This window comes from Takifugu flavidus, unplaced genomic scaffold (assembly GCF_003711565.1).
Source record: "Takifugu flavidus isolate HTHZ2018 unplaced genomic scaffold, ASM371156v2 ctg468, whole genome shotgun sequence".
NCBI classification, from domain to species: domain Eukaryota; kingdom Metazoa; phylum Chordata; class Actinopteri; order Tetraodontiformes; family Tetraodontidae; genus Takifugu; species Takifugu flavidus.
In genome coordinates this window covers 1-59,101 of record NW_026622084.1, presented here as the reverse complement: position 1 = coordinate 59,101, position 59,101 = coordinate 1, and the positions used below count along the sequence as shown (strand labels likewise).

The following is a 59,101-nucleotide window of genomic DNA, read 5'->3' as shown; positions in this document are numbered from 1 at the left end:
AGAACTGAAAAAAGCATCTTATTTCACCATTTTTCCAGCAGCATACAACTCCTGATAATGCTTCATATCCCATCAGCATTTCTCTTTCAATGACACTCACAAACCAACACAAACATATACACAGGACCATATTTGTCCTATAAGGAACTTTCTTTTATAGCTATGGATAGAGCCCCATCTTGTGTTTTAAGAAATTCATTTATACTGTAAACAAATTAAAGTGCAGAGATGTGTGCAGCACAAATTTAATTTTGACCAACAGTAACAATTTCTGTTATTTTTCAAACAAATTCTGGTGCTTCAATAAATTTTAATAAAGTTTGCCTATTAAAGCACCAGCGAGAAAGCACCTGCCAGCCTGCGTGCGCCCCCTTGAGGTGAGGCAGAGTACTGTGCTGTGAAATATCGCGAATTGCATTTTATGTTATTGCTATTTTAATAAAAGTAGAGTAGTTTCGTAGGTAATACGAGAAGGATTCAAATGTGGGAAAGTGGATTGTGGGAACGGATCTGTATGTGAGCGTGTTAGTAAGAAGGAGGACCAAACAATAATGTGTGATATCTGCTTAGGTTAGGGTCCTCAGGCCCGTGCACCTGTGCGTAGGCTGAGCACCGCTCCAATATGGTCAAAACATGAGCAATGTGACTCGGCGAGCATGAACGTTCCCCTGCCTGTGTGGGAAATGTAGCTGATGCAGTCTGTGTAACGAAGATACGCCTCCTGCTGTGTAATCATGCCTGTTTTAATAAAAGAGACATCGCTGGGGAGGAGGAGGAGGAGAGTCTCCGGGACGACGCGGCAGAGTTCGTGTCTGATCGGAGCGCCACTCCCCCCTGGCCAGGGGAAAAGTCTTCGAAGTCTGGTCTCAACTTGTGGTGAACTTTGTTCGTGCGCCTGTCTGAGTACACTTCTGAGGATTTCGACGACAACTGCCTGCCTCACCTGCTGACTTTCCTCTGCACTTTATTGGGCGGTCAGCAGGAATAGTTCTCTCACACGTGCATAAAAGACATTACACAGACTGCAGAAAGTCATGGTGTATAACGACCATTTCTGTAAAGTTCATATTAGCAATATGGCACACGTCATGCAACCCAGTTTGTATTGGATCGTGCAGTCAGACGTGAGGCCCAATTCTCCCCTGCCTCACCCGGGGTTTCTGCCCTGGATTTGATCGGGAAAACAATTTTGACTTAATAAAATGGCAGAAATGTGTAGTCAGACTCCAAATGCATTTTTAACACATATCAGTGGAAAATATTAATCTTTATTTTTGTACACTTTCTTTTTTCCTTTTTAGTGCCTCCCCTCCCCACGTCACTGTGTTAATTATGTCCGACCTGGTCAAGAGTGAATTCAGTACCCGACACTCAACAGCTGACTGGACAGTTGTGCCGTCAGTACTAACGGCCCAGTCGGAGCAAAGAACTGGTCTGTGCTGCAATTTTAAGTAAATATTGTCATTTTAAATTTCATAGACTCATGAACGTTCTACTTCGGAGAGAGTTGCTCTAATCAGAATAATTGGGAATTCACGCGATCTGATTGGCTTTTAGCGGAGGTACCGTAATTTCACGACCACATGGCGCACTTAAGTCTTAAATCTTCTCCAACCTGGACGGGGCCCCTGATACTGCGGTGCGCCTTCAGAACTGAAGAAACGTCTTCACAAGAGAATAAAAAACCGTCCAGTTGACACAGAAAACTACCTTGGATAATTATGGCCTGGATGGTTGAGAATCTACACAGACAAAATCTGTAAATGCTTTTCGACTTGCCGGCTTTCGCAAAATTGCTAAATTGCTACATACATTGCTAAATACACGCTAGCATGCATGTTGTAAGCTATCGTACCGGTATGTTTTACCATGCCCGCGCCCTATAATCCGGTGCGCCTGATGTATGTGTTAAATACAGAAATAGCACCTGTAACTGAGGCTGCACCTTTTAATACGGTGCGCCCTTTGGTCGGGAAAATACGGTATATAGACCATAGGGCACGTTTGTGCGTGATATCACTCCGCATCTGCGCAACGACAACAACCTCCTATCTTTAGTATTGCTGCGCCAACTGGTGGTCTTTTGGGTTGAGGATAGCAGTGATCTATATGTAGCTATATGTAGCTATAGCGTCATTGGCCTCCACTCCAGCCACTCCTGGTAGTTCCTCAAAAACACTGAGTTTTTAGTGGATGCACAATCTGTGGAAGCAAACATAGAAATTTCTGAAGAGCCAAAGTTCTTGCAACAAAAATATAGTCCCCAATTAGGTTGTTTTGTTATCACACGACCCCGTCCCCATTATCTTAAGAGAATATAAAAGAATGAGTGGAGACAGAAGAGAGAATGAGACGTTTTTGGCCTGTGTCTCTCTTGATTTTGTGTTTATTTTTGCAGTAAACTTAAAGGAGGCCTTTTCACTTTGTTTGATTCCATTTAAGCTGATATTCCATTCTTGACATCTTAAAATTTACAGGATTCATGGGAGATTTATTTGGTCATTTTGCTTCTTTTTATTTACTAGTTCCCACCTTTATTATTTGTTTTTATTAGATTGCAATAAATCATATAACATTTAACAGATTGACTAAAGTCAAATGACCTGCGGTTCCCACCGATAGCCGTCATTCTGATGGGTTTTTGCTGGTTGCAGCTGAAATATTCCAATGCTCCATGTCACAGAGACAGTAAATACTAAACCCTAAAGATTCTGAAGGCATGATGTAAAATAGTAACGTATAATACAGACATTTGAAGAGACAATTAAGAGAATGTTTCATGCTTATAAGAGTGGTCGAGGAGCCATTTAGAACTTTATAAAGATGCATTGTGTGATACCAGGAACTAATTTAACTTCAAGGCGAAGCTGCTTCTGCTTTGTCGACCATCGACTGATCTCCTGAAAGTCCACCACCGCTTTTTGAAAACTGATTTTTTTCATCTATGGAGGGAGTAGACGGCAGATGTTTCCACAGATGCTCTTCACCAGTGGTCAGTGAGTGATGCAGCAGATGAGCGGGAGTTGACTGGCTTCAACCAGCTACTGTCTCAATGTCTCCAGCCCATAGTGTGGATTCTCTACGAGAGCAGACAGCAGCTTCACTCCTGAATCCTGCAGATTGTTGAAGCTGAGGTCCAGTTCTCTCAGATGGGAGGGATTGGACCTCAGCGCCGAGGCCAGAGAGTCACAGCTGATCTCTGATAAACTGCAGCAAAACAATCTGAAAAATGCAGGATAAGGTTATACGGTGCAGGTCTGCATGTTATCTGCGTCAGTACTAAACCTACGTTAGTTCTTAGTTGGGTCGTACCTGAATTCACGATATTACAAGGAATTTTTTTAATGTTGTGCATCACATCAGTATTGAGAACAGCCTCACTTCACCATCTTAGCAGTTGGTATATAGGTAGAAAAATGAAGACTGACCTGAGCATCTCCAGTTTACAGTTTGGACTCTCCAGTCCAGAACAGAGCCGCTTCTGAATCCTGCAACTTGTTGGCGCTCAGGTCCAGAACCCTCAGATGGGAGAGGTTGGACTTCAGAGCTGAGGCCACAGAATCACAGCTGGTCTCTGATAAACTGCAGCCTCTTAGTCTAAAATAACAATTATTTTGAGAGAAGACAAATAAAAATCAACATGTACCAGAGCAAAACACAGCTTACAAGCAACAAACCTCTGGTCCTGCACTGGCTTATCTGCCGTATGTTCCTATTTTGGGTTCTTTCAGGGCGTTGGACAAGATCTACACCGTATGTAAAGTGTGTGTAGGTCAAAATACCTTCCAAGTTTGTGAGACCACATTTCTCAATAGCACTCAACTCTTGTCAGGAGTTGGGACAAAGCGACCCACTCCTGATAGCTTGTGGGCGATGCTGCAGCAACCCTGCAATCCCTACACTCTCTGGTGAAACCAAATCAAAGGTTTTAGACACTGCTGGATGCTGGAAGGGTGGCTATAGTCTGCGACGCATCGTTCCCCTGACTGCACATTTCTCCAACAATGATTGGCAGCTGGTGTCACTTGTTCTCTAGATGAGAGAAGGAAAGAGAGCCCCCCCACAGTGTGTTTGATTGCCCCACTGCAAGCTCAATGCTGCCAGAAAACATTGCAGGAGCATCAATTCCCCTCAGGGCATCAACAAGGACCTCAGGAAAAGGTGCAGCTGCCACCTACTAGAGACAAGCACACTGAGCTGAGATTCAAAGCCCTCTCCTCCCAAGAGAAGAGCTTGTTTGTTGGAGGCTCTCGGGAGATATACTGGTGCCACAGCTCCAGCTCAGCCCGTCTCTGGAGCTGAGGTGGAGCTTAGCAAGTTTCATGGTTCTCCACCACTTCCTCTCGCTGAGGACCTTCTCAGTGGTGGTTTCTGCTCCACCTTCCAAGTTGAGCAGGTGTACTTCTGATTCCTGCCACCAGTGTCTCTGCAGAAAGAGTCTTCTCTACTGTTTTATATTATATTATAGAAAATTAGGATTTTTGTTTGATCTCTTAGATTTGTTGACTAAGAGCAGCTTTTTCTTTAATAACATAGAAAGATTCGATGAGAAGAGAAAATGTATTATTTTATGAGCTACTTCCACTACTATTATATACACATACTTCCATATTGTCTTAGATTGCAAGCTGCATTTATTGCATCGTTCATAGAAAGTCAGATTTGTGAGGAGAAAAACTCAAATAAGGTCATTTTCTTTAATGATCATTATAAAAGAAGGAGGCGATGAAAAACAAACAGATTTATAAAAAATGTGTGAAAACTTATGCATGGAAACCTTTTTAAAATGGTTGCATTGTGTAGAATCGGTGTAGAATCAACTTGTTGACTTCTGATTTGGACTCCAATCGAAGTGAGGTGCAACAATTGTGGATGCTGAAAGCTTCAGATCTTCATGAAGGTTTCGGTGTTGGACTGACCTGCTGCCCCTTTAAGAGGGAGGCAGGTTTGGGCTTCTGGCTGGTGGAATGAAGCCACCTAAGATGAAAATGATTGCAGGCTTTCGGTACCAAGGTTTAACAGGGTGCTCACTTCACACTTGGGCTTTTCTCTTTTTTGGGATGGGTTTTCTCAGTAGAGAAGGGGCATGGCACACTGCAGCAGCTTTCTTTTGGGGTTTTCTAGTTTTCCTTCTGATCTTTAAAAGACAGGAAGAACCATTTTTGATTGGTCTGAATGTTTGGGCGGTTTTGTGGCCAGCCTAAAATAAAACAAGACAAATCTACAACTGATACTTCCTTTCTAGTCATTGATGACCATCCTCACATGGGACAGATTTCCACACCAATTTAATACTGCAAATCTATCCTGTGTGGTCTTTTTTCCGAGAACTGTAACACTACGTTTATAACAAAGATCAAACATGTAAACATTTATGTCTAACTAATTACACCTGGGAAAGTACTCTGGACCATCTCTCTGACTGACCTGAGCGTCTCCAGCTTACAGAGAGGATCCTGGAGAAAACCACAGAGCTGCAGGAGTGATCCTGAATCCTTCAGCTGGTTCCCACTCAGGTCCAGAACCCTCAGATGGGAGAGGTTGGACCTCAGCGCCGAGCCCAGAGAGTCCACAGCTGATCTCTGATAAACTGCAGTACTTTAATCTGAATGACAGATAAAAGATGCCATTTTACAGCTCTTGCACACACAGTCATCATTTCGTGTTGGTTTAGAAAAGCCGGCAGTTCCTTCTGCCCCATAAACCAGATCAGCTTTCAGTCTTTTTCATTTCAGTATTTAATTTACTGCATACCTGAGAGTCTCCAGCTTAACGACAGGATCCTGAGAGAAAACCACAGAGCTGCTTCACTGCTGGATCCTTCAGCTGGTTCCAACTCAAGCTCCAGAACCCTCAGATGGGAGGGATTGGACCTCAGCGCAGAGGCCAGAGAGTCACAGCTGATCTCTGATAAACTGCAGTCACTCAGTCTGGATAAGGAATCATGGCAAGAAATGATCTCTTATTGGAGGAAAAGTCATATTACACTTGCTCAAAATCATTATTTCATTTTATTTCATTATTTAATCAGGGCCCTTGGAGTCAGGAGAGATCTGGCCCCCCACTGATAAACTGGGATATTACAGCAACAACATAGTTAAAAAGTATCTATAAATTGTCTTTCAATGGCTCATTTAAATTCATACTAAACTTCTCTTCTCCAAAAGTCAATGGAGTTTATCTTGAAGCCTTTTATTGTTTAGTTGTTATGTCGAAGATAAAGAAAGCTGACCTGAGAGTCTCCAGCTTACAGAGAGGATCCTGCAGAAAACCACAGAGCAGCTTCATTGCTGGATCCTTCAGCTGGTTATGACTCAGCTCCAGAACCTCAGATGGGAGGGTTGGACCTCAGCGCCGAGGCCAGAGAGTCACAGCTGATCTCTGATAAACTGCAGCGCCACAGCCTGGAAACCAATAAATGGGGCAAATAAAAAACACATTTCTAAATCTGAAAGTGAAGAGAAAAGCAGAAAATGTAAAGAAATTTAGAAAAGACCAACAGAGGCCTCCTGACCTGAGCGTCTCCAGTCTGCAGTTTGGATGCATCATTGCAGAAGACAGTAACTTTACTCCGGCATCTGTCAGGCTTTTGTTCTTGCTTAAGCTCAGCTCCCGTAGATGAGAAGGGTTTGACGTCATTGCTGAGGCCACAACTTCCCAATGACTCTTTGAAAGAAAACTATCAGACAGTCTGTTGTGTATGAAACAAAAATAGTGAGTCAAACTTTGGGATTTCTAATCAACTTATCTGAGAATCTACCTGAACACAAATGTAGCTCATTTCCTGGAAAAGCTAAATTCAACACCTTAGAGCAACAGTTTGAACGACCATCAGATCTGAAATGCAACTGAATTATTCTTAACATTTGTCCTATTTTAGAACAGCTCATAATTACTCAATATTTAAAATGATTATAGCAAATGGTTTAAAGAAACGTGCATCTTTTTATCTGTCTATCGGCTCTTTGGATATTTGCATTTCATCCAATTTGTACGATCGTGCGTCAAGTCTTAATTCAGCGATCCGATCGATGACATCAGAGTCTCTGGTTGCATCGATTGCCCTCAGCTTCTGTTACATCTGCCTGTTTCCTTCAAATCATTTTCACTGCACCTTTTTGCTAGTGATGAAGTTGCCACCTAACGGGTGTGGAAAGGGTCAAACAATTTGTGGGTCACATAAAGGCTCCAAACGGAACCGCCACAAAGACGTAAAACACCCATTTAAACCAACGAGGCCGGCTGTTTTTACGTTGAACAAATGAAGCAAAATAGTCACGTGTCATTAGTTAAAATGTGTTTTTCTGTCGTTTGAATATGATGTATACAAACAAACAAAAGTTATTTAATTACATTACAGTAATTTCATTATAGTCAGTTAACTTGTGGCTCCTATTATTCCTGCCTTATGTTGGTTTGTCTGGATTGAACTTTGAACTTATATCCAGCCAGTGTTGAACATTTCTGAATGAATTGTTGTTTTTTTTAATTTATGGACGCTGCAATGGAAATAAAGAATTGAAGGAATGACCACTGGAGGGGGTATTGCTACCTGACATGATCAACTGATTGATTTAAACGCCCCAAAAATCTTTACTTACACGGCCTTCCTGCAGTTCCTCACAGCTGGAATCAGGCGACGTCGTCCCTTCTCTGAGGTGTTGTACTGCTGCAGGTTCAGCTCATCCAGAACCTCCTCTGACATCTGCAGCAGGTAGGCCAGAGCTGAACAGTGGATCTCTGACAGTCTCCTCTCTGATTTCTTCTCTGACTTCAGGAACTCTTGGATCTTCTGATGCACTGACTGGTCCTTCATCTCCATCAGACAGTGGAAGATGTTGATGCTTCTGTCTGGGGAGATTTCATCACTGTTCACCTTCTTCAGGTTGTTGAGGACCTTCTGGATGGTTTCTGGGTGGTTCTCCATCTGATCCAACAGTCCACCCAAGATCCTCTGATTGGACTCCAGAGAGAGACCATGAAGGAAGCGAACAAACAAGTCTAGGTGGCCATTTTTACTTTTGAGAGATTTCATTAGTGCTCTCATGAGGAAGTCATCAAGAGATGTGACTGGATCATTATTTAACAACCCAGCAAACCTGGAAAAACGGTTTGGTTTCGAATATTTTAGGAACTGATTTATAACCGCTGTGTCTTTCCTGGTGTAACGGTGGAACATGTAGACGGCAGCCAGAAACTCCTGAATGCTCAGATGAACAAAGCAGTAGACTGATTTCTGGAAGATCACACTCTCTCTATTGAAGATCTCTGTACAAACTCCTGAGTACACCGACACCTCGGAGACGTCCAGTCCACATCGCTCCAGGTCTTCTGAGTAGAACATGATGTTTTCTTTCTCCAGATGTTCAAACGCCAGCCGACCCAACTTCCGAAGGAGTTTTTTATCAGCCTTAGTCAGTTCCTCTGGTCTCTGCTTTCCTCCATACTTCTGCTTCTTCCTCTTTATCTGAACCCTCAGGAAGTGTGAGTAGAGGTCAGTCAGGGTTTTGGGCAGCTCTCCTCTCTGGTCTCTGGTCATCATGTCCTCCAGAACTATAGCAGTGATCCAGCAGAAAACTGGGATCAGACACATGATGTGGAGGCTCCTGGAGGCCTTGATGTGTGAGATGATTCTCTTGGACAGATCTTCATCACTGAACCTCCTCCTGAAGTACTCCTCCTTCTGGGAGTCAGTGAAGCCTCGTACTTCTGTGATCCTGTCAACACACGAGGGAGGAATCTGATAGGCTGCTGCAGGTCTGGAGGTGATCCAGATGAGAGCTGAGGGAAGCAGGTTCCCCTGGATGAGGTTCACCAGGAGCACCTCAACGGACGATACTTGTGTGACATCAGAGATGACCTGATGCTTGTTGAAATCCAGTGAAAACCTGCTTTCATCCAGGCCATCAAAGATGAACAGAAGTTTCCAGACAGTCAGATCTTCTGCTCTGATCTTCTGTAATGTGGATGGAAACATGGCAGACATGAAGCAGTGAGAGAAGACTGTGCTGCTCATCTCTGATCAAGTTCAGCTCCCTGCATGAGAGCGGAAGCACCAGACTGATGTCTTGGTTCTCCAAACCTTCTGCCCAGTCCAGACTGAACTTCTGCACCGAGAAGGTTTTTCCAACGCCGGCGACACCGTTGGTCAGAACCACTCTGATGTGTCTCTGTTGCTCAGATAAGACTTTGAAGATGTCCTGGCACTTGATTGGGGTGTCCTGGATGTTCTTCTTGGAGGTTCTCTCAAGCTGTCTCACCTCATGTTGTGTGTCCACCTCCTCACTTTGTCCCTCAGTGATGTAGAGCTCAGTGTAGATCTTGTTCAGCAGGGTTCCACTTCCTGCTTCATTAGTTCCTTCAGTCACATGTTCACATCTTCTCTTCAGACTCATCTTATGACCTTCTATCACCTCCTGCAGATCACCTCCTGAAAATAAGTAAACCAATGATTTCCATCTCTCATAAATCATCAACACAACTACAAATTCATGACATCACAATTTCAATTTTATATTGAACAATTTTACTTTGTTTGGGCTTCATTTCAGCATCTCCAGATCTGCTTCCAGATTGTGAACAAGAGGACTCTCCTGGTGGAGCTGACTGGTCCCAGTTTGATAGGATGTGCTCCCCCTCTCACTATGAAACACATCTCTATTAGTCCTTTGATTTATAGGATGAAAGAACCTGATCAAGACTCAATATTGTTCCAGCATTTATGTCTGAATTCATCTTTCAGTTTTAAACATGATTCTTGTTTCTAATCAACAATATTCACATTAAGTATGTAACTATATGACTGTCTGAGGTTTAAGTGTTAAACATCTCCAATAATAAACTCACAACTGCTGCTGTTAATGTGACTAACAGCTGGTACACAAACACATCATCACACTTTAGTTTTCTTACATTTTGTCTGAACTTCTGAAGTTTATCACTCTATCTATGGACCGGTCACTGTTCAGGGACACACAGCTGGGCACTGTGGACTCTGCTCTGTCCTCGTCCATCCTGAGGAAACATCAGAAATAGTGATGAGACTGTGATGAAGGTAAATAATCTGTAGAGGTTGTAGTTAAATAATCCCAATTCACTGCATTTTTATCAAACAGGAACATTTCTAATACATTCTGGCTAAACACTGAATCAATAAATCAATGATGTATCTGTATAATTTCCATGTTTTCAGAGTTTAAGCTGCTTTTTTTAACTGTTCCCTGCAGTGAGAAAAGAACTGGCACCTTTTCCAGCCCCTCATCCTGCAGCACTGAATGTGCTCTAAAGTTCTTTCCAGAGCAAACGTCTCTGCACTTGCAGCAACATGTTGTAGTCATGGATCCGTGAGGAGAACCGGATACAGGAAACGCCCCCACTTTGAGCCCAAACCCAACTGGTGGCCAACGGTGGTCCGGCAACGACGGGGACGCTGGTCCATCGGGCCGACAACACTGGTTTTCCACAGGCCAACATGGTGAAAGGACTGTGCACCGTTTCATTTTAAAGAGCTGATGAATTTCATTTTTCACGATAGTAGAGGCTAATACCTACAAAATGATGTTTTGTATGGTTGTGAAATGTTCTAAGGCAGAGTTATGTGGTTCAGAAAACCTTACTTTAAAGGTGAGCCTTGAGGTCCAATACTGAAGTTTTCAGGGTGGTCTTTGGACCTGTCGCTCTTCATGGACACACAGCTGGACACTACGGACTTTGCTCTCTCTTCCTCTTCCATCACACATTCGCTCATTTTAAATGTGAGTCTAAACGGTTAAGCAGGAACAGTCTGCTGACACAGAAAATAAGATTAAAGAACATGATTCTCAGTATGAAGACAAGCAGAGGTCTGTCCAATGACGTATTGTCGGCTCATTCACATCAAAATCTATTATATGATGTAACCCTGTACATCATACAGGCCACATATATATTGGAAAAAAGTTTTGGGACATTTTAAAAGTTTACACCATGTTAAATTTAAAATAGTTGTGGAAAAAATGTTTTCTCCTGGGTGTTTCAGAAGGTGCGGTGGCATTAGACGGACGCACACAAATACAAATTAAAGAATTTTTATCTGGTTATGGTTTACAAAAAAACCTAAATTCTTTCAAGATGTCAGTTCTCAACATTAAATTCAACAAATAAGATGAGAATGCATTCAAAACTAAACAGAAATAAGTCATCACATCATCAAAGTGGGTCAAATGCAGCACCATCTTCTGTCATCTCAGACAGGATTCCAAGAAGAGGATCTTCATTTTCAACAACACACCTTGACATCTCATCATGGCTTGTCTGTCAGATTACAAGCAGCTTTTTTGATCAGGCGCATCATGTTTCTCACCAACACATGATGGTGCTGGAAAAACAATTTGTAGCCTGACCTAGAGGTCAAAATCTGCATGGCGTGCACAGCTACTAGTTGCAGCTGGTGGTTGTGGCGGAGGAGATACCAAACATATCTAGCAAGCTTGTTTTGGAGCAGAGCTTGTCCACCACCTCTGACCCCACTCATCACAGAAGTCCCACCATATCCATGGCCAGGGTGTGTGGCAGCATTGGAGCCTGCCTCAGGAAAAAGGTGTACAAAAGTTGATCATCCGTCACAACATTCCCGTCGACCAGCCGCAATGTGCGTCCGAAACACGCGCACGCTCATCGCGAACACGCAGGTTATTAAAGCCGCATCTCGCAGCGGAACATTGATTCGAGACGACAGCAGTGAAAAGAAAACCAAATGCTCCCTGAATATTAGAGGTTTTCCCAGGGGCTCGGTCAGTCAAGCTGGAGCCCCGAAGTTGAGAACTTTCACTTTCGCTTTTCTTCCTCTAAACGTCACGTGTTGTGGTTTGATCCGTTCATATCCGGCACAAGCGCCTTCAGAACAATTTGGTCCACGTTTTAACTGAAATACTGGGAAACAACTGGAGTTCGTCTGACAGATGTTCGTTTTTGGCTGCGGAATCAAACTGTGTCAACTTTTTGATCTACAGGATCCCCTCTGGTTCAAAGTGTCCCCTATAGGATATTGACAGTACTGACCTTTGGGGGCTGCACACACCTCTTATTGTTAATGCACCAACGGAGCTGATCCAGTTGTCATCAGCTGGCCAGTCTGACTACAGCTCATTCGGGGAAATTTGCTTCTCTGGAGGAGAAGCTTTCAAAACTTGACGGGCTGGCGAAAAAATGACTGTAATTTTGGAATCAGCGTGCCAATTTTATTTTTAATCAGAAGAATTTAAAATAAAAAAAACCCTCAACAGGATATTTTCAAATTGTTCCCCAGTGTAACTTCACCTGAAATTGTGGACTCCAGAATATCACCATTAAATCCATTTAATCACTTAATAGCTGTGGAATTTGAGCCATGAGAAAAATATCTCTCCATCATGATTTCCAGAATTTTTCATCAATATCTGAGATTCTTCGAAAGCTTCGCTGGTGTTGGGTTTTTATTGCTTCTACTTCATTTTCAGGCACAGTTCTTTTATTTCAGATCAAATCAAATCATCTTTATTTGTAATGTCTGTTTAGTCAAACTTGGTGCTATGCAGAATCCCAGGGCCTGATCCCTAACAATCAACAGGAAAATCTCCCTTTAACAGGAAGAAACCTTGAGCAGGACCAGGCTCATATGGGGGGGACCCTCCTACTGATGGGGGGCTGGGTAGGGAGAGAGGAGGAGAAGGGGGAGGACAGGTAGAGGAGAGACAAGGCAGACATCATTTAAATCGTGTTAATTATAATAAGCTATCAATATAAGAGAGGAGAGCGTCAGTGGGGTCAGAGGTCAGTGTGCAGCCATGAGGTTGATTGGTTCAAGTCGATCATGAGAAACCTGAATTGTGTCAGAGGGCCACACCAACAACATCCAAAACTTAATTCTTCTCAGCTTTTTTACATTTTAAAACGCACTACATTATATAGTTTGAATAGCTGGTGCTGGTAATCGGAAGGATAAAACTATTCTGTAAAAATGTATGTTTAGCTTTGTGAAATTGTGTTGTATAGGTCAAATAAGAAAATAAAATCAATTGAACCAGTGCATGCAATTATTTTTAACGTGTTAATCTCCACAAAGAAAGAAAACAACAAACAAACAAGTTTATAGTGGTCCAGTAATGCGCTATAGTCACACACCAGTACAATTAACAATAACTCATGTTTTCCACCTGCTTTTCCATCTTCAGTGGGAATAATCCAGTGCGTTCTGGGCTTGAACAAAGGTATTAAAAGCTGGAACTGAATCTGAGGTGACTGAAGGACAGCTGAGAGGTGGTCATCAGTGATGGATCACCTGTGTTTGGATCTGTTGGACTTCATCACTGAGAATGTCCATTCACATACATACGTAGTTAGACCCAAAGAGGACGAGAATCTTCTGAGCAGGTGTGGAAAGTTCTCCTCTTTGAGGGAGGAGTAAAAGTCCAGCATTCATTATATACATCATTATCGTTTTAAATATTTTTCGATTATCTAAGGTATTTTTCTCCTTTTTTTATGATTATTTTGATATTTAGACGCATCCTCATTGTCTGTATTTTCTACATATTAAATATTTTCATTGAGAAAAAAATAATGACTTCAGCACCAGCGTTCACAGAACGTAACTGAACATTTGTAAAATATGACACCAAATACACAAACAATATTGGTCATTGAAACACATCAAAAGGATCCTTTTCCCACAAACTCCTCAAGAGTCAGATTTACGATTTAAAGAACTGAAAAAAAGCATCTTATTTCACCATTTTTCCAACAGCATACAACTCTGATAATGCTTCATATCCCATCAGCATTCATCTTTCAATTACACTCACAAACCAACACAAACATATACACAGGACCATATTTGTCCTATAAGGAACTTTCTTTTATAGCTATGGATAGAGCCCCATCTTGTGTTTTTAAGAAATTCATTTATACTGTAAACAAATTAAAGTGCAGAGATGTGTGCAGCACAAATTTAATTTTGACCAACAGTAACAATTTCTGTTATTTTTCAAAAAATTCTGGTGCTTCAATAAATTTTAATAAAGTTTGCCTATTAAAGCACCAGCGAGAAAGCACCTGCCAGCCTGCGTGCGCCCCCTTGAGGTGAGGCAGAGTACTGTGTGTGAAATATCGCGAATTGCATTTTATGTTATTGCTATTTTAATAAAAGTAGAGTAGTTCGTAGGTAGGTAATACGAGAAGGATTAAAATGTGGGAAAGTGGATTGTGGGAACGGATCTGTATGTGAGCGTGTTAGTAAGAAGGAGGACCAAACAATAATGTGTGATATCTGCTTAGGTTAGGGTCCTCAGGCCCGTGCACCTGTGCGTAGGCTGAGAACCGCTCCAATATGGTCAAAACATGAGCAATGTGACTCGGCGAGCATGAACGTTCCCCTGCCTGTGTGTGAGAAATGTAGCTGATGCCGTCTGTGTAACGAAGATACGCCTCCTGCTGTGTAATCATGCCTGTTTTAATAAAAGAGACAACGCTGGGGAGGAGGAGGAGAGTCTCCGGGACGACGCGGCAGAGTTCGTGTCTGATCGGAGCGCCACTCCCCCCTGGCCAGGTGAAAAGTCTTCGAAGTCTGGTCTCAACTTGTGGTGAACTTTGTTCGTGCGCCTGTCTGAGTACACTTCTGAGGATTTCGACGACAACTGCCTGCCTCACCTGCTGACTTTCCTCTGCACTTTATTGGCGGTCAGCAGGAATAGTTCTCTCACACGTGCATAAAAGACATTACACAGACTGCAGAAAGTCATGGTGTATAACCACCATTTCTGTAAAGTTCATATTAGCAATATGGCACACGTCATGCAACCCAGTTTGTATTGGATCGTGCAGTCAGACGTGAGGCCCATTCTCCCCTGCCTCACCCGGGTTTCTGCCCCGGATTTGATCGGAAAAACAATTTTACTTATAAAAATGGCAGAAATGTGTAGTCAGACTCCAAATGCATTTTTAACACATATCAGTGGAAAATATTAATCTTTATTTTTGTACACTTTCTTTTTCCTTTTTAGTGCCTCCCCTCCCCACGTCACTGTGTTAATTATGTCCTACCTGGTCAAGAGTGAATTCAGTACCCGACACTCAACAGCTGACTGGACAGTTGTGCCGTCAGTAACGGCCCAGTCGGAGCAAAGAACTGGTCTGTGCTGCAATTTTAAGTAAATATTGTCATTTGAATTTCATAGACTCATGAACGTTCTACTTTGGAGAGAGTTGCTCTAATCAGAATAATTGGGAATTCACGCGATCTGATTTGCTTTTACCGGATGTACCGTAATTTCACGACCACATGGCGCACTTAAGTCTTAAATCTTCTCCAACCTGGACGGGCCCCTGATACTGCGGTGCGCCTTCAGAACTGAAGAAACCTTCTGGATAGAAGGCGAAACATCTTCAAAAGAGAATTAAAAAGCGTCCAGTTGACACAGAAAACTACCTTGGATAATTATGGCCTGGATGATTGAGAATCTACACAGACAAAATCTGTAAATGCTTTTCGACTTGCCGGCTTTCGCAAAATTGCTACATACATTGCTAAATACACGCTAGCATGCATGTTTAAGCTATCGTACCGGTATGTTTTACCATGCCCGCGCCCTATAATCCGGTGCGCCTGATGTATGTGTTAAATACAGAAATAGCACCCGTAACTGAGGCTGCACCTTTTAATACGGTGCGCCCTATGGTCGCGAAAATACGGTATATAGAACATAGGGCACGTTTGTGCGTGATATCACTCCGCGTCTGCGCAACGACAACAACCTCCTATCTTTAGTATTGCTGCGCCAACTGGTGGTCTTTTGGGTTGAGGATAGCAGTGATCTATATGTACCTATATGTAGCTATAGCGTCATTGGCCTCCACTCCAACCACTCCTGGTAGTTCCTCAAAAACACTGAGTTTTAGTGGATGCACAATCTGTGGAAGCCAACATAGAAATTTCTGAAGAGCCAAAGTTCTTGCAACAAAAATATAGTCCCCAATTAGGTTGTTTTGTTATCACACGACCCCATCCCCATTATCTTAACAGAATATAAAAGAATGAGTGGAGACAGAAGAGAGAATGAGACGTTTTTGGCGAGTGTCGCTCTTGATTTTGTGTTTATTTTTGCAGTAAACTTAAAGGAGGCCTTTCACTTTGATTCAATTTAAGCTGATATTCCATTCTTGACATCTTAAAATTTACAGGATTCATGGGAGATTTATTTGGTCATTTTGCTTCTTTTTATTTACTAGTTCCCACAATTATTATTTGTTTTTATTAGATTGCAATAAATCATATAACATTTAACAGATTGACTAAAGTCAAATGACCTGCGGTTCCCACCGATAGCCGTCATTCTGATGGGTTTTGCTGGTTGCAGCTGAAATATTCCAATGCTCCATGTCACAGAGACAGTAAATACTAAACCCTAAAGATTCTGAAGGCATGATGTAAAATAGTAACGTATAATACAGACGTTTGAAGAGACAATTAAGAGAATGTTTTCATGCTTTAAAGAACTTTAGAACTTTATAAAGATGCATTGTGTGATACCAGGAACTAATTTAACTTCAAGGCGAAGCTGCTTCTGCTTGTCGACCATCAACTGATCTCCTGAAAGTCCACCCCGCTTTTTGAAAACTGATTTTTTTCATCTATGGACGGAGTAGTGAGCAGTGCAGCAGATGTTTCCACAGATGCTCTTCACCAGTGGTCAGTGAGTGATGCAGCAGATGAGCGGGAGTTGACTGGCTTCAACCAGCTACTGTCTCAATGTCTCCAGCCCATAGTGTGGATTCTCTACGAGATCAGACAGCAGCTTCACCCTGAATCCTGCAGCTGGTTCTGTCTCAGGTCCAGTTCTCTGAGATGGGAGGGATTGGACCTCAGCGCCGAGGCCAGAGAGTCACAGCTGATCTTTGATAAGCTGCAGTCTCCTTAATCTAAATACAGAAGGGAAACTTTTATAAGGTTATAAGTGAAACCAGTATTAATCTGAAAGGTTAATCAAAGGCATGATGTGTAAATTTTATTTAGTTACAGGTTAAAAAATGATAGTAATATGTAATTACCACAATTCCAACCTCTCAGGTTTGCACTGTTCCAAAGGAGAATATATTGTTCTGGCCCTCACTCTTCCCAGGTTTCTCCCACCTCTTTCCCTCCCATCTCATCATGGAGATCCATCTCACCTGTGGCTCATCTTTAAAGGCACAACGGCTGTTTCCGACTCCACACCCTCGTTCCCTGTTCACTACTCACTACATGGGGGACATGGATTGAGTGAACTACGTAGTGCACTCAATTTAAAGTTAGTATTCGGACAATGGCGTCATTTACGGTACACATAAAGTGACGTCATGGTGTCGCATAATAATTACGAACCGGTCGCCGGGGAAAGTGGCGGGTCCATTTAATATTTTAACCATCAGAAATACATTCAGCGGTCATTTTATGAAAATGCAATATTTTACTTATAATTAACTTTATATAATAAAATGAAATATTAATGTCAATAATAATACAATAATAATTACTTATTACCTAAAATAACTCGTGTCCCTTGACATTTTCAAGCCAAGATGTGATGGAACATTCTCAAGTCATATTCTGCTGTAGTGAAAACATTTAATAAAGCAATTTTTCATCAAAAAATGGATCAAAGCTACTTTTCATCTTTGTAAATATCTTTTACTGAGATTCTGTCGCCTGGTGAGGAACAGACGATTCTGAAGAACAATTTTAAGTGAGGGGGGGGATCAGTGAAGATGGATTGATATTTTTTTTTACACATTTATGTTTTAATATTTAAGATGATCATATTGGACCCCTACTGACTGAAAAAAAATTTCTTATTTCCAAAATTTCATATATCAAACGCACAGTAGAAATTAGGTTAAAAATGTATCCCATCAGCCTTTACGGCTGGGGGCTAGGGTGGATACATTTTCCAAGTTAGGGTGCTCACTTGTACTTTTCGCAGTGCATTGTGGGATACATTGAGTGCACTACATAGGGTACAGCGATGCTCACTAACAATTCGGACACTATTGCAAAATGGCGTCCACACTATTGAGTGCACTGTGTAGGGTACAGGGGGTGGTTTCAGAAACAGCCAACCTGTCTTAGATGACTTCCTGTCTCCCTCACCATCTCTCCCTCGCGTTGGCTGGTGTCTACCAGGCACCCTCACATAGTTTTGTCTAATTTTGGTTACCATCTGTCGGCTTTTTCATTGTCCTTAAATCAATTTATCATGAATAAGTGGTCCCCGTGTGGCCCCCCTGAAGGAACTGGGCACAACACACACACTCAGAAAGTGTGAGGACCCTCGGATGGAATAATGGACATTTTTGAGAATGGTGTTACCTCAGAGTTTCCAGTCGGCAGTTTGGAAAGTGGAGAAAACCACAGAGCAGCTTCCCCTGAATCCTCTAGAAAGTTGGAGTTCAGCTCCAGAACCCTCAGATGGGAGGGATTGGACCTCAGCGCCGAGGCCAGAGAGTCACAGCTGATCTCTGATAAACTGCAGTCAATCAAACTAAAAAATGCAGGATAAGGTTATACGGTGCAGGTCTGCATGTTATCTGCGTCAGTACTAAACCTACGTTAGTTCTTAGTTGGGTCAGACCTGAATTCACGATATTGCTAGAAAGTTTTTTAATAAATAAATAAAATTTGGTGCATCACAGCAGTATTGATAACAGCCTCACTTCACCATCTTAGCAGCTGGTATATAGGTAGAAAAAGGAAGACTGACCTGAGCGTCTCCAGTTTACAGTTTGGACTCTCCAGTCCAGAACAGAGCCGCTTCACTCCTGGATCCTTCAGCTGGTTCTCACTCAGCTCCAGAACCCTCAGATGGAGAGGTTGGACCTCAGCGCCGAGGCCAGAGAGTCACAGCTGGTCTCTGATAACCTGCAGTCCTTTAATCTGAATGACAGATAAAAGATGCCATTTTACAGTTCTTGCACACACAGTCATCATTTAGTGTTGGTTCATAAAAGCTGGCAGTTTCTTCTGCCACCATAAACCAGATCAGCTTTAAGTCTTTTTCATTTCAGTATTTAATTCACTGCATACCTGAGAGTCTCCAGCTTACAGAGAGGATCCTGGAGAAAACCACAGAGCAGCTTCACTCCTGGATCCTTCAGCTGGTTCTCACTCAGCTCCAGAACCTCAGATGGGAGGGATTGGACCTCAGCGCCGAGGCCAGAGAGTCACAGCTGATCTCTGATAAACTGCAGTCCTTTAATCTAAAAACCACAATAAATCCCATTTGTTTCAGTCAGACGTGTTCAGATTTTGCTTTGCTTAGTTTCAAATAAATCTGCTTGGAATCTTTGTAGATGAATGAAATACGGACTTTAGACACAGCTGAACTGACCTGAGAGTCTCCAGCTTACAGTTTAGACTCTCCAGTCCAGAACAGAGCAGCTTCACCCCTGAATCCTCTAGACTGTTGGAGTTCAGGTCCAGAACCCTCAGATGGGAGGGATTGGACCTCAGCGCCGAGGCCAGAGAGTCACAGCTGATCTCTGACAAACTGCAGTCAATCAAACTAAAAAAAGAAAAGAGATTAGAAGATCACAACACATAAACACAACAGGTTCTCCGTTCCATCCCGGGGGCCTGTCTATGTGTCATGGCTGGCGGCATCCTGGAGTCAGGAGTGGGAGTTATCGGGGCCATCACACGTCCAGGTCACTACATCCAGGAAAGGCATGAAAGGAGGAGATCTCCCACGTCGGCAATGGATCCTCCTCAACCAGGTTGGCGGCCCTGGTTGAGTCCCCAGCTGATTGCAGGGCCCTAAGTCAGCATTTAGGGGTTCGGTACCTTGCTCAAGGGTACATTGGCAGTGCTCTGGAGGTGTTCAGGGGCCTGCTCCACTACCAGAACACCATGTTTTGTCCACACCAGGGTTTGACCTGAGAACCCTCTCATCCCAGTCCACAACAGACTATATCAGCTTTGTGTTGATGCAGAACGGGTCCCTGGCTTTGATCTTAAAGCTGCCGACTATGTTATCTAACCTTGTTAGTTAGTCAGCAAATATACGATACTGTGGGTGGATGTCACAGTATGTGCTCTCCGAGTGCTTTTTTACCTACTTCACAATGGGTTTTTCATCCTCATATCTGCTCCCCCCTCACCTGTGATGTTCCTCACCATTTCACCTTGAGTGCTGCTTTCAGAACCTCTGACTGTCCTTTTATTTTCAGTGGACCTTTAGTAATAATCTTTATAAGGAAGTAAATCGTACTGTTGAACAGTAAAATACATGAACTCACCTGAGAGTCTCCAGCTTACAGAGAGGATCCTGCAGAAAACCACAGAGCAGCTTCACTGCTGGATCCTTCAGCTGGTTCTCACTCAGGTCCAGAACCCTCAGATGGGAGGGATTGGACCTCAGCGCCGAGGCCAGAGAGTTACAGCTGATCTCTGATAAACTGCAGTCCTTTAATCTAAAAACCACAATAAATCCCATTTGTTTCAGTCAGACGTGTTCAGATTTTGCTTTGCTTAGTTACAAATAAATCTGCTTGGAATCTTTGTAGATGAGTGAAATACGGACTTTAGACACAGCTGAACTGACCTGAGAGTCTCCAGTTTACAGTTTGGACTCTCCAGTCCAGAACAGAGCAGCTTCACCCCTGAATCCTCCAGACTGTTGTAGGTCAGGTCCAGAACCCTCAGATGGAGGGATTGGACCTCAGCGCCGAGGCCAGAGAGTCACAGCTGATCTCTGATAACCTGCAGTGCCTTAAACTGAATAAAGACAAAATACAACCTGTCAGATATGAGCAGATATGTTGAGTCCACACTTTTTCTGAAAACCTGAACAGGAAAACAGTCGACAGAACATCTGGTGTTTCAGATAGTCACCCAAAAATAATCGGTCAGAAATGGAGATGTTCTTTAGGAGGTATAAAACAGAACAGAGATGGCTTTTAAGTTAAATTCCCAGCTGTCGCTGTGAACAAGATGACCTTTAACCTTCAGACATGGAATTTAAAAGCTTCTAACACTGGACAACACGAGAAGAACAAAGTGTCTGGTGAGATCACTCAATGGAGCCTTTTCCACTCATGTCTGCTGTAACAGCCTGTGTTCTTAATCACATCTGGACTTACACGACCTTCCTGCAGTTCCTCACAGCTGGAATCAGGCGACGTCGTCCCTCCACTGAGGCGTAGTACTGCTGCAGGTTCAGCTCATCCAGAACCTCCTCTGACATCTGCAGCAGGTAGGCCAGAGCTGAACAGTGGATCTCTGACAGTCTCCTCTCTGATTTCTTCTCTGACTTCAGGAACTCTTGGATCTCCTGATGGACTGACTGATCCTTCATCTCCATCAGACAGTGGAAGATGTTGATGCTTCTGTCTGGGGAGATTTGATCACTGTTCACCTCCTTCAGGTTTTTGAGGACCTTCTGGATGGTTTCTGGGTGGTTCTCCATCTGATCCAACAGTCCACCCAAGATCCTCTGATTGGACTCCAGAGAGAGACCATGAAGGAAGCGAACAAACAAGTCCAGGTGGCCATTTTTACTTTTGAGAGATTCCTTAGTGTTCTCCTGAGGAAGTCATCAAGAGATGTGACTGGATCGTTATTTAACAACCCAGCAACAAACGGAAAAAGGGGTTTGATTTTGAATATTTGGGAAAGACTCCGTATCCTTTATATGGTTGTGTTCATGTGGTTGTAACAGTGGAACATGTAGACGGCAGCCAGAAACTCCTGAATGCTCAGATGAACAAAGCAGTAGACTGATTTCTGGAAGATCACACTCTCTCTATTGAAGATCTCTGTACAAACTCCTGAGTACACCGACACCTCGGAGACGTCCAGTCCACATCGCTCCAGGTCTTCAGAGTAGAACATGATGTTTCCTTTCTCCAGATGTTCAAACGCCAGCCGACCCAACTTCAGAAGGAGTTCTTTGTCAGCCTCAGTCAGTTCCTCTGGTCTCTGCTTTCCTCCATACTTCTGCTTCTTCCTCTTTATCTGAACCATCAGGAAGTGTGAGTAGAGGTCAGTCAGGGTTTGGGGCAGCTCCCTCTCTGGTCTCTGGTCATCATGTCCTCCAGAACTATAGCAGTGATCCAGCAGAAAACTGGGATCTGACACATGATGTGGAGGCTCCTGGAGGCCTTGATGTGTGAGATGATTCTCTTGGACAGATCTTCATCACTGAACCTCCTCCTGAAGTACTCCTCCTTCTGGGAGTCAGTGAAGCCTCGTACTTCTGTGATCCTGTCAACACACGAGGGAGGAATCTGATAGGCTGCTGCAGGTCTGGAGGTGATCCAGATGAGAGCTAAGGGAAGCAGGTCCCCTGGATGAGGTTCACCAGGAGCACCTCAACTGACGATACTTGTGTGACATCAGAGATGACCTGATGCTTGTTGAAATCCAGTGAAAATCTGCTTTCATCCAGGCCATCAAAGATGAACAGAAGTTTCCAGACAGTCAGATCTTCTGCTCTGATCTTCTGTAATGTTGGATGGAAAACATGAAGCAGTGAGAGAAGACTGTGCTGCTCATCTCTGATCAAGTTCAGCTCCCTGCATGAGAGCGGAAGCACCAGACTGATGTCTTGGTTCTCCAACCTTCTGCCCAGTCCAGACTGAACTTCTGCACTGAGAAGGTTTTTCCAACGCCGGCGACACCGTTGGTCAGAACCACTCTGATGGTCTCTGTTGCTCAGATAAGACTTCGAAGATGTCCTGGCACTTGATTGGAGTGTCCTGGATGTTCTTCTTGGAGGTTCTCTCAAGCTGTCTCACCTCATGTTGTGTGTCCACCTCCTCACTTTGTCCCTCAGTGATGTAGAGCTCAGTGTAGATCTTGTTCAGCAGGGTTCCACTTCCTGCTTCATTAGTTCCTTCAGTCACATGTTCACATCTTCTCTTCAGACTGATCTTATGACCTTCTATCACCTCCTGCAGATCACCTCCTGAAAATAAGTAAACCAATGATTTCCATCTATCATAAATCATCAACACAACTACAAATTCATGACATCACAAGTTCAATTTTATTGAACATTTTACTTTGTTTGGGCTTCATTTCAGCATCTCCAGATCTGCTTCCAGATTGTGAACAAGAGGACTCTCCTGGTGGAGCTGACTGGTCCCAGTTTGATAGGATGTGCTCCCCCCTCTCACTATGAAACACATCTCTATTAGTCCTTTGATTTATAGGATGAAAGAACCTGATCAAGACTCAATATTGTTCCAGCATTTATGTCTGAATTCATCGATCCTTGTTTCTAATCAACAATATTCACATTAAGTATGTAACTATATGACTGTCTGAGGTTTAAGTGTTAAACATCTCCAATAATAAACTCACAACCTGCTGCTGTTAATGTGACTAACAGCTGGCACACAAACACATCATCACGCTTTAGTTTTCTTACATTTTGTCTGAACTTCTGAAGTTTATTCCTCTATCTTTGGACCGGTCACTCTTCAGGGACACACAGCTGGGCACTGTGGACTCTGCTCTGTCCTCGTCCATCCTGAGGAAACATCAGAAATAGTGATGAGACTGTGATGAAGGTAAATAATCTGTAGAGGTTGTAGTTAAATAATCCCAATTCACTGCATTTTTATCAAACAGGAACATTTCTAATACATTCTGGCTAATAACTGAATCAATAAATCAATGATGTATCTGTATAATTTTCATGTTTTCAGAGTTTAAGCTGCTTTTTTTAACTGTTCCCTGCAGTGAGAAAAGAACTGGCACCTTTTCCAGCCCCTCATCCTGCAGCACTGAATGTGCTCTAAAGTTCTTTCCAGAGCAAACGTCTCTGCACTTGCAGCAACATGTTGTAGTCATGGATCCGTGAGGAGAACCGGATACAGGAAACGCCCCGACTTTGATCCCAAAAAACCAACGGTGGTCCGGCAACGACGGGGACGCTGGTTGTTGGCACACCCATCATAAAGAGCTGGATAACCGGGTACACATAGTAAGACACGACACAATTTTTTTGACTGGGGAGAAACTGGCACAAAGGAAAGCCACCAGTCATTTTTATGATTTGTTTGCTTCACCTGGTGCACTGGTGTCAGCATGAGGGCACATTCAAGAACAGTAGCAGACATTCTGCAACAGTTTAACACCCCCACTTGATCTGATACTGACAGCAAGATCTACAGTGACATGACATACATTTCACTTCCTCCCAAACATAAAAAACACAAACTTATCCTTCCTGACTCTTGTTACAGGTTTAGTTAATACATTTGCCACCATGTCAACAGTTGGGCAATATTCAATGCAGATTTTCCCATCACTGAGAGCAGACCGAACAAAATGATATTTGATGTCCACATGTTTACATCTCTGACACAATACCGGATTTTTCGACAAAGCAATAGCACCCTGATTGTCCTCAAAAACTGTCACTGGTGCATATTCACTGTCACAGTCCATTCCATTTAACAGCTGTACGAGATACATGCTTTCCTGAGTTGTTGCTGCCAGGGCCATGTGCTCTGCCTCACATGTGGATAAAGCAACTGGGGCTGTTTCCTTGACTTCCAGGAAATAACAGGCCCGGTCTCAGACAAACTAAAACAGTACCCAGTTGTACTTTTCCTGTCATTCTGGTCTTCTGCCCAATCTGCATCACTATATGCCACAAGTTTAAGATTTACATCACTTCTTTTGAAACACAATTCCTGATTTACAGTTCCCTTCAAATATCTCAACACATGTTTTGCTGTTACCCAATGTGGTTCTTTTGGTTCAGACAGGTATTGTGACAGTTTGCTTACAATCCAACTTAGATCTGGTCTTGTACATATCATGACAAAGCAAACTGCCAACAACCTCACGATATTTCTTTTGATCAACAGATTGACCCTCGTTGTCAAATTTCAGTTTGTTTTCACATGGAGTAAATCTAGGTTTACAGTTGATCATTTCAAACCTCTCCAAAATCTTTGTAATGTACCTTTTTTGACTCATCTTTATTTCACCTCCTCTTTGCACAAAATCAATACCCAAGAAATGTTTGAGTTCACCAAGATCTTTCATTCTAAATTTTGCTCCCAACATTTCTTTTACATTTTTCACAGTTTGATTGTCATTAGCAGCAATGATAAGGTCATCAACCCAGATTAACAATATAACCCTCTCATTTGCAGTCTGTCTACTATAAACACAATGGTCAGCCGGGTTTTGACTGTAACCATTTTCACATAGAAAATCATGAAGCATTTTGTTCCAATTTCGTCCCGACTGCTTCAGACCATACAATGATCTACTAAGTTTACAGACTAGTTTCTCATCCATCTCTGACGTAACTTCAAACCCATCAGGCTGCTCCATGTACACTTCCCAATCAATAGGAGCATGCAGGTATGCAGTTTTAACATCCATCTGGTGCAATTCTAAGCCATGCTGCACTGCGAGCTGCATCAGACTGCGCACAGATGTCATACTAGCAGTTGGAGAAAAGCTTTCATTATAATCAATCCCTGCAACTTGACTATAACCCTTTGCTACATACCTGGCTTTGTATGTTTTTGTCTCATCCGGATTTTCTTTTACAGTGTAAACCCATCTTCCCCCCCACTGCATGTTTACCTTCTGGCAAAGTGGTTAGGGTAAATGTCTCATTTTCTTTCAGAGAGTCCATTTCATCTTTCATAGCTTTAACCCACAAATTTGATTTCGGTGAGCTCATGGCTTCCTGCAAAGTTCGAGGTGCATCTGACATAACCTGGTAACAATAGTCAACAGTTAAGCCTTGACCATCATCATCAACACATTTTATCTTGCATTCATAATCATTATAGCACTTAGGTGGTCTCCTCTCCCTCTTTGGATATCGGGCATTTTCAACACTCTCACCCTCACCTGTAGTGGTGTCTGTGTCTCAAATCTCAGCTTTAATTTCCTGTGTGATTGGTGTCACTACATCATTTTTTGGAAAAGTGGTTTCACCCCTCGCGCTATGCAGGATGTATTCAGTCTCGTGGTCTGTCTGAGTCCGACACTCATTCACACATTTGCTGATAAACTTTACCAACCTGTTTTTGAGTACTCTCCCTTTTTCAGGGTAGAAGATTAGATATGCCGGACTATTCTTGTCGTAACCAACAAAAATCCCCCTTTCAGATTGTGAGTCAAGCTTCCTTTTGTTATATTTGTATGCATAACATACTGACCCAAAACATTTCATTCTTGACAGATCAGGCACTTTCCCAGTCAGCATGTAGTATGGAGTCTGTCCTGTCCGCTTGTTGTAACATCTATTGCGGACAGCTGCAGCAGTCTGAACTGCATATGTCCAGAGTTTTGGCAGGTTACTCTCAATCAACATACATCTTGCCATTTCAGTGTTCTCCAGTTTCTCTCAGCTGTCCCATTTTGATGGGGGGAATAAGGGGCTGAGTTTTCATGTCTAATGGCATTTTTACTTATTAGTGACTGAAACTCTTTTGATGTAAACTCAGTGCCATTATCAGATCTAATACACTTGATTTTCCCATAAGGTGCAACATCAGCAATAAACTTTTCCGTAGCTCTGACTGTGTCACTCTTGGCTTTCAAAAAATATACAAAAATTGCACCTGAATAATCATCAGTGAATGCCAAAGAGTACCTGAACCCATCTTTTGCTGCTGGTTCTATAGGGCCAGCCGAATCTATATGTACAAGTGCAAGTGGTGTGGTTGCTCTCTCATCTGGTTCTCTGTTCCTGCTCTGAGCATATTTCCCTTGCATACAGACCTCACATTTCAGGTTCAACTTATCAGATTTACCTTTAATTTTCATCCCTTCTGTGACACTTTCCAACTTCAACACATCATCATAATTACAGTGGCCCCCGTGTCGACCATAAGCCCTCTCTTCTGTGGTCTGCTGACAGGATCTCCATCCACCTGGCCCACCTTGAATGCAAACGTGTGGTCGTCCTCATCCACCGCCTGCTTGACCTTGTCTCTCCTCCTCCGCCTGCAGTTCACCTCTTTGTGCGTGGAGCTCTTACAAAAACTGCACCATTGTCTCTGTACTCTGCGCTGGCCCGCAGCAGGACACTCTATTGCTTTATGGCCCTCTGGCCACAGCTGTAGCAGGTCAGTCTCACGTCCCCGCCAGATCTTCCCCTCACTCTCATGACGCTGTCCTCATCTGTGGATGCAGTCCTGAACTTTTCGGTGCTCTCATAGCTCTGCAACTTTGTCTTGAACTCAGCGAAGGTCAATTTCTCATCACTCTGGGCCACATGAATGGTAAATGGCTTAAAAACATCTGGCAAGCCCTTTAATATCATTGCGATCAGCAAATCATCACTTAAAGTCTCTCCCGCATTCCTCAGTGCGGTAATTGCAGTCTCTGCCCGTATGATATAATCTGTAACGCTCTCATTGACAGCCTTTTGGAGGGATGTAAGTTCAGCATACAGATTAATCACACGGGGCTTCCCCTTGCCAGCGTAGTGGTCCCTCAGTATCTGGAGCGCTCTCCTACCATCATCAGCCGCATCCCTCATCACAAGAGACAAACTCTTGTCGTCCAACAGCTGGATTAACTCAGCATACGCTTCTTCGTTTTTCTCGGCATCTTCTTCTGCACCATCCTCACCCTCATCTGGCTCATGGAGGATGGTTTTCTTGAGCCCGAGCAAACGTAGCTGGCCAAGGAACTTAGTTTCCCATAACTCATAATTTTTCTCGTCTCCATTAAAACATAAACGATTCCATCGGCTTCCAATCTCTTTCCTGGGCCCATAACCTGTTGGCGCACCCATCATAAAGAGCTGGATAACCGGGTACACATAGTAAGAGACGACACAATTGTGGTCTTTTTTTGACTGGGGAGAAACTGGCACAAAGGAAAGCCATCAGTCATTTATTATGATTTGCTTCACCTGGTGCACTGGTGTCAGCATGAGGACACGTTCAAGAACAGTAGCAGACATTCTGCAACAGTTTAACACTGGTACATTGGCCCGACAACACTGGTTTTCCACAGGCCAACATGGTGAAAGGACTGTCTTCAGCTCAGCCAATAAATTATTTGGTGCTACATAAACATACTAGTCAGGACTTTTTAACTTCCCTCATTTGTTCCCCTCTTCAATTATTTCTAGAATCCAAGTTCTCCAAGATCACTGCTCTATTTAAAATAGATGAAAGAAATGACACCCACTCCTGCATTTCTTTCACAGTGGTTCCAGAACATAGAACAATAAACCACTGGGAGAAAACCTGCAACATTAACCAAACATCCTGTTGGCACACAGGATCACACATCCTGGCACACATCCTGTGTGATCCTGTGTGGATTTATTTATTTAGTTATTTTGAAAGTTTATTGTCTTAAATTGGTCCAGCTGAGAGATGTTAATTTGCACACGATTAGATGTTGTTTGACAGGTAATAACAAAATATCCAGCTGTAACCTGGACTGTTGAACAACTCTAATAACTCTCAGAGCTTTTCACCTGTCTGAAGAGAATACTTTCACTTTCACTTTTAAAACCTAATCAACAGCTTTATGTCGTATATATTACTACCATTAAAGCATTCTGGGAGGGTTTAAAGTTCTTTTAGGATCAGTAGCAAAGAGCAGAAACATAAACTAAACTTCACTTAGAAAGACTATTCAACTATAACTAAAGCCAGACTATAAGAAAGTTAAATAAGACCGATTCATTTATAATGTATAATGATGTTTTGTGCTAAAAAAATATAACGTCTAGTTGATTCAAATCTTGATTTTATCTCCAAACACAAATGTCAATTATTTTCAATAATGCTCTTCGTTTACTCACCTTGTCGGTCTTCTGTCTCCCTGCTTAGTCTGAAAGGAATACTGTACTTGTCAACTCGTTTGTTGGGTTCCCAGTAAGGATGGGCGGATCGATCCCGTGGTATCGATATATCGATACTCACAAGCTACTCATTTGGTATCGATTTTCTTTTATAAATATTGATACTAACTAAAAAAATTGGGGGTGTATGCATCACTTTCCGCCGTTTTAGATTAATTACTTAAATTAATATGTGCCGGGACACACCTATACCTGGCGGCGTATGGAGCTGGCCCATGTCACGTGACAGGAGATAGCGAATGAGCATCAACGTGCAACATCGCCAACGTCAGCATAAGGCAGAGCCGGAGGAAATAATCACCCAGAGACGCAATCGTCTTAAAGCAGAAAATGTGAATATGATACTTTTTCTGAACAGCAATCTGAGACTTCAGTAAAGTGTGATGACATACCTCAAGTGCACTAAAGGTGTGATGGTGTCAGACATTGTTCTAATTAATTTTCTCATGGAACAACTGTCTTATGCAGGTTTAAAGGATAAGGAAATCCTAGTAATCAATTGACCATAATAGCTGGGGAGAGGGAAGTCTGGGCTTCTCTCCTTTGGCTGCTGCCCCCGCGACCCGATCCCGGATAAGCGGTAGAGAATGGATGGATGGATGGAAATAAATGGTCTGTATTTGTCATGTGATTTGTCTTTAATGTAATAATATTTTGACTGACAAAAATTGCCAGTAAGAAATGAACGGTATCGGTATCGATATCGATGAAAATACAAGAAAAGGTATCGGTATCGTATCGAATCCCAAAAGTGTGGTATCGCACATCCTCAGTTCCCAGTTTCTGGGAACGTTGTTGCTGGTATCTACCTGCAGGGGGCGTGGAGGAGCCGCTCATCAGCCGCAGCTGGCCCCGCAGACACACGCACCTGCGGTCTCTCTTCAATCTCCCGTTAGATTTAAGGACAGAACTCCCGTCTGCCAGCGGCGGAGTGTTTTCGGCCTCATCGCCAAACCCTGACTTCTGTGGCTTGACTATTAGTTTTCCTTGCGGACTTGTTTTAGACTCTCTCGAGGTCTCTCCGCCTCTCTGTGAACGCGGACCGAACTGTTCTTGTTCACTTTAAAATAAAGACGCTTTTCGGACACCATTCTCCACCGTTATTCAACCAAGCTAAATAAATAAGATTTATGATGCCTCACAGATTTTGAAAGCTTGTAAAAGCAACATATTTCGGCAGCCCTGGAGTCCAGGAGGAGCAGCAGAGGTCAGAATGTCTCGGAGCGCGTTTAAACATTGTCTGCAGTTCCACGTGTGTCCACCGGGTGGCGGTAAAGCACCACATGATATTTCTCCTTTTTGGAACTTCTTCAGCTGCGTTGAGCTTTAAATCTTCACCTGTCGCTCCCTTTAAGCTCTAAACTTTGCGGTTCTGTGTTGTAGTTTGTTGGGTTAAATATTTTTGATGCATTCTGATGACGATGAGTGAAACTGTCAATGACCAATAGAAAGTTCGTCCATTTTTCTACTGTGTCACACATTTTCATTATTTATTGTCAGTTTTGGGTCTAAACTGGGCCAGTTCTGTGAGCTGTTTTGCTTTTTCTGTGGACCAGATGTTCCAGGCAGGTTCCATCATGGGACACAGACGGATACAGGTCACGTGACAACAGTCAGCCTTTAGTTCTTTATTACAGGAGGATCTGGTTTATATACAGACACGTATCTGCAAAATACTAAAAAGTATATGAACCCAAAGTACTAAAAAGTCTACATACACGCACACGCGTGTATTAAGTGTTTATACACACGTTTGCGCGTATGTGCACACTGTATATTCATCTAATAACTGTTAGTTTCTAAAACACCAAAGTAGAGTCACTGAGGCACGGCTTCACCTCCTTTAGACCGAGGTTTCACTGAGCAGGTGTGATGAACTGTTGCAGAAGGAAAAGCATGGAACATGTTAATAATCGGACACAAAAACACTCAGGTTTATTGTCTGGACCTCGCCATCCCTTTGGGGAGGATCATCTCATTCTTCAGCTTTGAACTGTCAGGTTAAAAGGTTTCATCCTTCCACAAGACAAGAAAACTTCCACCCAACCTTCTGACCTCTAGTGTCGTATTTTCATCTCTTCAAAAATTATCATGTTGAACATTTTGTCTTCCAAATGAAAAAGAAATTCACTGCAGACTTTTAAAGCAGCGAGAGGAAAACCAGCAGGATCACTAGGAAGAGAGACGGAACCAGGCGCCTGGAGATGAGCTCATCTGAACATCTACCCTTTAACAGCCATCGCTAGTAAATGGTCCTTCAGCCTCATCACTTCAAGGGTGGAAACGTGTTTAGGCCGTCAATAACAGCTTTGTGAAACTATCTGTAGCTGAGGAGGCCTCATCCCAAAGCAGCAGGTCCAGATGGAGTTTCGCTCGACTCCTGAGAGTCGGTGCAATGGGCTTCTGCAGCACATCATGCTGAATCAGAGGGTCTGTGGAAACCATCTTATAGTCTCCCAGTCTGCTAAATGCCACATGTGATGAAGACCATGGAGGGGCTGCTGCTGAACACCGGAGACCACAGATTTAGAGTCCATTCCAAGAAAGGAAGAAGGTGGCAGACTCTTATGAGCTGGTGATAAACAGGGTGGAAACTGCAGAAATCCTCTGAGGATATGAGATATGCTGCACTGCCAACACGGAGGCTCCGTGGAAGAAGAAAATGGTCACTTAAGTCAACGACCTGGCAGGTGGCAAAACCAGCAAAGGTGCAAGTGGCAGATCTTGAGGAAGCTACTCATCACCTGAGGACTTGCATCTAAAGACTACTTTTTCCTCACCATCTGAGGCACAGATAAATACACAATGAATTAATTATTTACTTCTTGATAAAGATTTTTTTTAAAAAGTGTGCATAGCTCGGGAAAGGGATGTAAAGTCCAAACCGCAGGGCTGCAGCTAAATAGAGGGAAAGTCCGCCCACTAGTGGTGACAAAGGTCACTGCACCCTTAAATACTAACGATACTAATGCAAACCGGTCAAATAAAAAACAACCACATGTCTATGTACAAGCTCATTGGGCCTCCGCAATAACTGCCGTACTGACCTACGGGTCAGAAGGCTCCGCGGGCAGGTCAGGGTGTAAGTTAAACGCAACCGAACCGCTGTTTACGAAATGTCTGAGAAACGCAGAATAAAAACACACCAGCAGAAAAGAAAACAACGAAACCAAGAGGCACGACAGGGCCAAACAGCGGCCTATGAGAAGCCTTAAAAGAAACGAAGCCAACATGAGCAGTAACAGGCAAACGGCACTAAAACCGCAGCAGTTTACCTGGTTAATTGGCTGCAGCCCGCACGCCTCAACTCCCTCCCCCGATAGCAGTTGCGGGAGCCAACCGGCTGGGGGGCGCAGCGACACACCGCCGTAATCCAGCAGGCCAACCTGGGACACCAGGGCTGTGTGTGTGTGTGTGTGTGTGTGTGTGTAATAGTTTTATTTCTGTTCCTGGTTGGTAGGGATAACTGCAGTAGCGGTTCCTGCTTTGGGTTTTCCACGCTCCGTTGCCATAGTTACGGGTAAACGGACGCTGAGCGCGGCGCTCTGACGCGAGTCGCGTTCGATTTCTGGGGCGTTTTGAACGAAACTGAGTTACCGAATCATCTTCATCCAGGTATGAAGTGATAAAGCTCCAACTCAGCGCTGCCCTGTTCAAAATGAGGCCGTAATCTGCGCGTCTCGGGCTTCATAGACCTCAAAGAGGGACGTAAATATGTAACATTTCTACAATTTTGTGGCCAAAATGAGTTTGCATTGACTTGATTGTGCTTTTATCAGGTGGTTTAACATGGAGCCCTCCTGTAGCTCCTCTTCAGTACTGGACAGCGGTGGGCTGGAGGTTCTTGGTTCTACCAAACAATCCAGGTGAGGTTTTTCAGGGATGAAAGATCAAAGAAGCTTTGATGGAAAGCAACAGACATTACAAGCGCGTTAGATTCTATTACAACTGATGTTGCTGGTACGCATTGCCTTCAGCCGCAGCAGCAACTATAGAACTAGAACCCACTGAACTCTTCTCATTGATGTGTCCTGACCGACACCCCATCCAGAACCCGGCTAATCTAAAGAATCAGCACCTTCTGCTCCCTCCTCAAACACAATGAAACACAATCAGTGAGGGCAAAACTAGAAACTTCCCATGCAACAATTCCTCAAAAGTACAGACGTCAGCACCGGTTCCTTTGACTTCCACAGGGATCCACCAGCGCAGTGTCATGGTGCTCAGACCAGCCCTCCAGTTCCAGCCCTGAGGTTCTGCGGTCAACTGGCTCAATGGACAGGAAACTCAACCAACTACCAGGTCCGGGCCGTGCACGCCACCCTTGTCGTGAGCTTTAGACCGTCTCTTTAAACTAGTTCCACCTCGATGAATGTCCGCTGTGCAAAGTTGGTACGTTCCAAATGGACTCAAACCCATCAGGACTAAGAAACGTCCAAAGTTTAGCAACAGCACTGAAGCGTGCGGCAGGTTGTAATATAGTCCGGTTCTGTCTGTTAAATGTTAAATACATCTTATTGCTAAACAGGAGCGATCCACATAATAAGTTAAATATAATCGAAGGGCTTTTGTCTGTGTGGAAGGGGGACGTGGGGATCAACTCCACCATCTTCTTTGAAGCCTCGCCGGGAGAAGTGGCCTCATCCTGCCTGGAGCTGCGCAACGAGGGCAACACGTCCATCTTCTACAGCTGGCAGCAGCTGGACGTCTCCTCCAGCCTGTCGCACCTGCTCTCACACAGAAGGCGCAGCTGCTTCTACTTCAACCAGTCCTCAGGTACGTGCGGCCCCCGACCAGGCGTCCTGAGTCCCCCCGTCCCCCCGTCATGCCGTTCCTCCCGTCACAGGTGTGATCCTTCCGGGCGTCACCCAACAAATAGACCTGATGTTTAAATCCGGGGTGCCGGGCCTCCACACGGAGTCGTGGCAGCTCCAAACAACCCGGTGCTGTTGGCAGGGGGCCTCGGTGCAGGTGACGCTCATGGCTTCGCTGTGTCCGAGGACAGGACGGCAGAGCTCCGGCGCCACCTGGAGGTGTCGTATGATCAAAGCCTTTGAGCCTTTCAGGGTTTTTCCCATCCCGCCGGTCCATTTTCACCCACCCCGTTCTTGTCGCACAAACAGACAAGGCTGGAAAAGACAGTGACGGAAAAGTTCTGCCGGTCGATGGTGTATAAGATCCTGGAGGGGGTCCAGACCCGAGAGAGATCCAGCTCCCTCGTAGAGTTTTTAATGGGAAGCCCCGAGGTGAGGTGGTCAACAAGTTCTCTTGGCTCAGCAGAATTTCTTCTATTCCCACTCTTCACCTTCATCCCTCACAGGAGGAGCGAGAAAGACAAGAAAGTGGGGAAATGACCCGGCCGACCAAAGCCTGGGCCGCGACTTCGCCGATGACCAGACATTTATGGATTTCACCCCATTTGAGGAGGAAGCCTATTCCGCAGCGTTTGGATCCTTCTCTGGTTCCACATCTCCAAAGTGAAATGTATTTTTTCCTGTTGCGAAGGAAACAAAGAGCAACACTTGATTAGATCAATAAATGATTCAATGTCACTCATTCAACCGATAAAGCAGAACCGTGTCAAATTCATTGTGCACCGACTGATATATTTACTGTATTTTTAATTTATTTTGAACATTGTCAGACCAGTAAGGTCCAGATGTGCACCAGCATTAGCTTCGTCCTAAGCTCCCGGTCGGACTGAGGCCTAATGGACTGGATCTACCGTATTGGACCGTCTTATATTCGGGCCAATACGGTATTAATAATGACATTTAGTTAAAGGTAAATTGAGCAAATTGGCTATTTCAGAAGTGTGTATCAAACTGGTCGCCCTTCACATTATTCAGTACCCAGGAAGTAGCTCTCGGTTTCAAAAAGGTTGGTGACCCCTGCACTAGACTATATTGGGACTAGACTAAAATGACCACATATAGTATATGTGGTCATTTTAAAAATTTTCATTTTAAACATTCGATCAGTCTGGCCCTCGGCTTGGAGCTACATTTTTTATTTGGCCCTCCGTCCATTTGACTTTGACACCCCTGATTTAAATGAATCAATATGTTTCCATCAGTGGTTAAAAATCCAATTAATGTGATCATCGAAATGCACAAATTCTGTCTTAAATCAGTATCAGCTGTCTTTGTTCATTTAAATATATCGAGCAGTGATCCAGGATTAAACGTTGCTGTTGTCCAAGATTACTGACTGATCCATGATGTGTAACAGATTCTATTATATCGATTAATGTGAATGTTTGCATTGAAATTTGACAGAAATCTGCAGAATGTAGTTCCCGTTTCTGTCATCCTCGCAAAAAACGGACGAAAAGGACGCTTCTCCGGGTCATCCAGCTCACCTTGTCCAGGCAGCCGCGTCCGGGCTGGAGACTCGCTGATGCTGCGCTGACAACCACCGTCAGTGACAAACTAGCGAGAGTGAGCTCCCGAGACCGAAACTAGAGACAGTAACCGGAAGTAAACAAAGGAGCCGACAACTGCGTTCAAGTTTCATTCAAATATGCAAATAAAGAGTAAAATAAAATATACATTTAAACTTAACAGAAAATATAAGGACTCATCAACTTATTTCTACCCAAAATGTAGTTTCTGTCATTACATAAACTTCCTCATGCAAATATTTCGACAGTATGATATTAAACTATTAGCATTACACAAATGTATTTTTAACTTTTGCCAAAATGTACATGTAAAAATGTTTTGATCCTCAGCCACATAACACAAAGCAGATAAACACATAAGCAAACACAGTAAAGTTTCAAATTAAGAAAATATCAAATCTAAGATCACAAAAATGAATGCCGTTCCTGCAGGTAGGGGGGGAGGTGAGAAGTCCGAGTGCCGACCAGAAACCGAACCACAACAAATAACATTTGAAAGAGGATATATGAACATGTGACTTAATAACATATGAAAGAGAATATATGAACATGTGACTTAATAACATATGAAAGAGGATATATGAACATGTGACTTAATAACATATGAAAGAGGATATATGAACATGTGATTTTTCCACTATAACACACAGACATACACACATCAGTATCAGTACCTATGGTTGCGAAAATACGGTATATACAACATTGTGCATGATTCACTCACACACACACGCGTCTGTGCAACGACCACAACCTCCTATCTTTAGTATTGCTGCGCCAACTGGTGGTCTTTTGGGTTGAGGATAGCAGTGATCTATATGTACCTATATGTAGCTATAGCGTCATTGGCCTCCACTCCAGCCACTCCTGGTAGTTCCTCAAAAACACAGAGTTTTTAGTGGATGCGCAATCTGTGGAAGCCAACATAGAAATTTCTGAAGAGCAAAGTTCTTGCAACAAAAATTAGTTTAGTCCCCATTAGTTTGGTTTGTTATCAGGTGACCTCACGGTGTTCTTTTATTTAAAATAAACAACGTGAGATTGTGTTATTAAATATACACACAACCCCGATGATACCAGGAACTATTTTAACTTCAAGGCGAAGCTGCTTCTGCTTTGTCGACCATCGACTGATCTCCTGAAAGTCCATCACCGCTTTTTAAAAACTGAATTTTTCATCTCTGTGGACGGAGTAGATGGCAGATGTTTCCACAGATGCTCTTCACCAGTGGTCAGTGAGTGATGCAGCAGATGAGCGGGAGGTGACTGGCTTCAACCAGCCATGACTCAATGTCTCCAGCCCATAGTGTGGATTCTCTACGAGATCAGACAGCAGCTTCACTCCTGAATCCTGCAGATTGTTGAAGCTGAGGTCCAGTTCTCTGAGATGGGAGGGATTGGACCTCAGCGCCGAGGCCAGAAAGTCACAGCTGATCTTGATAAACTGCAGCGCTCTAATCTAAATAAAGAAGGGAAACTTTTATAAGGTTAAAAGTGAAACCAGTATTAATCTGAAAGGTTAATCAAAGGCATGATCTGTAAATATATAAATATATATATATATTAATTTAGTTACAGGTTAAAAAATGATAGTAATATGTAATTACCACAATTCCAACCTCTCAGGTTTGCACTGTTCCAAAGGAGAATATACATTGTTATGGCCCTCACTCTTCCCGGTTCTCCCCACCTCTTTCCCTCCCATCTCATCATGGAGATCCATCTCACCTGTGGCTCATCTTTAAAGGCACAACCTGTCTTAGATGACTTCCTGTCTCCCTCACCATCTCCCTCCTCGTTGGCTGGTGTCTACCAGGCACCCTCACGTAGTTTTGTCTAATTTTGGTGACCATCTGTGGGCTTTTTCATTGTCCTTAAATCAATTTATCATGAATAAGTGGTCACCATGTGGCCCTCCCTCCTGAAGGAACTGGGCACAACACACACACTCAGAAAGTGTGAGGACCCTCGGATGGAATAATGGACATTTTTGAGAATGGTGTTTACCTCAGAGTTTCCAGTCGGCAGTTTGGAAAGTGGAGAAAACCACAGAGCAGCTTCACTCCTGAATCCTGCAGCTGGTTCCAACTCAGGTCAAGTTCTCTGAGATGGGAGGGATTGGACCTCAGCGCCGAGGCCAGAGAGCCACAGCTGATCTCTGATAACCTGCAGTAGTCTAATCTGAAAAATGCAGGATAAGGTGTACGGTGCAGGTCTGCATGTTATCTGCGTCAGTACTAAACCTACGTTAGTTCTTAGTTGGGTCGTACCTGAATTCACGATATTACAAGGAATTTTTTTAATGTCGTGCATCACACAGTGTTGAGAACAGCCTCACTGCACCATCTTAGCAGCTGGTATATAGGTAGAAAAATGAAGACTGACCTGAGCCTCTCCAGTTTACAGTTTGGACTCTCCAGTCCAGAACAGAGCCGCTTCACTCCTGAATCCTGCAACGTGTTGAAGCTCAGGTCCAGAACCCTCAGATGGGAGAGGTTGGACTTCAGAGCTGAGGCCACAGAATCACAGCTGGTCTCTGATAAACTGCAGCCACTTAGTCTAAAATAACAATTATTTTGAGAGAAGACAAATAAAAATCAACATGTACCAGAGCAAAACACAGCTTACAAGCAACAAACCTCTCGTCCTGCACCATCTTATCTGCCGTATGTTCGTATTTTGGGTTCTTTCAGGGCGGTTGGACAAGATCTACACCGTATGTAAAGTGTGTGTAGGTCAAAATACCTTCCAAGTTTTGAGACCACATTTCTCAATAGCACTCAACTCTTGTCAGGAGTTGGGACAAAGCGACCCACTCCTGACAGCTTGTGGGCGATGCTGCAGCGACCCTGCAATCCCTACACTCTCTGGTGAAACCAAATCAAAGGTTTTAGACACTGCTGGATGCTGGAAGGGTGGCTATAGTCTGGACGCATAGTTCCCCTGACTGCACATTTCTCCAACAATAATTGGCAGCTGGTGTCACTTGTTCTCCAGGTGAGAGAAGGAAAGAGAGCCACCCCACAGTGTGTTTGATTGCCCCACTGCAAGCTCAATGCTGCCAGAAAACATTGGTTTCTGTGGTTGGACTGACCTGCTGCCCCTTTAAGAGGGAGGCAGGTTTGGGCTTCTGGCTGTAATGAAGCCACCTAAGATGAGAATGACTGCAGGCTTTCGGTACCAAGGTTTAACAGGGTGGTCACTTCACACTTGGGCTTTTTTCTTTTTGGGATGGCTTTTCTCAGTAGAGAAGGGGCATGGCACACTGCAGCAGCTTTCTTTTGGGGTTTTCTAGTTTTCCTTCTGATCTTTAAAAGACAGGAAGAACCATTTTTGATAGGTCTGAATTTTGGGCGTTTTGTGGCCAGCCTAAAATAAACAAGACAAATCTACAACTGATACTTCCTTTCTAGTCATTGATGACCATCCTCACATGGACAGATTTCCACAACCAATTTAATACTGCAAATCTATCCTGTGTGTCTTTTTTTCCGAGAACTGTAACACTACGTTTCTAACAAAGATCAAACATGTAAACATTATTGTCTAACTAGTTACACCTGGGAAAGTACTGGATCATCTCTGACTGACCTGAGAGTCTCCAGCTTACAGAGAGGATCCTGCAGAAAAACCACAGAGCAGCAGGAGTGATCCTGAATCCTTCAGCTGGTTCGGACTCAGCTCCAGAACCCTCAGATGGGAGGGATTGGACCTCAGCGCCGAGCCCAGAGAGTCACAGCTGATCTCTGATAAACTGCAGTACTTTAATCTGAATGACAGATAAAAGATGCCATTTTACAGTTCTTGCACACACAGTCATCATTAGTGTTGGTTTAGAAAAGCCGGCAGTTCCTTCTGCCACCATAAACCAGATCAGCTTTCAGTCTTTTTCATTTCAGTATTTAATTTACTGCATACCTGAGAGTCTCCAGCGTACAGAGAGGATCCTGGAGAAAACCACAGAGCAGCTTCACTGCTGGATCCTTCAGCTGGTTCCCACTCAGCTCCAGAACCCTCAGATGGGAGGATTGGACCTCAGCGCCGAGGCCAGAGAGACACAGCTGATCTCTGATAAACTGCAGTCACTCAGTCTGGATAAGGAATCATGGCAAGAAATGATCTCTTATTGGAGGAAAAGTCATATTACACTTGCTCAAAATCATTATTTCATTTTATTTCATTATTTAATCAGGGCCCTTGGAGTCAGGAGAGCTCTGGCCCCCCACTGATAAACTGGGATTTTACAGCAACAACATAGTTAAAAGTATCTATAAATTGTCTTTCAATGGCTCATTTAAATTCATACTACACTTCTCTTCTCCAAAAGTCAATGGAGTTTATCTTGAAGCCTTTCATTGTTTAGTTGTTATGTCGAAGATAAAAGAAAGCTGACCTGAGTGTCTCCAGCTTACAGAGAGGATCCTGGAGAAAACCACAGAGCAGCTTCACTCCTGGATCCTTCAGCTGGTTCTGACTCAGGTCCAGAACCCTCAGATGGGAGGGATTGGACCTCAGCGCCGAGGCCAGAGAGTCACAGCTGATCTCTGATAACCTGCAGCACCACAGCCTGGAAAACCAATAAATGGGGCAAATAAAAACACATTTCTAAATCTGAAAGTGAAGAGAAAGCAGAAAATGTAAAGAAATTTAGAAAAGACCAACAGAGGCCTCCTGACCTGAGCGTCTCCAGTCTGCAGTTTGGATGCATCATTGCAGAAGACAGTAACTTTAATCCAGCATCTGTCAGGCTTTTGTTGTTGCTTAAGCTCAGCTCCCGTAGATGAGAAGGGTTTGACGTCATTGCTGAGGCCACAACTTCCCAATGACTCTTTGAAAGAAAACTACCAGACAGTCTGTTGTGTATGAAACAAAAATAGTGAGTCAAACTTTGGGATTTCTAATCACTTATCTGAGAATCTACCTCAACACAAATGTAGCTCATTTCCTGGAAAAGCTAAATTCAACACCGTAGAGCAACAGTTTGAACGACCATCAGATCTGAAATGCAACTGAATTATTCTTAACATTTGTCTTATTTTAGAACAGCTCATAATTACTCAATATTTAAAATGATTGTAGCAAATGGTTTAAAGAAACGTGCATCTTTTTATCTATCTATCGGCTCTTTGGATATTTTGCATTTCATCCAATTTGTACGATCGTGCGTCAAGTCTTAATTCAGCGATCCGATCGATGACATCAGAGTCTCTGGTTGCATCGATTGCCCTCAGCTTCTGTTACATCTGCCTGTTTTCCTTCAAATCATTTTCACTGCACCTTTTGTTGCTAGTGATGAAGTTGCCACCTAACGGGTGGAAAGGGTCAAACAACTTTGTGGGTCACATAAAGGCTCCAAACGGAACCGCCACAAAGACCTAAAACACCCATTTAAACCAACGAGGCCGGCTGTTTTTACGTTGAACAAATGAAGCAAAATAGTCACGTGTCATTAGTTAAAATGTGTTTTTCTGTCGTTTGAATACGATGTATACAAACAAACAAAAGTTATTTAATGACATGACAGTAATTTCATGATAGTAAGTTAACTTGTGGCTCCTATTATTCCTGCCTTATGTTGGTTTGTCTGGATTGAACTTTGAACTTATATCCAGCCAGTGTTGAACATTTCTGAATGAATTGTTTTTCTTTTTTAATTTATGGACGCTGCAATGGAGATAAAGAATTGAAGGAATGACCACTGGAGGGGGTATTGCTACCTGACATGATCGACTCGCTTGATTTAAACGCCGATGTCCGGCCCCAAAAATCTTTACTTACACACCTTCCTGCAGTTCCTCACAGCTGGAATCAGGCGACGTCGTTCCCTCACTGAGGTGTTGTACTGCTGCAGGTCCAGCTCATCCAGAACCTCCTCTGACATCTGCAGCAGGTAGGCCAGAGCTGAACAGTGGAGCACTGACAGTTCCCTCTCTGATTTCTTCTCTGACTTCAGGAACTCTTGGATCTCCTGATGGACTGACTGATCCTTCATCTCCATCAGACAGTGGAAGATGTTGATGCTTCTGTCTGGGGAGATTTTATCACTGTTCACCTCCTTCAGGTTGTTGAGGACCTTCTGGATGGTTTCTGGATGGTTCTCCGTCTGATCCAACAGTCCACCCAAGATCCTCTGATTGGACTCCAGAGAGAGACCATGAAGGAAGCGAACAAACAAGTCCAGGTGGCCATTTTTACTTTCAAGAGATTTCATTAGTGCTCTCCTGAGGAAGTCATCAAGAGATGTGACTGGATCGTATTTAACAACCCAACAAACCAGGAAAGGGTTTGGTTTAGAATATTTTAGGAACTGATTTATAACCACTGTGTCTTTCCTGGTGTAACAGTGGAACATGTAGACGGCAGCCAGAAACTCCTGAATGCTCAGATGAACAAAGCAGTAGACTGATTTCTGGAAGATCACACTCTCTCTTTTGAAGATCTCTGTACAAACTCCTGAGTACACCGACACCTCGGAGACGTCCAGTCCACATTGCTTCAGGTCTTTTGAGTAGAACATGATGTTTCCTTTCTCCAGATGTTCAAACGCCAGCCGACCCAACTTCAGAAGGAGTTCTTATCAGCCTCAGTCAGTTCCTCTGGTCTCTGCTTTCCTCCATACTTCTGCTTCTTCCTCTTTATCTGAACCCTCAGGAAGTGTGAGTAGAGGTCAGTCAGGGTTTTGGGCAGCTCTCCTCTCTGGTCTCTGGTCATCATGTCCTCCAGAACTATAGCAGTGATCCAGCAGAAAACTGGGATCAGACACATGATGTGGAGGCTTCTGGAGGCCTTGATGTGTGAGATGATTCTCTTGGACAGATCTTCATCACTGAACCTCCTCCTGAAGTACTCCTCCTTCTGGGAGTCAGTGAAGCCTCGTACTTCTGTGATCCTGTCAACAACGAGGGAGGAATCTGATAGGCTGCTGCAGGTCTGGAGGTGATCCAGATGAGAGCTGAGGGAAGCAGGTTCCCCTGGATGAGGTTCACCAGGAGCACCTCAACTGACGATACTTGTGTGACATCAGAGATGACCTGATGCTTGTTGAAACCCAGTGAAAATCTGCTTTCATCCAGGCCATCAAAGATGAACAGAAGTTTCCAGACAGTCAGATCTTCTGCTCTGATCTTCTGTAATGTTGGATGGAAAAATGAAGCAGTGAGAGAAGACTGTGCTGCTCATCTCTGATCAAGTTCAGCTCCCTCCATGAGAGCGGAAGCACCAGACTGATGTCTTGGTTCTCCAAACCTTCTGCCCAGTCCAGACTGAACTTCTGCACTGAGAAGGTTTTTCCAACGCCGGCGACACCGTTGGTCAGAACCACTCTGATGTGTCTCTGTTGCTCAGATAAGACTTTGAAGATGTCCTGGCACTTGATTGGAGTGTCCTGGATGTTCTTCTTGGAGGTTCTCTCAAGCTGTCTCACCTCATGTTGTGTGTCCACCTCCTCACTTTGTCCCTCAGTGATGTAGAGCTCAGTGTAGATCTTGTTCAGCAGGGTTCCACTTCCTGCTTCATTAGTTCCTTCAGTCACATGTTCACATCTTCTCTTCAGACTGATCTTATGACCTTCTATCACCTCCTGCAGATCACCTCCTGAACATAAGTAAACCAATGATTTCCATCTCTCATAAATCATCAACACAACTACAAATTCATGACATCACAAGTTCAATTTATATTGAACAGTTTTACTTTGTTTGGGCTTCATTTCAGCATCTCCAGATCTGCTTCCAGATTGTGAACAAGAGGACTCTCCTGGTGGAGCTGACTGGTCCCAGTTTGATAGGATGTGCTCCCCCCTCTCACTATGAAACACATCTCTATTAGTCCTTTGATTTATAGGATGAAAGAACCTGATCAAGACTCAATATTGTTCCAGCATTTATGTCTGAATTCATATTTCAGTTTAAACATGATTCTTGTTTCTAATCAACAATATTCACATTAAGTATGTAACTATATGACTGTCTGAGGTTTAAGTGTTAAACATCTCCAATAATAAACTCACAACCTGCTGCTGTTAATGTGACTAACAGCTGGCACACAAACACATCATCACACTTTAGTTTTCTTACATTTTGTCTGAACTTCTGAAGTCTATTAGTCTACCTATGGACCAGTCACTCTTCAGGGACACACAGCTGGGCACTGTGGACTCTGCTCTGTCCTCGTCCATCCTGAGGAAACATCAGAAATATCATGAGACTGTGATGAAGGTAAATAATCTGTAGAGGTTGTAGTTAAATAATCCCAATTCACTGCATTTTTATCAAACAGGAACATTTCTAATACATTCTGGCTAACAACTGAATCAATAAATCAATGATGTATATGTATAATTTTCATGTTTTCAGAGTTTAAGCTGCTTTTTTTAACTGTTCCCTGCAGTGAGAAAAGAACTGGCACCTTTTCCAGCCCCTCATCCTGCAGCACTGAATGTGCTCTAAAGTTCTTTCCAGAGCAAACGTCTCTGCACTTGCAGCAACATGTTGTAGTCATGGATCCGTGAGGAGAACCGGATACAGGAAACGCCCCCACTTTGATCCCAAAAAACCAACGGTGGTCCGGCAACGACGGGGACGCTGGTCCATCGGCCCGACAACACTGGTTTTCCACAGGCCAACATGGTGAAAGGACTGTCTTCAGCTCAGCCAATAAATTATTTGGTGCTACATAAACATACTAGTCAGGACTTTTTAACTCCCTCATTTGTTCCCCTCTTCAATTATTCTATAATCCAAGTTCTCCAAGATCACTGCTCTATTTAAAATAGATGAAAGAAATGACACCCACTCCTGCATTTCTTTCACAGTGGTTCCACAACATAGAACAATAAACCACTGTGAGAAAACCTGCAACATTAACCAAAAATCCTGTTGGTGTCCTGTGATCCTCTGTTGATTTATTTATTTAGTTATTTTGAAAGTTTATTGTCTTAAATTGGTCCGGCTGAGAGATGTTAATTTGCACACGATTAGATTTTGTTTGACAGGTAATAACAAAATATCCAGCTGTAACCTGGACTGTTGAACAACTCTAATAACTCTCAGAGCTTTTCACCTGTCACAAAAATGTCGCTCTTCCAGCTTCGTCTGAAGAGAATAGTTTCACTTTAAAACCCAATCAACAGCTTTATGGCGTATATATTACTACCATTAAAGCATTCTGGGAGGGTTTAAAGTTCTTTTAGGATCAGTAGCAAAGAGCAGAAACATAAACTAAACTTCACTTAGAAAGACTATTCAACTATAACTAAAGCCAGACTATAAGAAAGTTAAATAAGACCGATTCATTTATAATGTATAATGATGTTTGTGCTAAAACTAAATATAACGTCTAGTTGATTCAAATCTTGATTTTATCTCCAAACACAAATGTCAATTCTTTTCAATAATGCTCTTCGTTTACTCACCTTGTCGGTCTTCAGTCTTCCTGCTTAGTCTGAAAGGAATACTTTGAAAAACTCGTTTGTTGGGTTCCCAGTTTCTGGGACCGTTGTTGCGGGTGTCTACCTGCAGGGGGCGTGGAGGAGCCGCTCATCAGCCGCAGCTGGCCCCGCAGACACACGCACCTGCGGTCTCTCTTCAATCTCCCGTTAGATTTAAGGACAGAACTCCCGTCTGCCAGCGGCGGAGTGTTTTCGGCCTCATCGCCAAACCCTGACTTCTGTGGCTTGACTATTAGTTTTCCTTGCGGACTTGTTTTGGACTCTCTCGAGGTCTCTCCGCCTCTCTGTGAACGCGGACCGAACTGTTCTTGTTCACTTTAAAATAAAGACGCTTTTCGGACACCATTCTCCACCATTATTCAACCAAGCTAAATAAATAGGATTTATGATGCCTCACAGATTTTGAAAGACTTGTAAAAGCAGCATATTTCTGCAGCCCTGGAGTCCAGGAGGAGCAGCAGAGGTCAGAATGTGTCGGAGCGCGTTTAAACATTGTCTGCAGTTCCACGCGTGTCCACCGGGTGGCGGTAAAGCACCACATGATATTTCTCCTTTTTGGAACTTCTTCAGCTGCGTTGAGCTTTAAATCTTCACCTGTCGCTCCCTTTAAGCTCTAAACTTTGCGGTTCTGTGTGTAGTTTGTTGGTTTAAATATTTTTGATGCATTCTGATGACGATGAGTGAAACTGTCAATGACCAATAGAAAGTTCGTCCATTTTTCTACTGTGTCACACATTTTCATTATTTATTGTCATTTTTGGGTCTAAACTGGGCCAGTTCTGTGAGCTGTTTTGCTTTTTCTGTGGACCAGATGTTCCAGGCAGGTTCCATCATGGGACAGACGGATACAGGTCACGTGACAACAGTCAGCCTTTAGTTCTTTATTACAGGAGGATCTGGTTTATATACAGACACGAATCTGCAAAATACTAAAAAGTATATGAACCCAAAGTACTAAAAAGTCTAGATACACGCACACACGTGTATTAAAGTGTTTATACACACGTTTGCGCGTACGTGCACACTGTATATTCATCTAATAACTGTTAGTTTCTAAAACACCAAAGTAGAGTCACTGAGGCACGGCTTCACCTCCTTTACGCCGAGGTTTCATTGAGCAGGTGTGATGAACTGTTGCAGAAGGAAAAGCATGGAACATGTTAATAATCGGACACAAAAACACTCAGGTTTATTGTCTGGACCGCCATCCCTTTGGGGAGGATCATCTCATTCTTCAGCTTTGAACTGTCAGAGTTAAAAGGTTTCATCCTTCCACAAGACAAGAAAACTTCCGCCCAACCTTCTGACCTCTAGTGTTGTATTTTCATCTCTTCAAAAATTATCATGTTGAACATTTTGTCTTCCAAATGAAAAAGAAAAAAATTTCACTGCAGACTTTTAAAGCAGCGACAGGAAAACCAGCAGGATCACTAGGAAGAGAGACGGAACCAGGCGCCTGGAGATGAGCTCATCTGAACATCTACCCTTTAACAGCCATCGCTAGTAAATGGTCCTTCAGCCTCATCGCTTCGAGGGTGGAAACGTGTTTAGGCCGTCAATAACAGCTTTGTGAAACTACCTGTAGCTGAGGAGGCCTCATCCCAAAGCAGCAGGTCCAGATGGAGTTTCGCTCGACTCCTGAGAGTCGGTGCAATGGGCTTCTGCAGCACATCATGCTGAATCAGAGGGTCTGTGGAAACCATCTTATCGTCTCCCAGTCTGCTAAATGCCACATGTGATGAAGACCATGGAGGGGCTGCTGCTGAACCACCGGAGACCACAGATTTAGAGTCCATTCCAAGAAAGGAAGAAGGTGGCAGACTCTTACGAGCTGGTGATAAACAGGGTGGAAACTGCAGAAATCCTCTGAGGATATGAGATATGCTGCACTGCCAACACGGAGGCTCCGTGGAAGAAAATGGTCACTTAAGTCAACGACCTGGCAGGTGGCAAAACCAGCAAAGGTGCAAGTGGCAGATCTTGAGGAAGCTACTCATCACCTGAGGACTTGCATCTAAAGACTACTTTTTCCTCACCATCTGAGGCACAGATAAATACACAATGAATTAATTATTTACTTCTTGATAAAGATTTTTTTTTTAAGTGTGCATAGCTCGGGAAAGGGATGTAAAGTCCAAACCGCAGGGCTGCAGCTAAATAGAGGGAAAGTCCGCCCACTAGTGGTGACAAAGGTCACTGCACCCTTAAATACTAACGATACTAATGCAAACCGGTCAAATAAAAAACAACCACATGTCTATGTTCAAGCTCATTGGGCCTCCGCAATAACTGCCGTACTAACCTACGGGTCAGAAGGCTCCGCGGGCAGGTCAGGGTGTAAGTTAAACGCAACCGAACCACCGAAATGTCTGAGAAACGCAGAATTAAAAACACACCAGCAGAAAAGAAAACCAACGAAACCAAGAGGCACGACAGGGCAAACAGCGGCCTATGAGAAGCCTTAAAAGAAACGAAGCCAACATGAGCAGTAACAGGAAAACGGCACTAAAACCGCAGCAGTTTACCTGGTTAATTGGCTGCAGCCCGCACGCCTCAACTCCCTCCCCCGATAGCAGTTGCGGGAGCCAACCGGCAGGGGGCGCACCGACACACCGCCGTAATCCAGCAGGCCAACCTGGGACACCAGGGTGTGTGTGTGTGTGTGTGTGTAATAGTTTTTATTTCTGTTCCTGGTTGGTAGGGATAAACTGCAGTAGCGGTTCCTGCTTTGGGTTTTCCACGCTCCGTTGCCATAGTTACGGGTAAACGGCGCTCTGACGCGAGTCGCGTTCGATTTCTGGGGCGTTTTGAACGAACTGAGTTACCGAATCATCTTCATCCAGGTATGAAGTGATAAAGCTCCAACTCAGCGCTGCCCTATTCAAAATGAGGCTGTAATCTGCGCGTCTCGGGCTTCATAGACCTCAAAGAGGGACGTAAATATGTAACATTTATACAATTTTGTGGCCAAAATGAGTTTGCATTGACTTGATTGTGCTTTTATCAGGTTGTTTAGGACCGAACATGGAGCCCTCCTGTAGCTCCTCTTCAGTACTGGACAGCGGTGGGCTGGAGGTTCTTGGTTCTACCAAACAATCCAGGTGAGGTTATTCAGGGATGAAAGATCAAAGAAGCTTTGATGGAAAGCAACAGACATTACAAGCGCGTTAGATTCTATGACAACTGATGTTGCTGGTACGCATTGCCTTCAGCCGCAGCAGCAACTATAGAACTAGAACCCACTGAACTCTTCTCATTGATGTGTCCTGACCGACACCCCATCCAGAACCCGGCTAATCTAAAGAATCAGCACCTTCTGCTCCCTCCTCAAACACAATGAAACACAATCAGTGAGGGCAAAACTAGAAAATTCCCATGCAACAACTCCTCAAAAGTACAGACGTCAGCACCGGTTCCTTTGACTTCCACAGGGATCCACCAGCGCAGTGTCATGGTGCTCAGACCGACCCTCCAGTTCCAGCCCTGAGGTTCTGCGGTCAACTGGCTCAATGGACAGGAAACTCAACCAACTACCAGGTCCGGGCCGCGCACGCCACCCTTGTCGTGAGCTTTAGACCGTCTCTTTAAACTAGTTCCACCTCGATGAATGTCCGCTGTGCAAAGTTGGTCCGTTCCAAATGGACTCAAACCCATCAGGACTAAGAAACGTCCAAAGTTTAGCAACAGCACTGAAGCGTGAGGCAGGTTGTAAATATAGTCCGGTTCTGTCTGTTAATGTTAAATACATCTTATTGCTAAACAGGAGCGATCCACATAATAAGTTAAATATGAAGGGCTTTTGTCTGTGTGGAAGGGGGACGTGGGGATCAACTCCACCATCTTCTTTGAAGCCTCGCCGGGAGAAGTGGCCTCATCCCGCCTGGAGCTGCGCAACGAGGGCAACACGTCCATCTTCTACAGCTGGCAGCAGCTGGACGTCTCCTCCAGCCTGTCGCACCTGCTCTCACACAGAAGGCGCAGCTGCTTCTACTTCAACCAGTCCTCAGGTACGTGCGGCCCCCGACCAGGCGTCCTGAGTCCCCCCGTCCCCCGTCATGCCGTGTCCTCCCGTCACAGGTGTGATCCTTCCGCGCGTCACCCAACAAATAGACCTGATGTTTAAATCCGGGGTGCCGGGCCTCCACACGGAGTCGTGGCAGCTCCAAACCAACCCGGTGCTGTTGCAGGGGGCCTCGGTGCAGGTGACGCTCATGGGGTTCGCTGTGTCCGAGGACAGGACGGCAGAGCTCCGGCGCCACCTGGAGGTGTCGTATGATCAAAGCCTTTGAGCCTTTCAGGGTTTTTCCCATCCCGCCGGTCCATTTTCACCCCGTTCTTGTCGCACAAACAGACAAGGCTGGAAAAGACAGTGACGGAAAAGTTCTGCCGGTCGATGGTGTATAAGATCCTGGAGGGGGTCCAGACCCGAGAGAGATCCAGCTCCCTCGTAGAGTTTTTAATGGGAAGCCCCGAGGTGAGGTGGTCAACAAGTTCTCTTGGCTCAGCAGAATTTCTTCTATTCTCACTCTTCACCTTCGTCCCTCACAGGAGGAGCGAGAAAGACAAGACAGTGGGGAAATGGACCCGGCCGACCAAAGCCTGGGCCGCGACTTCGCCCATGACCAGACATTTACGGATTTCACCCCATTTGAGGAGGAAGGCTATTCCGCAGCGTTTGGATCCTTCTCTGGTTCCACATCTCCAATGTGAATTGTATTTTTTCCTGTTGCGAAGGTGCTGGAAACAAAGAGTAACACTTGATTAGATCAATAAATTATTCAATGTCACTCATTCAACCGATAAAGCAGAACCGTGTCAAATTCATTGTGCACCGACTGATATATTTAATGTATTTTAATTTATTTTGAACATTGTCAGACCAGTAAGGTCCAGTTGTGCACCAGCATTAGCTTCGTCCTGAGCTCCCGGTCGGACTGAGGCCCTAATGGACTGGATCTACCGTATTGGACCGTCTTATATTCAGGCCAATACGGTATTAATAATGACATTAGTTAAAGGTAAATTGAGCAAATTGGCTATTTCAGAAGTGTGTATCAAACTGGTAGCCCTTCACATTATTCAGTACCCAGGAAGTAGCTCTCGGTTTCAAAAAGGTTGGTGACCCCTGCACTAGACTATATGCGGTCATTTTAAAATTTTTCAATGAACATTCGATCAGTCTGGCCCTCGGCTTGGAGCCACATTTTTATTTGGCCCTCCGTCCATTTGACTTTGACACCCCTGATTTAAATGAATCAATATGTTTCCATCAGTGGTTAAAAATCCAATGAATGTGATCATCAAATGCACAAATTCTGTCTTAAATCAGTATCAGCTGTCTTTGTTCATTTAAATATATCGAGCAGTGATCCAGGATTAAACGTTGCTGTTGTCCAAGATTACTGACTGATCCATGATGTGTAACAGATTTCTATTATATCGATTACCTGAATGTTTGCATTGAAATTTGACAGAAATCTGCAGAATGTAAACTGTATAAAAGTTCACTTTCACAGAAACAGTTGCAGTCTCATTATGGGCTGTAACTGTAGGAGCTCCAGCTTATGTCATTAGAATCTACATGATTCAGTTTATTCATGCTTTTAGTGCTCTTTTGACTGAATTTTACCAGATAAAAATGTACCTTTTCTGCCCCCAATACAAGAGTTCCTCTGTGTTCTAAGAGTTTAAAGAAATGCATTTAAAAAACTTAAAACGAGGCCAGATTTCCTGCAAAAGCCTGGTTTGACCAGCAAGTCTGGCTCATTTACAGTTATTGATGAGCTCTTTTCTGTGATATCTGTCATTTAAGTCCTAAAAAGCTATTTAAGGGTCGTTTTCCTTCCACTTCTCAATCACCGACGTGTCCAACTTCACAGGACCTGCCCAAAGGTTCCCGTTTCTGTCATCCTCGCAAAAACGGACTAAAAGGACGCTTCTCCGGTCATCCAGCTCACCTTGTCCAGGCAGCCGCGTCCGGGCTGGAGACTCGCTGATGCTGCGCTGACAACCACCGTCAGTGACAAGCTAGCGAGAGTTAGCTCACGGGACCGGAAACTAGCGACAGTAACCGGAAGTAAACAAAGGAGCAGACAACTGCGTTCAAGTTTCATTCAAATACGCAAATAAAGAGTAAAAAAAAACAAAACATTTAAACTTAACTAAAATATAAGGACTCATCAACTTTATTTCTACCCAAAATGTAGTCATTACATAAACTTCCTCATGCAAATATTTCGACAGTATGATATTAAACTATTAGCATTACACAAATGTTTTTTAACTTTTGCCAAAATGTACATGTAAAAATGTTTTGATCCTCAGCCACATAACACAAAGCAGATAAACACATAAGCAAACACAGTAAAGTTTCAAATTAAGAAAATATCAAATCTAAGATCACAAAAAAGCGCATAAAAATTAAATTGAGAATCTGTGACTGTGTACTGCGCAATCCCTTGCTTATTCTTTTTATTTTAATTATTTCGTTTGCTGTTAACTATTGTCTTCCTGATTTAGGCGTAACGAGCTGCAGGTGCGCTGGAGGGTCAGCGCTCTTCGGAGATCGGCCCGCCTGAATGCCGTTCCTGCAGGTAGGGGGGAGGTGCCGACCAGAAACCGAACCACAACAAATAACATTTGAAAGAGGATATATGAACATGTGACTTAATAACATATGAAAGAGGATATATTAACATGTGACTTAATAACATATGAAAGAGGATATATGAACATGTGACTTAATAACATATGGAAGAGGTATATGAACATGTGACTTAATAACATATGAAAGAGGATATATGAACATGTGATTTAATAACATATGAAAGAGGATATATGAACATGTGACTTAATAAGATATGAAAGAGGATATGAACATGTGACTTAATAACATATGAAAGAGGATATATGAACATGTGACTTAATAACATATGAAAGAGGATATATGAACATGTGACTTAATAACATATGAAAGAGGATATATGAACATGTGACTTAATAACATATGAAAGAGGATATATGAACATGTGACTTAATAACATATGAAAGAGGATATATGAACATGTGACTTAATAACATATGAAAGAGGATATATGAACATGTGACTAATAACATATGAAAAGGAGGATATATGGACCTGTGACTAATAACATATGAAAGAGGATATATGAACATGTGATTTTTCCACTATCACACACAGACATACACACATCAGTATCAGTACCTATGGTCGTGAAAATACGGTATATAGAACATAGGGCACGTTTGTGCGTGATATCACTCCGTGTCTGCGCAACGACCACAACCTCCTATCTTTAGTATTGCTGCTCCAACTGGTGGTCTTTTGGGGTTGAGGATAGCAGTGATCTATATGTACCTATATGTAACTATAGCGTCATTGGCCTCCACTCCAGCCACTCATGGTAGTTCCTCAAAAACACTGAGTTTTTAGTGATGCACAATCTGTGGAAGCCAACATAGAAATTTCTGAAGAGCCAAAGTTCTTGCAACAAAAATTAGTTTAGTCCCCAATTAGTTTGGTTTGTTATCAGGTGACCTCACGGTGTTCTTTTATTTAAAATAAACAACTTGAGATTGTGTTATTAAATATACACACAACACCGATGATACCAGGAACTATTTTAACTTCAAGGTGAAACTGCTTCTGCTTTGTCGACCATCGACTGATCTCCTGAAAGTCCAACACCGCTTTTTAAAAACTGATTTTTCATCTATGGACGGAGTAGACGGCAGATGTTTCCACAGATGCTCTTCACCAGTGGTCAGTGAGTGATGCAGCAGATGAGCGGGAGTTGACTGGCTTCAACCAGCTACTGTCTCAATGTCTCCAGCCCATAGTGTGGATTCTCTACAAGATCATACAGCAGCTTCACTCCTGAATACTTCAGCTGGTTCTGACTCAGGTCCAGTTCTCTGAGATGGGAGGGATTGGACCTCAGCGCCGAGGCCAGAGAGTCACAGCTGATCTTTGATAAGCTGCAGTATGTTAATCTAAATAAAGAAGGGAAACTTTTATAAGGTTATAAGCGAAACCAGTATTAATCTGAAAGGTTAATCAAAGGCATGATCTGTAAATATTTAATTTAGTTACAGGTTAAAAAATGATAGTAATATGTAATTACCACAATTCCAACCTGTCAGGTTTGCACTGTTCCAGAGGAGAATATATATTGTTATGGCCCTCACTCTTCCCAGGTTCTCCCCACCTCTTTCCCTCTCATCTCATCGTGGAGATCCATCTCACCTGTGGCTCATCTTTAAAGGCACAACCTGTCTTAGATGACTTCCTGTCTCCCTCACCATCTCCCTCCTCGTTGGCTGGTGTCTACCAGGCACCCTCACGTAGTTTTGTCTAATTTTGGTTACCATCTGTTGGCTTTTTCATTGTCCTTAAATCAATTTATCATGAATAAGTGGTCACCGTGTGGCCCTCCCTCCTGAAGGAACTGGGCACAACACACACACTCAGAAAGTGTGAGGACCCTCGGATGGAATAATGGACATTTTTGAGAATGGTGTTTACCTCAGAGTTTCCAGTCGGCAGTTTGGAAAGTGGAGAAAACCACAGAGCAGCTTCACTCCTGAATCCTGCAGCTGGTTCCCACTCAGGTCCAGTTCTCTGAGATGGGAGGGATTGGACCTCAGCGCCGAGGCCAGAGAGTCACAGCTGATCTCTGATAACCTGCAGTATTCTAATCTGAAAAATGCAGGATAAGGTCATACGGTGCAGGTCTGCATGTTATCTGCGTCAGTACTAAACCTACGTTAGTTCTTAGTTGGGTCAGACCTGAATTCACGATATTACAAGGAATTTTTTTAATGTCGTGCATCACAGCAGGATTGAGAACAGCCTCACTTCACCATCTTAGCAGCTGGTATATAGGTAGAAAAATGAAGACTGACCTGAGCCTCTCCAGTTTACAGTTTGGACTCTCCAGTCCAGAACAGAGCCGCTTCACTCCTGAATCCTGCAACGTGTTGAAGCTCAGGTCCAGAACCCTCAGATGGGAGAGGTTGGACTTCAGAGCTGAGGCCACAGAATCACAGCTGATCTTGGATAAACTGCAGCCTCTTAGTCTAAAATAACAATTATTTTGAGAGAAGACAAATAAAAATCAACATGTACCAGAGCAAAACACAGCTTACAAGCAACAAACCTCTCGTCCTGCACCGGCTTATCCGCCGTATGTTCGTATTTTGGGTTCTTTCAGGGCGGGTGGACAAGATCTACACCGTATGTAAAGTGTGTGTAGGTCAAAATACCTTTCAAGTTTGTGAGACCACATTTCTCAATAGCACTCAACTCTTGTCAGGAGTTGGGACAAAGCGACCCACTCCTGATAGCTTGTGGGTGATGCTGCACCGACCCTGCAATCCCTACACTCTCTGGTGAAACCAAATCAAAGGTTTTAGACACTGCTGGATGCTGGAAGGGTGGCTATAGTCTGGACGCATAGTTCCCCTAACTGCACAGTTCTCCGACAATAATTGGCAGCTGGTGTCACTTGTTCTCCAGATGAGAGAAGGAAAGAGAGCCACCCCACAGTGGGTTTGATTGCCCCACTGCAAGCTCAATGCTGCCAGAAAACATTGGTTTCTGTGGTTGGACTGACCTGCTGCCCCTTTAAGAGGGAGGCAGGTTTGGGCTTCTGGCTGGAATGAAGCCACCTAAGATGAGAACGATTGCAGGCTTTCGGTACCAAGGTTTAACAGGGTGCTCACTTCACACTTGGGCTTTTCTCTTTTTTGGGATGGGTTTTCTCAGTAGAGAAGGGGCATGGCACACTGCAGCAGCTTTCTTTTTGGGGTTTCTAGTTTTCCTTCTGATCTTTAAAAGACAGGAAGAACCATTTTTGATTGGTCTGAATGTTTGGGCGGTTTTGTGGCCAGCCTAAAATAAAACAAGACAAATCTACAACTGATACTTCCTTTCTAGTCATTGATGACCATCCTCACATGGGGCAGATTTTCACAACCAATTTAATACTGCAAATCTATCCCGTGTGGTCTTTTTTCCAAGAACTGTAACACTACGTTTATAACAAAGATCACATGTGTAAACATTTATTGTCTAACTAGTTACACCTGGGAAAGTACTGGATCATCTCTGACTGACCTGAGAGTCTCCAGCTTACAGAGAGGATCCTGGAGAAAACCACAGAGCTGCTTCACTGCTGGATCCTTCAGCTGGTTCTCACTCAGGTCCAGTTCTCTGAGATGGGAGGGATTGGACCTCAGCGCCGAGGCCAGAGAGTCACAGCTGATCTCTGATAAACTGTATCGTAACAACCTAGAAAACCAATAAATGGGGCAAATAAAAACACATTTCTAAATCTGAAAGTGAAGAGAAAAGCAGAAAATGTAAAGAAACTTAGAAAAGACCAACAGAGGCCTCCTGACCTGAGCGTCTCCAGCTTACAGAGAGGATCCTGGAGAAAACCACAGAGCTGCTTCACTCCTGGATCCTGCAGCTTGGTCTCACTGAGCTCCAGAACCCTCAGATGGGAGGGACTGGACCTCAGCGCCGAGGCCAGAGAGTCATAGCTGATCTCTGATAAACTGCATCGTGACAACCTAGAAAACCAATAAATGGGGCAAATAAAAACACATTTCTAAATCTTAAAGTGAAGAGAAAAGCAGAAAATGTAAAGAAACTTAGAAAAGACCAACAGAGGCCTCCTGACCTGAGCGTCTCCAGTCTGCAGTTTGGATGCATCATTGCAGAACACAGTAACTTTACTCTGGCATCTGTCAGGCTTTTGTTCCTGCTTAAGCTCAGCTCCCGTAGATGAGAAGGGTTTGACGTCATTGCTGAGGCCACAACTTCCCAATGACTCTTTGAAAGAAAACTATCAGACAGTCTGTTGTGTATGAAACAAAAATAGTGAGTCAAACTTTGGGATTTCTAATCAACTTATCTGAGAATCTACCTCAAGACAAATGTAGCTCATTTCCTGGAAAAGCTAAATTCAGCACCGTAGAGCAACAGTTTGAACGACCATCAGATCTGAAATGCAACTGAATTATTCTTAACATTTGTCTTATTTTAGAACAGCTCATAATTACTCAATATTTAAAATGATTGTGGCAAATGGTTTAAAGAAACGTGCATCTTTTTATCTGTCTATCGGCTCTTTGGATATTTTGCATTTCATACAATTTGTACGATCGTGCGTCAAGTCTTAATTCAGCGATCCGATCGATGACATCAGTGTCTCTGGTTGCATTGATTGCCTTCAGCTTCTGTTACATCTGCCTGTTTTCCTTCAAATCATTTTCACTGCACCTTTTTTTGCTGGTGATGAAGTTGCCACCTAACGGGTGTGGAAAGGGTCAAACAACTTTGTGGGTCACATAAAGGCTCCAAACGTAACCGCCACAAAGACGTAAAACACCCATTTAAACCAACGAGGCCAGCTGTTTTTACGTTGAACAAATGAAGCAAAATAGTCACGTGTCATTAGTTAAAATGTGTTTTTCTGTTGTTTGAATACGATGTATACAAACAAACAAAACTTATTTAATTACATGACAGTAATTTCATGATAGTAAGTTAACTTGTGGCTCCTATTATTCCTGCCTTATGTTTGTTTGTCTGGATTGAACTTTGAACTTATATCCAGCCAGTGTTGAACATTTCTGAATGAATTGTTTTTTGTTTTAATTTATGGATGCTGCAATGGAAATAAAGAATTGAAGGAATGACCACTGGAGGGGGTATTGCTACCTGACATGATCGACTCGGTTGATTTAAACGCCGATGTCCGGCCCCAAAAATCTTTACTTACACGACCTTCCTGCAGTTCCTCACAGCTGGAATCAGGCGACGTCGTCCCTCCACTGAGGTGTTGTACTGCTGCAGGTCCAGCTCATCCAGAACCTCCTCTGACATCTGCAGCAGGAAGGCCAGAGCTGAACAGTGGATCTCTGACAGTCTCCTCTCTGATTTCTTCTCTGACTTCAGGAACTCTTGGATCTCCTGATGGACTGACTGATCCTTCATCTCCATCAGACAGTGGAAGATGTTGATGCTTCTGTCTGGGGAGATTTGATCACTGTTCTCCTCCTTCAGGTTTTTGAGGACCTTCTGGATGGTTTCTGGGTGGTTCTCCATCTGATCCAACAGTCCACCCAAGATCCTCTGATTGGACTCCAGAGAGAGACCATGAAGGAAGCGAACAAACAAGTCCAGGTGGCCATTTTTACTTTTGAGAGATTCCATTAGTGTTCTCATGAGGAAGTCATCAAGAGATGTGACTGGATCGTAATTTGTCAACAACCATGTAATCCTGGAAAAGTCGTTTGGTTTCGAATATTTTAGGAACTTATTTATAACCACTGTGTCTTTCCTGGTGTAACAGTGGAACATGTAGACGGCAGCCAGAAACTCCTGAATGCTCAGATGAACAAAGCAGTAGACTGATTTCTGGAAGATCACACTCTCTCTTTTGAAGATCTCTGTACAAACTCCTGAGTACACCGACACCTCGGAGACGTCCAGTCCACATCGCTCCAGGTCTTCTGAGTAGAACATGATGTTTCCTTTCTCCAGATGTTCAAACGCTAGCCACCCCAACTTCAGAAGGAGTTCTTTATCAGCCTCAGTCAGTTCCTCTGGTCTCTGCTTTCCTCCATACTTCTGCTTCTTCCTCTTTATCTGAACCATCAGGAAGCGTGAGTAGAGGTCAGTCAGGGTTTTGGGCAGCTCTCCTCTCTGGTCTCTGGTCATCATGTCCTCCAGAACTATAGCAGTGATCCAGCAGAAAACTGGGATCAGACACATGATGTGGAGGCTCCTGGAGGCCTTGATGTGTGAGATGATTCTCTTGGACAGATCTTCATCACTGAACCTCCTCCTGAAGTACTCCTCCTTCTGGGAGTCAGTGAAGCCTCGTACTTCTGTGATCCTGTCAACACACGAGGGAGGAATCTGATAGGCTGCTGCAGGTCTGGAGGTGATCCAGATGAGAGCTGAGGGAAGCAGGTTCCCCTGGATGAGGTTCACCAGGAGCACCTCAACTGACGATACTTGTGTGACATCAGAGATGACCTGATGGCTGTTGAAACCCAGTGAAAATCTGCTTTCATCCAGGCCATCAAAGATGAACAGAAGTTTCCAGACAGTCAGATCTTCTGCTCTGATCTTCTGTAATGTTGGATGGAAAACATGAAGCAGTGAGAGAAGACTGTGCTGCTTATCTCTGATCAAGTTCAGCTCCCTGCATGAGAGCGGAAGCACCAGACTGATGTCTTGGTTCTCCAAACCTTCTGCCCAGTCCAGACTGAACTTCTGCACTGAGAAGGTTTTTCCAACGCCGGCGACACCGTTGGTCAGAACCACTCTGATGTGTCTCTGTTGCTCAGATAAGACTTTGAAGATGTCCTGGCACTTGATTGGGGTGTCCTGGATGTTCTTCTTGGAGGTTCTCTCAAGCTGTCTCACCTCATGTTGTGTGTCCACCTCCTCACGTTGTCCCTCAGTGATGTAGAGCTCAGTGTAGATCTTGTTCAGCAGGGTTCCACTTCCTGCTTCATTAGTTCCTTCAGTCACATGTTCACATCTTCTCTTCAGACTGATCTTATGGCCTTCTATCACCTCCTGCAGATCACCTCCTGAAAATAAGTAAACCAATGATTTCCATCTATCATAAATCATCAACACAACTACAAATTCATGACATCACAAGTTCAATTTTATATTGAACAGTTTTACTTTGTTGGGCTTCATTTCAGCATCTCCAGATCTGCTTCCAGATTGTGAACAAGAGGACTCTCCTGGTGGAGCTGACTGGTCCCAGTTTGATAGGATGTGCTCCCCCCTCTCACTATGAAACACATCTCTATTAGTCCTTTGATTTATAGGATGAAAGAACCTGATCAAGACTCAATATTGTTCCAGCATTTATGTCTGAATTCATCTTTCAGTTTTAAACATGATTCTTGTTTCTAATCAACAATATTCACATTAAGTATGTAACTATATGACTGTATGAGGTTTAAGTGTTAAACATCTCCAATAATAAACTCACAACCTGCTGCTGTTAATGTGACTAACAGCTGGCACACAAACACATCATCGCACTTTAGTTTTCTTACATTTTGTCTGAACTTCTGAAGTCTATTCCTCTATCTTTGGACCGGTCACTCTTCAGGGACACACAGCTGGGCACTGTGGACTCTGCTCTGTCCTCGTCCATCCTGAGGAAACATCAGAAATAGTGATGAGACTGTGATGAAGGTAAATAATCTGTAGAGGTTGTAGTTAAATAATCCCAATTCACTGCATTTTTATCAAACAGGAACATTTCTAATACATTCTGGCTAATAACTGAATCAATAAATCAATGATGTATATGTATAATTTTCATGTTT

The 59,101-nt window shown here is 43.5% G+C and overlaps 4 protein-coding genes and 3 long non-coding RNA genes across 37 annotated transcripts; 4 read left to right on the top strand and 3 right to left on the bottom strand.

The window, feature by feature from the left end:
• Nucleotides 1-2,348: 2,348 nt before the first annotated feature.
• Nucleotides 2,349-58,938, bottom strand: LOC130520651 (NACHT, LRR and PYD domains-containing protein 12-like). Of its 30 annotated transcripts, XR_008948966.1 has the most exons (12): nucleotides 58,826-58,938; nucleotides 56,518-58,554; nucleotides 55,414-55,590; nucleotides 55,130-55,303; nucleotides 54,846-55,019; nucleotides 53,633-53,806; nucleotides 53,253-53,426; nucleotides 39,178-39,350; nucleotides 19,472-20,457; nucleotides 19,073-19,167; nucleotides 18,750-18,922; nucleotides 3,181-3,222 (listed from the first exon to the last, which is right to left on the bottom strand). XR_008948966.1 is itself a non-coding variant. In XM_057024366.1 (11 exons), the coding sequence occupies exons 2-10, from the start codon at nucleotides 58,383-58,385 to the stop codon at nucleotides 3,444-3,446; spliced, it is 2,898 nt and encodes a 965-aa protein (XP_056880346.1). In that variant the 5' UTR covers nucleotides 58,386-58,554; nucleotides 58,826-58,938; the 3' UTR covers nucleotides 3,095-3,222; nucleotides 3,429-3,443. The 30 variants fall into 30 exon arrangements, 15 of the variants coding, with proteins under 15 accessions (XP_056880341.1, XP_056880343.1, XP_056880339.1 ...); XM_057024366.1 differs by lacking the exons at nucleotides 39,178-39,350; nucleotides 53,253-53,426; nucleotides 53,633-53,806 and adding exons at nucleotides 3,429-3,597; nucleotides 5,428-5,547 and having other exon boundaries at nucleotides 3,095-3,222; nucleotides 18,866-18,922; nucleotides 19,472-19,550; XR_008948973.1 differs by lacking the exons at nucleotides 3,181-3,222; nucleotides 18,750-18,922; nucleotides 19,073-19,167; nucleotides 19,472-20,457 and adding exons at nucleotides 16,743-16,758; nucleotides 36,537-36,662; nucleotides 38,972-39,028.
• On the bottom strand, nucleotides 8,984-11,202 carry LOC130520656 (uncharacterized). The gene is made up of 4 exons (XR_008948980.1): nucleotides 10,617-11,202; nucleotides 9,913-10,014; nucleotides 9,531-9,642; nucleotides 8,984-9,430 (listed from the first exon to the last, which is right to left on the bottom strand). It is a non-coding gene; the product is annotated as an uncharacterized LOC130520656 (long non-coding RNA).
• LOC130520655 (MYCBP-associated protein-like) lies at nucleotides 32,322-34,425 on the top strand. The gene is made up of 5 exons (XM_057024378.1): nucleotides 32,322-33,158; nucleotides 33,440-33,632; nucleotides 33,703-33,889; nucleotides 33,980-34,102; nucleotides 34,177-34,425. The coding sequence occupies exons 1-4, from the start codon at nucleotides 32,997-32,999 to the stop codon at nucleotides 33,999-34,001; spliced, it is 564 nt and encodes a 187-aa protein (XP_056880358.1). The 5' UTR covers nucleotides 32,322-32,996; the 3' UTR covers nucleotides 34,002-34,102; nucleotides 34,177-34,425.
• Nucleotides 41,530-44,714, bottom strand: LOC130520653 (NACHT, LRR and PYD domains-containing protein 3-like). The gene is made up of 4 exons (XM_057024375.1): nucleotides 44,672-44,714; nucleotides 43,335-43,436; nucleotides 42,952-43,064; nucleotides 41,530-42,852 (listed from the first exon to the last, which is right to left on the bottom strand). Exons 2-4 carry the CDS (start codon nucleotides 43,433-43,435, stop codon nucleotides 42,365-42,367), a joined length of 702 nt encoding a protein of 233 aa, XP_056880355.1. The 5' UTR covers nucleotide 43,436; nucleotides 44,672-44,714; the 3' UTR covers nucleotides 41,530-42,364.
• LOC130520658 (uncharacterized) lies at nucleotides 43,385-43,937 on the top strand. Its single transcript, XR_008948982.1, has 2 exons — nucleotides 43,385-43,475; nucleotides 43,648-43,937. It is a non-coding gene; the product is annotated as an uncharacterized LOC130520658 (long non-coding RNA).
• Nucleotides 47,589-49,279, top strand: LOC130520654 (MYCBP-associated protein-like). 2 transcript variants are annotated; one of them, XR_008948979.1, is made up of 5 exons: nucleotides 47,589-47,808; nucleotides 48,139-48,244; nucleotides 48,522-48,714; nucleotides 48,785-49,181; nucleotides 49,256-49,279. XR_008948979.1 is itself a non-coding variant. In XM_057024377.1 (4 exons), exons 1-4 carry the CDS (start codon nucleotides 47,732-47,734, stop codon nucleotides 48,994-48,996), a joined length of 588 nt encoding a protein of 195 aa, XP_056880357.1. In that variant the 5' UTR covers nucleotides 47,589-47,731; the 3' UTR covers nucleotides 48,997-49,200. The 2 variants fall into 2 exon arrangements, 1 of the variants encoding a protein (XP_056880357.1); XM_057024377.1 differs by lacking the exon at nucleotides 49,256-49,279 and having other exon boundaries at nucleotides 48,785-49,200.
• Nucleotides 51,326-52,082, top strand: LOC130520657 (uncharacterized). The gene is made up of 2 exons (XR_008948981.1): nucleotides 51,326-51,466; nucleotides 51,871-52,082. It is a non-coding gene; the product is annotated as an uncharacterized LOC130520657 (long non-coding RNA).
• Nucleotides 58,939-59,101: the final 163 nt, after the last annotated feature.

Bases quoted from the DNA above. Each gene is read 5' to 3' on its own strand.
- LOC130520655 (XM_057024378.1), top strand. From the start codon at position 32,997: ATGCAACAATTCCTCAAAAGTACAGACGTCAGCACCGGTTCCTTTGAC. The intron at 33,159-33,439 runs GTCCGGGCCGTG...TCTGTGTGGAAG, and splicing joins GAAACTCAACCAACTACCAG to GGGGACGTGGGGATCAACTC. The intron at 33,890-33,979 runs GTGTCGTATGAT...TCGCACAAACAG, and splicing joins AGCTCCGGCGCCACCTGGAG to ACAAGGCTGGAAAAGACAGT.
- LOC130520653 (XM_057024375.1), bottom strand. From the start codon at position 43,435: ATGGACGAGGACAGAGCAGAGTCCACAGTGCCCAGCTGTGTGTCCCTG. The intron at 43,065-43,334 runs GTAAGAAAACTA...TGTGTTTCATAG, and splicing joins TTCAGAAGTTCAGACAAAAT to TGAGAGGGGGGAGCACATCC. The intron at 42,853-42,951 runs GTAAAACTGTTC...ACTTATGTTCAG, and splicing joins TGAAATGAAGCCCAAACAAA to GAGGTGATCTGCAGGAGGTG.
- LOC130520654 (XM_057024377.1), top strand. From the start codon at position 47,732: ATGGAGCCCTCCTGTAGCTCCTCTTCAGTACTGGACAGCGGTGGGCTG. The intron at 47,809-48,138 runs GTGAGGTTATTC...TGACTTCCACAG, and splicing joins GGTTCTACCAAACAATCCAG to GGATCCACCAGCGCAGTGTC. The intron at 48,245-48,521 runs GTCCGGGCCGCG...TCTGTGTGGAAG, and splicing joins GAAACTCAACCAACTACCAG to GGGGACGTGGGGATCAACTC.
- LOC130520651 (XM_057024360.1), bottom strand. From the start codon at position 58,385: ATGATTTATGATAGATGGAAATCATTGGTTTACTTATTTTCAGGAGGT. The intron at 55,591-56,517 runs GTAAGTAAAGAT...CATACACAACAG, and splicing joins AGGAACTGCAGGAAGGTCGT to ACTGTCTGATAGTTTTCTTT. The intron at 55,304-55,413 runs GTCAGGAGGCCT...TTGGTTTTCTAG, and splicing joins TGCAGACTGGAGACGCTCAG to GTTGTCACGATGCAGTTTAT.